Genomic DNA, 63,490 nt, shown 5'->3' on the forward strand with positions numbered 1-63,490 from the left:
TCAAAGTATCAATGCATATTTTAGCACAATTTTTTTAAAAAAGGAATCAGTGCAAAGCCTTGGGAAGAATGGGAACAGAGGAGGCTGCAGAAACAATAGCCAATGACCTGCACCCAGTCTGCTTAGGGAATCTCTGTCGGCCTCATTTCCTCTCACTACTTCTCGCTGCTTCTCACTACTATTGTTGGGTTTCCAGTGTCACTATTCTCAGCGAGTGGGAAGAGGAGGACTCCAAATCCCACCTCAACTTTAATTTCCCCAGACAAGAAAACAGTTCAGATGCTGTTCAGCCAAACAGTTCAGCCAAAACAGTTCAGATGTTGTTCAGACTAACAAAAAACAAACAAAACCAGCAGAATGAGGGAGTTTGCCTTAGTGGTGGAGCCTTCCAAATCCATTTTCATTCCTGTCTTCTTTGTCCTTTTCAGATATCAAGTCTTTTCCTCTGTTTCAATTATCTTAAACAAAACAAGCCAAAACCAAAAGTCTAAGGAGTTTTATAAACATATTTACAGTAAACTGTCAATAATCTGTAAGTTAAAATTAGTTTACCAACTTATTAGATGTAAAATATTTCAGTATTCCTTTTGAATGCCTTTATCTTATTAGTAAGGTTGGTCATTTGTTTACAATTTATATTTCTTCTTGGGACGATTTTCTATTTTAATCCAATGTCCTTTGGTTAAATGGGCTCCTGATACTTCCCCTATGTTCTTTTGCACGTTATTTGTATTTTCAACAGGAAACAAAATTTTCCTTGCAAAGAATAGAACTGTAATGGTGGAATTTCAGATTTTGAAAGTAAATAAGATAATACAGTAAAGTACATAAAACATGATCTAAATTCAAGATCCTTCAATTTTGGAGGTAGGTAAAAGCAAGTATATATCAAATGGGCCTAGTTCAAGAGAAGTCTGGACTGCTTTTAATTTATTAAACTATTTGTTCCAATGTGTCTCCTTCTTTATTACCTCAGGCTATTTAAAAGCTTAGCATACTGTGCTTATACCGCCTCAGATAGAAAGGTGACTTTATTTTCAATACATTTGCTATAGAATTGCAGAGAAAGGCTTAAAATAGTATCCTAGCTTGCAAAGCACTTCTGTCAGATTTTGGTGTATTTTGAAAAAATGGTTAAGGGCTTTTAGCCCTGAGGAGTATCCCCCTCCCTCCCCTTAAGGGCAGAATAGTATAGTTATAATGAGCAATCAATGGTTACGTTTTTTTTTTTCTTTTAATGTAGTTTATCCATTCAACAAATATTTACTGAGCACCTGCTAAATGCTTGGGACTTATTAGTGCAACATATAAGCCAAAAATTCCTGCTTTCACATGGTATGCTGATGGTGGTGGTGGTGGAGTAAGGCGCAGGCTGGACTATAAGAGAAAACTGAGAATTCATCCCATGAAAATTGAGGTTTTTTTTTTTCAGTTGAGCCGGTAAATTGGATTGTGAGAGAATGCCCTACAGCAGTGTTAAATTCACCCCTAGGGCCCAATACCGGACTGCATTTAACTAACAGAAGACTGGTTGCTAATTACAGCTTTGAATTCTTTGAAGGCAGTTTACGTCCCTAAATATCAAAGTAATAACGATTTCAGGCCCTAAGTTATTAAGCGAAGCTCAGGTAAGTATTAATAGGAAATGTGCTGTGGCTCTTATTTGAAATTCTATCCAAATCAAAGGTAGCTTGCCATAAATAGGTAATCTGATTTGTTTTTGGCAGATCAAATTGTGTTCTGGGCCGGCACCCCCGTTCACTAAGCTTCGTGCTCTGCTTTATTTTTACGCTCATGCCAAGGTTCCCAGGTGCCTAAGTGGTAATGTTTTAGCAGCGTCGGAGGAAAAGCAGCATCCTCTGACGCAAACCGCCGAGACGGCCTAAGCCGCTTCGGAGTACTGCGGCGTCAACTCCGACAGGGGTACTAGAGTTGGTCTGACGCCACTCAGGAAAGGGACTTAGACTGTGACCATTTTTACTTTCTAAATGCGTACTTTCTGTTAAAGCAAAAGCCTCACTCCCTAGTTTCCCGTTGGCGTCCGAGAAGAACTCAGCGCTTCCCGGCACAGGGAGACGCGGTATGCGAACAGTGCCGCCGCTTGCCTCCGCGACTTGTCCTCAGCGTGAGATCGTCTTTTTGTTTCTGACCTGGTTTGAGCTGGCCCCACAAGAAAAATGGACCAGACAAGCTAAAAGTGCTGGCGATAGAGAAATCGGGAGGTCCCCTCAGTGCGAGGTAGAGACGCCAGCGCATCACACCCTGTGGACAGACGACCTCTCGGCCTAGCAAAACACACCGCCCACTGTCTACCGCCACTCTGGCGGAGGCGGCTGCTAAAGGCCCGAAGGCGGGGCCGCCAGATCGCGCGAGACCAGCCACGCGACTTCCCAGAAAGCCTCAGGCAATATCTTAATAGCGGCCAGGGAGCCGGTTAGGGGCGGAGAGGTGGGCGGGGCTTGCCCTGATATTTAGCGGCACTGGAGGCCACGCCCCAAATCGGAAGTGACGGAGAGGAGCTAGCGCGTCGAAGATACCTCTATGGTTTTCCTCCCGTGCTTGAGTCGGGAAATGGCCGCTGTATAGTTACAACGGAGATAAGTCCCGGGAACCGTGCTTCGGCCTGTCAGGTAGGCCTTACGTTGCACTCAGATGGCTCAAAGGGCAGTGAATGTCGAGGAGGAGCGAATATTGTTGAATCTTTTGTTGGTAGTGAAGGGTTGGCGGCGACAGGAGAACCCGGGAGACGTTGCGCCGTTATTTATGCGTTTCTTCGTCAGCTTCCCTCAGGTTTTCGAGGCACTACAGGCCGAAAAGGTGGGGGCTGGGGTGAGTAGCGAGAACGGTGCGCGCGCGCGCGGCTGCGAGCTTGGCTGGAGACCCACGGACCGCGCGGCCTTCCCCTGCGCCTGCGCACACCTCCCTCTTCAACCCTTCCCCCATTTCCTCGGCCTGGACCCGTGCGCGCGCCCGACCGAACGCTCGGTCCGCGCACGCGCGCTGCTTCCTCTCCCTTCCCCGCCTACGGCTCCCGAGGCGGCGGGAGGTGCAACTTGTGTTCGCTTCTCATTGGCTGGAATCGCCAGCTTTCTTCCTGGCTTCTGGGGTTCTGGTAAAGTAACTGTGACCTGCAGCAAAGAGCATTGGGTAGGTTAACCCCTTTTCGCGTCGTATTTAAATTACTTTTTCCAGGCTACAAGCTCTGTGTACGCCTTATTTTTGTTACCCTACTTTGTCTTAGGATCTTGTTCTGCTCTCTCGTAACTGATCCCGGCCTTCGGTGTTGTGGGGAAATTTTCATCGGGGTTGATCTAATCGGGTTCCCCTGGCAACTCTGTCTGTTTTGAAGCGAAAGTGCGCTCTTAACTCCGGGAGTTGGTGCCTAGTTACTGTTTCCTAGCTTGGGCAGCGGTCTTGAGCCGATGGATCGAAGAATGGTTCTGCCACCCTCGGGCCTAAAGGGCAGTTCTCCAGTAGTACAAGCGAAGCCACGTCCTTTCCGCGAGTGATTCAGCCCAGTGTACAGGATCAGAAATGTCACAGCCGTGATTGGTACAGTTGGTGGTATGAATGGGTGAGAGTGGTGAGTTGCGATTAGGGACTTGGCCTTCATTTTAAATCCATAATTGGCTTTGTTTACTTTTAAGATTTATCTCTTAAAATCAGAATTAGCAGCAGTACTGGCAACTACTTTTCCACACAAAACTTAAAAAAAAAAGCATTTTAGAATTGAAAAAAGTTAGGACTAAAGTTGGAGGCAAATACGATAAAAAAAAATAATGTAAAGAGATTTGCTACTTCGGACTTGTATCTTTGTCCAGGAACTCCTTTTACTTTTTTTTGGTATTAAAAAGCAAAACAAAATTTCTTTATAAGAATTCTCATTCCAATTGGACTGTCTTGGAATAGTTAGGCTGCTGTTTGGACAATAAAGAACTACATAGGAGAAACCGCTACCAATTTATTTACCCTTTTATGTGGTCCTAGCCAATTTGGGATAACTAACTGATGGGAAGGACTGTGTGTCTAAAGTAACTCATGGTGAACAACTTAAAGCCTATGTACTGATGGCGTTAGCATCTTGTTTTGAGAATACCATACTTTCATCGTTATATTGTGGTAAACACCGGAATCCGCCTAGATTCAGATAATTTAAATGGTGGCAAAGCAAATTCTTTGGCTAGATCTGAGTCTTAATTTGGAAGAACAATCGTATTTTAAGACTTGAAGACAGGCGTGTTAAAAACTTTGTAATTTGTAGGCTCAGGTCTTGTTGAGTTTTTATACGTTGAGTTTTACATGACTGTGGGCAGCTAGCTGTACTAGCTGTGATGAGACTTGTAGAAATGGAGAAATTCTTTTCGGTTGTACGTAAAGCTTTGGATTGGGAGTTTCCAGAAGCTGCGTTCAAAATCATTGAACACTAGCTGAATTCTGTGTAATTTGCAGTGATTTATTAAATAACAGAAGTAGATAAGGGACTCAAGAAGTCCAGTTTATCTCTGGGTACTAAGTGTAAATGTTTAGGTTATAGTTGTAGGTTATGAATTTGTTCATTTTTCAGCTGCAGCTTCTTAAACAATGGCCATCATTGTTATCTCAGAGTCTTAAGCATTTAATATTTTATTTGTACTTCAGGACTGGGGGGAAAAACCCAATCTACAGACATTAATGTGATAATATTACAGACCTGCAATAGTGTATTATTTTGGAATTCTCAAAACTTTTAATTTTTACTTGAGCTAGTATTTCTCCACCTACTAGATGGAGGCTAAAAGTTAGAATACTTTTTAAGGCCTCATGAAGCAGGAAGAGGCACAGCCTGTCTAGAATGCAGCTATTCTTTTTGTCAGTTCTGTGCGTCTTTTTTTTTTTTTTTAACAGGATGACAAGGAGCTAGATACAACTAAAAATTTGACTAAACCTTTTTTAAAGCCTTTATTTAGAGAAATTTTCAAGCACAAAACTAATGAGAATAATGCACTCTGTTACCATCTAGGTTTAATCATTAATCAACATTTACCAATTTTAATATTATTTGCTTTTTTGTGGAGTGTTCTAGAGCAAAATTCCAGTCATTTTATTAAGCATTTCTTGAAAGACTTTTTTATAATGCTGATTAATGCCATATCAAAAGTATTAAACTTACAAGATTCATTCAAAGCCGAATTACTAGATGAACTGCAGGAAAGACTCGTGGACCAGATTTACCAATAATGATAGCTAATGTTTGAGTACATACCATGTGCCAGACCTTAAGCTATTTACATTCATTAGTTTAGTTCATTTAATCTTAAACCTATATGTAAGTGCTTTTATTACCCTTATATTATACCTATTGAAACTGAACCTGAAAGAGATGAAGGTAATTTGTCCATGTCAACTAGTTAACAGTCAAGCCAGGATTTTGAACCTAGTCTATTGGAGTAATAGTCATGGAATAAGTTTAGGATTATTAAAGATGTGAATAGCAATAACTTGTTTACAGTTATCTGGAGCTCAAATTCCCCAAAATACGCTAAAATTAAGACTTGGCTCAACTCTGCTTGGTAGGGTAACCTATAGAATCTACTTTAGGGGGCTTCATCTTGTATATTTTGTTGAACCCAGTTGTCCTTGCTCTTTTCATCACTTGTGTTCTAATGGAACATTATGTTATTCCATAAATAATAGGCTCTGTTATTTAAGAACTTTTTTTTTTTAAATAAAGACATTTATCTTCTTGTATTCCTCAGTGGTTGGTGAATCAGTTGGATAAAGATGCATGAAGCAATTTATTCCCTATCTCTTTCTACAGTCTGTTTATAATCTTGGTTGTAATAAAGGGAAGATTGATTTCTCATTTTGAATTGCATGTATAGGTTATGGCCACATCAGGCACTTATCATGGTATTGGAGAAGAGAGCACAGGAGTTGGGATCAGGAGATCTTGGTCAGATTATGGGTTAACTCTTTACCCTCTGTGACCATGGGCAACCTAAAAGGGCAAACAAATCTTGCGGTTTTCTCCTCTAAACATGCAAGTCTCCCAGATGCTTGAGTCCAAAACTTAGAATTTCGGGGCACTATTGATTTTTCTTTTTTTCTTACTTCCTGTGCTCCACACCACTAACAATTAATGAGCAAGTACTGTTGACTGTGTACTTCCAAACAGATTCTGAATTTGCCTCTTTTTCCATCTTTATTGCTACTACCTTATCCAGCCAACCGTTACCATTGAATTTCAGCCTTCTAATTCGTCTCCCTGTTGGTCTCTCCATGTTCATGCTCACTCTACACAGCACCTATCTTAAAATGTAAATATGTTGTGACTACAGATCAGACCTTCCAGGGCCTTCTAATTGCAGTTAGAATAAAATCTAGACTCTTTACTCTGGCCTACTTACTAGATGTTGTTTGATTTGGTTCATTCTTGCTTCATACCGTCTTCCTGATCACAGTGCCTCAACCTTCTTACTGGTCTTTTTGTCCTGAATTTGCTACATTTATGTTCTTTGCCTGGAATGCTTTCCTTTCCATGGATCTTTGCAGTGTTCCTCATCTCTAGCTTAACAATTATCTCTGTAAAGAGGGCTAAGGACCCACTTTAGTCTTCCCTTCCATCTCTTAACACATCACCTTGTGTTTTTTTGTTTTCTCTCTTCCCCTAGCTTGTACATAAGCTCCAGGAGAGTAGGGAACTTAATGTCTCACTTAAAATGCTGTATTTTCAATACTAGAATAATAGTGCCTGGCATGTGTTGGTACCTTATAAATTGGTATGAATTCTGAAAGTTTAGAGTTCTCTTCATTTGAAAAATGGGGTTAAATATGTAGCTCATGAGATTAGGAGGATTAAATGAGGTGATTTTATTTAAAGTCACCTAGCACAGTTCTTGGCACATGGTTGGTGTTTATTTAGATGTTTAAATCATAATGATTTGTTGATTTCTGTTCCTCTAGTTTCTTTGGAGGGCAGGAACTTTTACATAGTCATGTGTCCCATAATACTTAGCACAGTGCTTTATACATAGTTATATATACATGTTTTTGCTACTTTTTATTTTGATGTTTCCCTTAATTACTACGTTCCTATTCATCCTTCCAATCTTGAACCTCAAATCTCTTAATCTCAGCTGTAGGGCCATGGGTATTGAGGGGACATGGTCTTGATTCACTAGTTTAATCTTATTTCTTCTACTTTGTATTTCCATTTTTAATTACTTTTTTTCATTGAATCAATAACTTGGTAAGATTCATAGATTTTCATGTTAAGCTGGTTTGTGAATTCCTTGAGTATAGGCATGTTTCAGTTTTGTATTGTTTAGTTTCTGCTCCACTAGTATTTTTTTGACTGTCTTTTGTACGTAATTGATAATCACTCAATGTTATTCATGAGGCTAAGCTTTTCAGTAAATACTGAAACAGCTTAATACTTTGTGCAAAATTTAAACTTATTTGCATAGTAATGGTAAATTAGTTTAGGAAGAGCATTGGCTTCCAATAGATACTTATTTCCCGTAAGGTGGTTCTTTTTTTGGAATGTCTATACAAGTATCAGAATGCTTTTAAGCCCAAAGCTTAGATTTACTGTCATGGCTGTTAAGTGAATTTTAAAAATCTGTTTCAAATGAAACTGAACTATATAAAAGGAAGTGGCCAGGAGAGAAAAAAAATAAAAGCATTAAAATAAACTCATACTTCAGATGAGGTATAAACTATAGCATTATGAATACTAACCATTGATACATGATATGTTGTGATGTACCAAAATGACATTAATGCTAACCACTTTAGAATTTTCTGAGATGACAGCATAACTTGTTTTATAAAGCCCAAATTGCTAAAGTTAGAATTCAGATATTTAAACTAAAAAGTAAAGGTGCTTTAGTTTCATAATGCACTGCTGTGTTCTGATTAAAACAAAAGAAGTTTTAAGTTCCTTTAAGCTTTTATGATTAAAAAGTTATTTCCCAAATCAGTTTCCTGTTCTCTGAAATAATTAGTGCCTTCATTAAGTTTGTTGCAGTGCTGAGTATGATGCATTGTAAACAGTGGATATTTAATTTACCATAATTCAAACTTTTTTTTTTTTTTTGCTAGGAATTTGAATTTAGAGTTTAATTTCTCAGAACATTCTCTGCAGGAAGAATTTTACAGTATCTCAAAGACTTCACTTGACTGCTTGATCCTGCTTAAACCCAAGGTAAATAGCGTTCATTTTTCTAGTTTTCAGTTTTGGCTTATTTGAGAAAGTGTGGCTACTGAACTCATGATTTAGACAGGTTAAAAGTGGTGTGGTTTGAAGCTTTTGTTTTATATTGGTGGCTAGTATGAAGTAAGGCAGATTTTAAAAATCAGTTTCAGGAAAAAATTCTCTATCTCTTCTGGTAATAGGTTGTGTGTTTGCTTCTACTTCTATAAACACATCTACTTAAAGACTCAGAACACACTAAGCTATTTAAAAATAGAACAAGACAAAATAAGTAACTCTGCTTATTTAACTCATCTTCCTTTATGCATCCAAGAGGAGTTCCATAACAACACTTTTCCCCGTTATGCGGCTGTTAAAGTAATTAAAGTTGATTGCTTATTATATGCTAAACATTGTATTAAGTATATTACATGTATCAACTCATTTAATCCTCACAGCTCTGAGGAAGGTACTGTCTATGTATTTCTTAACTTGGAATTAAGAGTAAGAGAAGACAAAGCTGGTATATGTCTCTTTGAAGATATGTTTTATTCTGAAATAAATATTTGAAACCTCTTGAATCTGTCATTTATGGCTTTTTTGTAAGGAAGTATGTAGACATTGTTGCCTCTTCTATCAACTTGTTTCAGTACTTTTAAATACTATTTAATAATACTGAAGCTAGGTCAGTAGAGTAATTGTGTCTTAAGACATGTTTGGTTATAGGAGGAATGGTTTAAATATATGCCAGTTGCAGGCTATTAGGAAAGTTTAGTGAGTTGATTTTTATGGCAAGTTACTTATTTTGTATAGTAAGTAGAAATTTGGAAATAGTTGTAGCAGAAATAAAATTGGGAGGCATATATATGTGCTTAGTTTTGTAAAGAGTATATTTTATAGAACTGTTACTGATTCCTGTACCTGGTGTCTGGTTATATTGCATTAAATACTAGGTAGTGTTTAGAAGAGTTAAAGTACTGGTGCCCAAGGCTCTCTTTTTTCTTGTAGTTTCAATATTTCTTTCTTGCAGCAATCTCTCCAGTTTCTTCATCTTTTATCCTTTTTCATCTTCTCACCAGAAAGCTACAGGGTGAACTAGGCATTGTCACATAAGTCCATTTTATTCTGCAGTCATGACTATTGAAAGCAGAGCCATGGCTCCAGCTGTTCAGAGACTTAGTGACCTTTATTCTACTAGGAGACTATGCACCATTCCAAGCAGTATTGTATACATGGAGTGGTCAGTTTAGTCCTATTTCAAGGCCATAAAGCACTTATGATGACTGTCGGGTAGGTTTATTTTATTTTATTTTTTTAGTATTATGCCACTTGTATTTTCTGTTTCAGGTTCCTTATCTGTAATACTCTGATATTTATCTTTTTTACAGGAGAGGTAGGCTTTTGTATTGGGCACGGAATAACATCTAACATACTGCTGCAGTCTGGTACTGCTTTTTCTGGCTTCTGTAGCTGCTGCTGTTTTGAATTGAGGCACGTTGGTGGGGCAGTCCATAGAAAACTTCTGTTCTGTCTTCAGTATTACAGTGCCTGCCATGCAGGTGAAAATAGTTTTAGTCAGGGATAATTGACTGTCTTAGTACTCATTTGAAAAGAATAGATGTGAATAGTGTCCTTTGAGAAACTTATATCTTATAAAATCAATTTGTATGTAAATAAGTTAAATAGTAATGTAAAATTTCTTCACTTCTATTGCAATTTTAACCTTTTTTCTCTCTCATTTGACTAGGAGAAAAGAAATGGGTCGCTCCAATTCTAGATCACATTCTTCAAGATCAAAATCTAGATCACAGTCTAGTTCTCGATCAAGATCAAGATCACACTCTAGGAAGAAGAGATACAGGTGAATCACTGTGCTTTTAATTTATTCAATAACGGTAATTGTACCAACTAATATTTAAGAAGTGGTCACACAGACACAGTGCTAAATTCATTAAGGTATTTTATTCTCAGCCCTGTGAAATGGATCTGTTATCCTTATCTTAGAGTTAGTCCACTGGAGGTATTGGAATGTATTTCCTGCAGATAACGTGGGGGCGGCTATAATGCTGAGATGAAGAGATAAATTGGATTATGTGTAAGAATTACACTGTTTCATAGTTTCTCATTTCTGACTTTGAGGTCTCAATAAGTCTCTTCTTTGTATAAAAATGATTAACTCCAGTTATCTTTCTTCAAATAGTAGTGCATACTTAACAAAGAAAACAAGCCACAAATTGAAAATGAAAGTGACTGTAATCTCATTAAAAGTTAATACCAGTTTATTATTTTTTATATTATCCATGGCATTACATACTCATTACACTGTCACTTGAAGTGCCTGCATAAATGTACTGTAATTTGTTAGTGTGTCCTATTGTTGGACGTCAATTTTTTCCCGTTTTCTGTGCCTTCATTCCTAAAGCCTTTATTTTCTCAATATTTACCTTAGAACTGAGTCTTTCTTCATTGAAAACAGTAAACTTTTACTTTTATATAAATAAGGGCTTTTAAAAAATGTGCATTTTTTTGGCTTTGACAACTTACTTTCATGTTATATTTAACCAGAAGTATTTAGAATAGTAGGACAGAATAGTTTATTATTCTTGCATTGATATTTATTTCATTTTTAGTTCTAGGTCTCGTTCCAGGACATATTCAAGATCTCGTAGTAGAGATCGTATTTATTCTAGAGATTATCGCCGAGATTACAGAAATAATAGAGGAATGAGGCGACCTTATGGGTACAGAGGAAGGGGTAGAGGGTATTACCAAGGAGGAGGAGGTAGATATCATCGAGGTGGATATAGACCTGTCTGGAATAGAAGACACTCCAGGAGTCCTAGACGAGGTCGTTCACGTTCCAGGAGTCCAAAAAGAAGATCTGTTTCTTCTCAAAGATCCCGAAGCAGATCTCGCCGGTCATATAGATCCTCTAGGTCTCCAAGATCATCGTCTTCTCGTTCTTCGTCCCCGTATAGCAAATCTCCTGTCTCTAAAAGACGAGGGTCTCAGGAAAAACAAACCAAAAAAGCTGAAGGGGAGCCCCAAGAAGAGAGTCCTCTGAAAAGTAAATCGCAGGAGGAACCGAAAGATACATTTGAACATGACCCTTCTGAATCTGTGGATGAGTTTAATAAATCATCAGCCACATCTGGTGATATTTGGCCTGGCCTTTCAGCGTATGATAATAGTCCCAGATCGCCCCATAGTCCTTCACCAATCGCTACACCACCTAGTCAGAGTTCATCTTGCTCTGATGCCCCCATGCTCAGTACAGTCCACTCTGCAAAAAACACCCCCTCTCAGCATTCACATTCCATTCAGCATAGTCCTGAAAGGTCTGGGTCTGGTTCTGTTGGAAATGGATCTAGTAGATACAGTCCTTCACAGAATAGTCCAATTCATCACATCCCTTCACGAAGAAGCCCTGCAAAGACAATCACACCACAGAATGCTCCAAGAGATGAGGCTAGGGGACGTTCCTCATTTTATCCTGATGGTGGAGATCAGGAGACTGCAAAAACAGGAAAATTCTTAAAAAGGTAAGAACTGAAGTAGAGAATTTAGGTTATAATATTAATATTTCTGTGCTTTGAATTCAGTTGGGGTTTATAAGACTTAAAATTGCTTTGTGATGTGTATTTAGCTCGTTTTACTCATGATTTCTTTATAACTCCAAATTGTTTTTACTTACATCTAGTTATCTTTGGAAGTGAAGTGTTTTAAAAGAAGCTAATTCATACTCCTCCTTTTCATTTTACCCATTTTTAGTCAGTCCAGAATTAAGAATGTGAATGAGAAATGTAGTAGCATAAAGCATAACTAACTGTTAATGTGTGGTAAAAACAGTAAGAATTTACAGAGGTTAATTCTATAAGCGGTGAGACATTAGAAGCTTATTTTGTTCTCTTTACCATTATAACGTGACCTACAAATAATGTAAATAATGCAGTTATATTACATGTTCTCATATGGTATTATGAACATCCTAGCTGCCAATATTTAATAAATCTGCCTGATCGTAGAAAAGATAAGTGGTATTTCTTTGGCTCTAGTAACATTTCAGAGAGAAACTTGGTTCAAATTCTAATTTTTCAAGTGTTGCTAAGAGTTGCCAGAAAACAATGAAAATGGGTTGCTAAGATAGTATGATTGATTTATAAATGGGGAAATAGAGCAAGCATGCTATTTGTGGTATGGAGCAGTATATCCTAAAACTAATTTTCTTATTGAACTAATATATAGTTTCTACTTAATATTACCAGAAATAATTTTCTATTGCAAAGTATTTATGAAATATTTTGTGCTTTATGGAAGATTATTATATATCTGATACTAACTACAGTGGTGTTTGTTCACATTTGTGAACTCTTATTTTTATATTAGTAGTTAAGTAAGTGAAATAGTCTGAAATTTTGAGTATAAGTAGAATTTTAATAAATAAGTATATCATTTATTAGTGGTTCTTAGCCTCTGACATTAAACTGTGCTGTGTATTATAGAATCTCTGGAAATTTGGGGTTGGTAGTGCAAAATTGTGGACTATGACTAGAGCAGGTTTTTGAGAATGGCTTTACTTTTTTTTAAAACTTTAGAAAGTCTAATATGTAAATTTATTTAAAAACTCAGTACATAAGCTTTATGGGTGCTTTTAATGATTTTTAAAAGTGGAGTCTGAAAAAGTGCTTTTCAGTAGGGTTTTTTCCTCTTATTACTGGTCCTGTGCTATTGGGCAACACATTTAAGAATGCAAGTGATCTGCAATGAATGCAATCCAGAGTTACCATCCTCTTCTTTGCTTATTCACAGGTTCACAGATGAAGAGTCTAGAGTATTCCTGCTTGATAGGGGTAATACCAGGGATAAAGAGGCTCCCAAGGAGAAAGGATCAGAGAAAGGGAGGGCAGAGGGAGAATGGGAAGATCAGGAAGCTTTAGATTACTTCAGTGATAAAGAGTCTGGAAAACAAAAGTTTAATGATTCAGAAGGGGATGACACAGAGGAGACAGAGGATTACAGACAGTTCAGGAAGTCAGTTCTTGCAGATCAGGGTAAAAATTTTGCTACTACATCTCACCGGAATACTGAGGAGGAAGGACCCAAGTACAAGTCCAAAGTTTCATTGAAAGGCAATAGAGAAAGTGATGGATTTAGAGAAGAAAAAAATTATAAACTTAAAGAGACTGGATATGTAGTGGAAAGGCCTAGTACTACAAAAGATAAGCACAAGGAAGACGACAAAAACTCTGAGAGAATAACAGTAAAGAAAGAAACTCAGTCACCTGAGCAGGTAAAGTCTGAAAAGCTCAAAGACCTCTTTGATTACAGTCCCCCTCTACACAAGAATCTGGATGCACGAGAAAAGTCTACCTTCAGAGAGGAGAGCCCACTTAGGATCAAAATGATAGCCAGTGATTCTCACCGTCCTGAAGTCAAACTCAAAATGGCACCGGTTCCTCTTGATGATTCTAACAGGTAATTCCACGTTGATACCCAGTAAATAATCTTTGGGTGGTTCGTTAACATTCTGGTTAATTATTTTATTTTCTGAACATAATTCTCCATTTTCATATTCAAACCAATGGTATATTTTGTTTGTGTGTGTGTGTTTGTTACTGATATGCTCCAGACCTGCTTCCTTGACTAAAGACAGGCTACTTGCTAGTACACTTGTCCATTCTGTCAAGAAGGAGCAAGAATTCCGATCCATCTTTGACCACATTAAGTTGCCACAGGCCAGCAAAAGCACTTCAGAGTCATTTATTCAACACATTGTGTCCTTGGTTCATCATGTTAAAGGTATGTTTTGTATGTTTAATATTGTGAATTTAGTATGTTGAGTATTGCAGATTTCTCTTGCAAAAAAAAGAACAGTTAGGCATAATGATTAATGTATCCCAGGACTAGCAAGTATATGTAGACACCATTAAAATTTTGAAAAAATAGTTTCATGAAAGAGATAAACAGTCTTGTTGGATTAAGACCAATGAAGATATTTAATAAAAAGTGATTGAAATGCTAAATAGAATTAAAACGTATTTTTCTTTTTGAAAAATCTGTTATCATGATAAAACATGACATAGGTTTATTTAATGCTAAAAGTCTTCTTGAAATGTGCCATAATGCTATATTTGAAGTGCAGAGTGCTTACAGAGTATCTTTCCCTGCATGCATGTGACTTGCGATAATGTACTCTTGGCATAGATTTATAACAAAGTGAGGCAGTATTGTTACTATTATTTATTAAGAATTTCTTTTCAACTTTTAAAGGGACCTGAACACAGTGTTAATGTTTTGTGTTTTTTTTGTGTGTGTGTGTGTTACTTAATTTGTCATAACACAGATAAGCCAGAAAAAAATTTATTAGAATTTTTAAAGGGGAAAAAATTCAAGAAACTTAAAAGTATGTTAGATAAGTAGTGATGATGTGAATAGTGACTACTTAGGATTATAATGACGACATTTCTTTAGGTCCTAAAGATGATAAGGTGTTTTATTTCAACTAATGTAATTAATGATGTTCTATCTTCACCAGTATGTAATTTTAGTCTCAAAGTTACTGATAATTTTCAAAGATTACTTTTTGGGCAGTTGGGTTTTGTTTTTGTTTGTTTTTGTGTTTAAAAGGTAGCTTTCTGTGAAATAGGTTCTTACCCAGGAATCTCCATGGCTGTTGCTCTTAAAAGCTGTGTTTTGAAAAAAAAAGTTTATCTTTTGACGTGAGAACAACTCTACATTGCAGTAGCTGAAACTTGTAACTCGCAAGTTCTTTAGGCACTTGATACTTCAAAACAATGAATAGTTAATGAATTTCTTTTTGATTGTAATTATTTAAACATGGTAACGAGAGTTTTGTTATTGGACTATAACTACGTTTGTGAACCAGTTTATGACCATATTACTTGGTACATAAATTATGAAACATTAACATTTTTTCTTTTTTCACCTTTTTTGACCTGTCTCCACATTTTACAGTTTATTGCTGGAATTTTGAGATCAGATTTTGATAAAATTTTTCCTTTTTCATTTTCTTTTTTTTTTTTTTTTTTAAGAACTGTAGTTATGTTTCATTATTGGTATTGTACAACCGATCTGAACAGCTCTTACTTAATACAGAGCTGAAAATGCCCAGTGATGTTTTCTTTTTCATTGTAACTAGGTCCTGGAATATGTTTTGAAATGGCAAATCCATGTTTCAAAGTAAAATAGCTGTTGAAAGATACAGGCAAAGTTGAATCTTCTGTCTTCCTGGCAAAAATGGCATAAAAACTGAGTTGCTAGCTCAAATTCCTGGGTTTCATGGAATTATGATTGAGGCACTACCCTTGTAGTGGCCGTTTCAAGTTTTAATGATTGGTTATGAGACATGTGCTGGATATTGGGCGGTAAGTTGACACAGATGTATGTTGACCTGTTAAGCAGATAGCTTGCTTCGTAATGTAACGTTTCATGACTTTATACGTCTTTTTATATTACATTTACAGCATATTTTGAAATGGTGTAAAAACTAGTCAGTGTTGATATTACCAATTTAAAAATTGTTAAAAGACAAGACAGTGATATCAAATGTATTGTCAGGTTTGCCAAGATGCCAGATTTTTGGAGTAATTAGTGAGTTTAATTGATTTAAAAATGTTTTTCCAACCGAAATGGCAGTACTCAGTTTTTTCTTAAATCCAATTTTTTGTTGTCAACATAGCTCTTGATGAAATAATTTTATTATTTCACTAAAACCAGCTGTGTAGTTACTTCAGTTTTTTTGTTTTGTTTTGTTTTCTGTAGTTACTTGAAGTTAAGTTCATTGGTTCATATTGGCAAGGCTTTAAGGACTTTCACATTGTTTCTTTTTGTTCTGTTTGAGGAAGTGTAGTGCGTTATTGAAATGGAATTAGACTCTCAATATATTTATTATTCTTGGAGTATATGTAATATTGACAGGAACCTATAAGGAACTTTGCATCAGTTAACCTGTTGAGGTGCAAGAAGTAAAAGGGACAGGATAAGAGTTCTTTGTAACACTTGGTTCTCTTCTACGAGGATTCTTGAGTATTTTTATTTTCTTTTCACCTGCTACATGCCCTTCTGTCATAAATGAAAATCCCTTTTAAAGATAACTAATTGGGCAGTATTTCTCCTAAATCAACAGAGCAATACTTCAAATCACCTGCAATGACCCTAAACGAGAGATTCACTTCATATCAGAAAGCCACTGAAGAACATAGTACCCGGCAAAAGAGCCCTGAGATACACAGGTATATACTGTTGAATGGGCGTGTAAAAATGTTGTTTTGATAGGAAGATACTATTTAGATAAGGTTTATTGAAACTATACAAGATTAAACCAGATTGTATTGCAACTATATACAAGAGATATAGAACTATAACAGACATTATGACACAAATGAACTTTGATTTATACCTTGAATAAACATGTCCAGTCTTGAAAAGTTTGTAATTTACTGTATCTTAATTTTCAGTTTTATTTGATTTAAACTGGTTGTTGGAACTTAAAATGCGAATTCTTATCACTTTCTGGACTTAAATTGTTAACCACGTTTGTATTTTGGGGAGGGGGTTGGATGCCTAGAGTAAGTAACCCTTGAATTTAATCTGCTTCCAGTAAGTTTGTAAAATAAAAATGCTTGGTGAGAGGTAGAATTGTTTTTCATGAAAACGTCATGAACGTTGTAGTCAGACAGTTACGTTCAACACCTTGCTCTCTCTCACTTAATTGCATTGTGATAACAAATTATTTAATCTCTGAACACCCATCTACAAACGGGTAACAATACCTCTTGCAGGATGGTGACAATTAGTTGTATTGGTTATAAAGTGTCTAATTCAGTGCTTAGTCCATAGTAGGCATGGTTTTGGTGGCAACTGCTGAAGAAGCACTGAGCAGATGCAACTGACAGTAGCTCAGAATGGCAAGGAAAGGCACGAAATAAAACTAAAGAGCCACTGAATGTTTAAAAATATTGGAGATACTTAACAAATAATCCTATTTGTGTGTTCATTGAGAATATTGAGATAATTGTATGATGATTGACACTTAAAATGATAATATTCAATTTAATCAAAACATGTTTTTCTTTTTTTGATGGTTAAAATAAACTTGGTATTTTCAAAGATCAGGCTTCATTTATGTATAAAAATAATAAGGTTGAAGCATTTTAATTAGTTTTTAATAAATATAGTTTTTATTAATTGTTTATTAGGAATTAGATTAATAATTTTGCCATGCTAAATTGGTTGACTGGGAGAGAAACAACTATCATTTCCTTTACAAAAATAGGCACTTTTAGGAATTTTTAGAAGTATAAAGTTAATATGACTACAAATAGACTTTATTTTACATTAAGGAGAATTGACATCTCTCCAAGTGCCCTGAGGAAGCATACGCGTTTAGCAGGGGAAGAGAGAGTTTTTAAGGAAGAAAATCAAAAGGTATGTTTTGAATGAACCTCTTTTTTTATGTTAACTTCAGCTTAGTTAATGTTGTACTAATAAGTATAGTTTGCCTAGGCAAAATGTTTATGGGTATCATCTATTTTTAACTTGTTAAATACATTATATATATTTATGGTAGTATGTATGGTGTTTCTTCATAGAAAAAATTAAACTGACACTGTACTGTGTATCTTAAGTCACACCCAGAATAATTTCTTTTAAGTGCTAATGAAAGGAAGAAACTAGTTCTAAGAAAAGGGTAAAGAATCAATGAGTAGACAAAGGAAAAGTATAAAAGCAAAGATTCAAATTATATTAGGGTTTCTGTAAAGTGTAGAGGTGAAATGGATGAGTCAGAATAAGTATTTCTTGATTTATGTGTGCCTAAATTAATATATCTAGGTTGTGAAGAGAGAACAAGAAGTTATCTCCAATGCTACTGGACATTTTTGATCTGGACTAAGAAATAAGAATTCTAAGAACTGGTTTACAAATGAACAAAAACTGTCACTATTGGAATATTTGTGAATTGTGGGGGAAGAATGCTTTTAAACTTGAGAAAGGAGCCTGTGAATGACTGGTGTTGGGGTAGGGGGACTCTGTGAGAATGGAGTTCAGTTGTTAAGGGGCCTCTAATTTATTGATAATTTGAAATTGACATTTTCTAGGTAGATTAATCTATCTGAGAGGTCGTAAAAGTCTAGTAGAAATGTAGAGCAAGGTAAAAAGGGATCAACTGTCTTATAATTAAAAAGTTCGGGGACTTGGAAGAGTATTTGCTTGGTTCAAATTCTGGGCATCACCGCGTACTGTCTCTGTGATACCAGGAAAGTAATTAGCTTCTTGGACATTAGTTTTCTAATAAGAAAAATACATCTGTTTTGCAGAGTTGAATAATTGGTCTGTTATGAAAACGTTGGCATTTTTATTACTAGAAGCTGTTATTAACACTTGTAGTATATAACCTTTTTCATAAGGCATACTATTAACTTTTTGGATAAGAAATATAGACCTTGGAAAGAAAGTGGTTTCTATGCATGGGGCATGTTGATTTTAGAAAAATAGATTCCAAGAAATGAATGCCAATTTTGGCTTTTACTTTCAGTACGTTTTGATCAATGTTGGTTAATTTTGTTTTGCTCACAATTTAGTCTATCCTTGTGCTTTGACAAAGTGAGTGAGTGTCTTCTCTCTTCATTACTCAAACCAGATTTTGATCTAGAGGAGAGAAAATAGTGATAACTGATGGACAGAGGGATATGACATTGCTTTTTATCCTTCATCTTGCTAATCTGAATGAACAGTTAACATATATGTAGTACTATGTAATTAATGTATATATATAGTTTGGGGTTTACAAAGTACTTTCGTTTATATTGTTACTTGTGGGCTTGGTAACAACATATTACTAGGTGCATAGAAAGGTTTTTGCTCTTGATTAGATTTTTCTTGTTAGTGTGGGAGCAAATAGGTGAGTAGTTGATATCATTTGGAGATATATTTATACTTTCATTTTTATGAATGTTTATGAACATTATATCTGGTCTTCCCAGACTAAGTACTTCTTATTGTTGAATACTAGCAAGGATGTCCACATTGCTTAGCATCTTACTGATGTATAATTTTTCTTCATTCCTAGATGCCTCTTTCCATCTTCCTAAATTATATAGTATTTGAAAAAGCAATGGAACAAGAAGGAGGTGAATTGTGACCCAGTTAAACTAATGTCCGTTGCAATACCTGAATTGAGAAAGGGCAGTATATGGCCCAAGATTCTGAGTACAGGATTGGGAATAATACCTTTCTGGCTTTGTTTCTACCCTTGTTCAACCTCAGTTGGTTTCGTTAATCATACTGCGCTTGCATGTTATGGAAATTACAGAACACTTACTTTTGAAGTGGCTTTTATTGGGTTGGTCAACTTACTTGGGAAGAGCGTGATGATAATGAGGCTTAAATAAATGATGTGAGAACCATTACTTTAGGATCCTTTAACTTTGTAGGCAGATGGCTACACCCACAATTGAGTATAACCTCTACCATTGTTCAGTCACTTAAAAACGATTTCGAAGGATAAGGGGTGATAATTAACAAGGATGTGCTAAGTGGAAAATAATTAAATCATTTTATTATATGAAAGTTTATTATAGATTGCTTTAAACAAAAACCTGTGACATTTTCTGGATAATTAGCTTTTAATAACTTTCTCAGTCCCTTTGTGTATACAAATGTTTAGTGAGAACATCAAGTACGTTTTGAAAAGTACGGAAGTAGTATGTTATGATTCATTCTTTTCTGATACTAAAATGCCAGCTTAGAAACTGGCATAAAGTTTGACTATATATATGCATTTTTTTTCCTATAGCTTCCCTGAAATCTGTATTTTACATCTATCTTTTATAGGGAGATAAAAAATTAAGGTGTGATTCTGCTGATCTTCGACATGACATTGATCGTCGGAGAAAAGAAAGAAGTAAAGAACGGGGGGATTCCAAGGGCTCCAGGGAATCCAGTGGATCAAGAAAGCAGGAAAAAACTCCAAAAGATTACAAGGAATACAAATCTTACAAAGATGACAGGTAATTGTTAACACTGTCTGAGTTAGGTTTTAGCTTCTAATTAGCCTTTAATAATTGTCAGCTTAATTGCTTTCAATTTTGACTGTGTAATCGAATGTTTAAATTTAAACAATTAAAATTATTTGTTTTACAGCAAAAATGTATTTGTCTTTTACACGGCTTATGGTGGATGAGGACAAAAACTTTGGAATAGCAAGCTAACACTGAAAAAAAAAATGACAAATTAATGTGTCCTATTATCCAGGCTACATCAGGAGGTTGGACTTCAATGCAGTGCATTTCTAGAAACAGTTTGTGTAAGAACTTTGGTTCGTTATGCTTGATTCCGCACTTTTTCAACTCATAACACCCAGAGTACAAGAATTTTAAACTGATATCTAGTGGTTTAACATGGGAGAGATGGGGGGAGGAAGGACTAGTTTTATGAAATAGCAATGTGTATTAGTCTTTCAAAGTAATGTTTCCATGGATACTGTTAGCAGTGGTAAGAGTTAACGCAGGTATGACCTTTTCGAGTGTTGCATTAGAATCATGTAAAATTGATCATCATAGAGTCAAATAAATTATAGGAATACTAAGTATCATAGATAATCGTTTTTCTTGCTATTCATTAGGTAAATGGCGGATTTTACTTGTGTTTTAAAATTTATGACTGGTATTTTTTATAGCATATGCTTTTTATTTCAATAATGGAGTTACAGCCCAAACCATTTCAACTGTTCTCACCCAGGGTGTACAAACTGCAGTCATTTTGAAACTTGGCCTTAAGAACATTCTTACTTTTTCCTACTCTTCTCTTCCTTTCGTTAAAGTAAAAATAAAGTTAAAAATATTGAAGAACTGACCCTTATTCTTGAAGTTTCCAGACTGCTAGTCTCTAACTGGCAGGTCATAGCATGTTTTTCAGTAGTGATGTAAAACAAATATTGAAAGAGAATGGAAACAGATTATGTCAAAGTTTAACACCCAATCATTTTAGTTATGTAATGATTTTAATAGAGGATAGTTTTTTTGACTTGAAAAATATCCCTTTTATTGTAAGATTCAACAGGGTCATTCTTTTTAAAAATAGCACTTTTTTTTTGTTTCCTTTATTTATTTTGCAGTAAACATAAAAGTAGAGAGCAAGATCATTCTCGATCTTCATCCTCTTCAGCATCACCTTCTTCTCCCAGTTCTCGAGAAGAAAAGGAGAGTAAGAAGGAAAGAGAAGAAGAATTTAAAACTCACCATGAACTGAAAGAATACTCAGGCTTTGCAGGAGTTAGCCGACCACGAGGAACCTTTGTAAGTAATAAAATTATCTTTGATTGTTTGATAAAACTTTAGAGTATTGTACATAAGGAAAGTATATGATTTAGATACTGTCTACTGTATCAGTCATTACCCCTATAGGCAGAATTAGTCTTGAAAAGTGAAATGGTATTTGAAATATCTTCATTAAGAAATGCCATTTAGGGGGAATGAGGAGGGGCTGGAGCTGGGATGGTGCTTTCTTTGTATATAAAGTAAAAAAAATAAATGTTTTTGCCTAATTTGAAAAAGATAAAATGCCATTTTGAGATCTAGAAGCATCTGTACAATCTAGATACTTAAGTTTGGAATCAGTAACTGTACATAATGCTTAAAGACCCAAGAGTCAAGGAAAGTTAATGATTGAGATCAATTTCTTTAATCACTTAGTTTTTGAAATGGTATCTTGAAACAAATAAAATCCTTACGTTCATTTGTGTATTAACAGCTATTTTCACTTTTGCCTGTTTTCTTTAAGTCCTTGTTTATAAGTGTATCAATCATAGAAATTGTATAACTTTTTATTTTACATAACATACACATTTCTCCATGTTTTTGTAAATTTGTTATAATTATTAATTTAATGACTTCATAGTAGTGCATCTTCTTGACTTTAATTTCTAGATTCAGACTCCTACTTTGAGCACGTATCCAGTTGGTTATTAGTAGGGTTCATTAACTAGATCATTTGGGAAAGAGAAGAGCTTTTCTTTTGTAATGGTGATGGTGTAGTTGAACACTTGGGACTCTTTTATGTAATTCAAAAGAATTAGACAACTCTTTTGGCTAGTAAAAGGGAGAACAACCAGCTTGATTATTTTAAAATATTAGTTCAGGCCATGAAAATGCAGTATTCTAACACTTAGGTTGACTGTGCATTTCTTCTTAACCTACTCAACTTTTCAGTAGGCAGAATTTTTTGCCTCCCTACTGGTATAAAATGGCCACCCTTTCCAGCCTCAGTGGCTATGAAATTGAGATTCAGGAAGGAAATTAGGGAGTATGCTTTTTGTTACTGCAGTAAAATTAGAGTTTGCATGTAACTTAATACCTTTTGATTTCATTACTAAACAACTTTGTTAATGTTAATCAGTTTCGAATTAGAGGCAGAGGAAGAGCCAGAGGAGTTTTTGCTGGGACAAATACTGGTCCAAACAACTCAAATACTACTTTTCAAAAGAGACCGAAGGAAGAGGAATGGGATCCAGAATATACCCCAAAGAGCAAGAAGTACTTCTTGGTGGGTGTTAGAAATCTCTGTTTATTTGGTTTGCATTAATTTTCAAAGCATACTGGGTGAATACATTTGAGTACAGGTATCCACTACTGTGAGACAATTTCACCATAATGTGGGAAACCTTTTTAAAAATTCATTACCCAGATGATTTGAAGTTTTGAAAATGTGGGTCCCTTTAGTCCTGTTTATACTTTATTAATATCTCCTATGGGCTGATCAGGGTAAAGTAAAAATATACCTGATTTGATAGCCACATTCAGAGAAGAACATTAACTTGTTTCTTATCTGTCTGTAAAGACGGTGGCAGTTGTAGAAACTTCTCATTAAGATTTACCTTTCATCATCGCAGTTATTTGTTTAAATGAACAGGCAAGGAGAATTCTTTCACAGCACATGTAATTAAGAATCTCAGGAGGCTGTTAACTTTTATTGGAGTAAATAGAAGATGAAATACTACATTCTGGAAAACTTGCTAGATACACACTAATTTGGTGGTTCTTCGTGATGCTCTTCTCTCTAAAGTAGTTTTCTAAGGGATGAAGCTAGAGGAGGTGGGTCCTGAAAAAAATCTCTAGATAATGATATAAATTTTCTGCTCTTTTGGCATGGGGGAAGAGGATTCATCCAATGTTATAGACACCAAGAAAATACCAAAAACTATTAGCAGGAATACTCATTTTTGTCATAGCTCCTTGGGGAAGACTAGTTGTTTTGTTTAAATGAGGAGAAAATAGTATTGGATTTTGTAGAAATGTGTCTTTCATTTGGCTTTTTATGAATATATTTTGAGTAAACTTGAATGTCCATGACATCTACTAAGTAAGAGTATAGAGCTGTATTCTGAAGTAGAGCTATATTTTGTTTCAAGACTGGGCATTGTAGTTGGTTCAAAAATTGATTTCCATTTGCCCCTTTTTTTGGGTACTTTAATGAGCAAGAGTCTGAAGAAGTTAAATATATTTTTACAGAACACATTATGTATAATGTTTACACAGCATATATTCCTGTGAGGAGAAATTTATGCTTGAGTTGACAGTCTGAAAAGCAAAAGTGAATCATCCTGATGGAGAGAACTCCAGTACTCAGCTGGCTAGATGGTCGGTGTAATTTTGGGAAGGTTAAGAAAAAACAGGGGCCAAATTGTGGAAGGCCATAATACTGTAATAAATGTGGATGTTAGGCAGAGTTTAGGAAAGCATGATTGTGAAAACAGATCTGAGAAATATTGAGTGTCTGAACTAAGAGGCTAAATTTGAGGAAAGTTAAGAAAATAACATTTATTAGTATTTCTTCAGGGACCTACTAGTTGGGTGTTGGTAGTGAGAAGAAGGAATCTCTCCAAGATAGGGAATATAGGGTAAAGAAACTCATTGGAGGTGAAGATTAAGTTTTGTTTTTGAAATGCCTGGGAGGAATTGAGTGGAGGTATGCAATAAATAGGTAATTGCTAATGCAGGTATGGAGAGAAAAATCTAGACTAAGCCATCATCTTACCAGTCACAAAGCCACAACAAGATCACCCAGTATGAAGAGAAGAGATTATAAGGTCAACCTTTCAAAGGTGGGATGAGGAATGAGAGTAATAATGCCAGACAAGTAGAACAGATGTGAAAGTTGAGGCAAGTGAGAAGTGAACAAGTAGATAGTAATTAATTGCTTAACACTTCACATTTTACAAATACTTAATTTAGGCCAGACCTTGACTTTTTATGGCATTCTTTTAAGTATCTGGTACCATAATTTTTGTCTTAAATTGGAACATAATCATTTTTGCTTGACACATAATTAGGTATTAATCAAGAGTGTTACTTTAAAAATTTAGCCACTTGTAAGTAGCAGTAACATTTTGTATGTTGCTTTTCTGGGATGTATTTAAAAATCTTTGTTTCTGTATAAGACGTACATGTACATTTGTCACAGACTAATGTTCACTAGAAGTGAAATTAACACATCACATTTTTTCTTAAAAATCAGTTCCCAAAGTTAATTATTTTGGTTCTTAATGAGCCATTGGAATGACAACTTTGGTTTTCACATGGGTATTTGAATTTAAAATATTTTGCATATTCTGCAAAGATACTTACTAGACTTTTCAGACAGCTAATGTTGAGAATAGAAATATATAAAAATTATAATTGAGAATAAATGAAGTTGAAAACTATAGATTCTTCTAGGTTCTTTCAGAATAATCGACAAGCATGGAAATTTTGTCCATAGTAATGAAACGTTAATACTTAGTAGTGACAATAATGAGTAACATTTATTGAGTATATGTACCATGCTAGACATCATTCTAAGTGTTTTACATATATCTATTTTCATGCTTATAAAGTCCTTTTGAGGTAGGGTCATTATCCACTTGTACAGATGAAAAACCGAGGTACAGAGATTGAGCAGCTTGACCAAAGGTACATGGCCAGTAGGAGTGGGGTCAGGTTTTGAACCCATGCCTTGGTCTCCAAACCCAAGGTTCTTAAAGTACTGTTATCGTTTTTCCTCTAGTCCTGAGTAATAACATTTGTTCATTTATTGTTTTCTTATCTGAAACTCCCCATTTCAGAACTTTGAATTATGCAGAGATAAAGTAATGTTTTCAATAATAAGTACTCCAGGAAGGAGAACGGCGTTAGAACCTGAAATTCTGTTCAGGGGTGAGAGTATGTGAAGAGTTGGAGCAAGTGCAAAAGTACTGATATGGGCAAATTCTTGATGTTGAGTTGATGTCATCTGAGGAAAAGAAAATCCTTGGTGGGGAAAGGGGTTTGGATTGGAGTTTTAATAAATTAACTGTTTGAAACTCAATCATTCTGTAAGGAAGAAATAGGATTCAGAAGGTCTTGGTTCTAATATGGCCTCCTTTCTTAACATATTTTTGGCTGTGTATTACGAATATCTAATGTCCCCTTTATCATCTGTGAAGTAATTTTTTAAAATTGTAGTAAGAGTGAAATCTTGGATGTAAGAATTTGAGGATTATGCTTAGCAACAAAATGTCACTTAGGTAGCTGCTAGGATACCCTCTGAAAAAATGTAATCTTCTAGCTTCTGTTTTGTTTATTTTCAGATGATTTTATGTTTAAAAGTAATGGCTAGTTAAACTCTAGTGTCTAGCTTTGCCACTATTTCTATTTCTGTTTCAGCTAACTCTTAGCTACCTCGTATGGTAATCATTTACTGTCACCAAGATAGCTGGGAAATGTATTCTGTGGATGATGGGCATACGAGGCAGTGGAAAAGACTGGCTCTGTAGCCTTGGGCAAGTTACTTAATTTCTCTGTGCCTCAGTTTCTTTGTATCTAAAGTGGGGTTAATTAAGAGTATTTTACAGGGTTGTTCTGAGGATTAGATGAGTAAATACATGGAAAGTGCTCCGAACAGTGCCTCATTCTTAGTAATAAGCACCCTATAAGCTTTGTTAATACTACCATGGTTTGAGTGCTTGCTTGTCAGACACTGGGCTGGGCACTTTCAGATCATTTGTGTTCCTTCAAGGTTATCTTGTTTTTTAAAGTGAGGAAGTAAAGTTACACAGTTTCTGTTAAGATTTAAACCCATGCCTCTGGCTTCAAAACTTAATTGTTTCTTCCTACAAGTCCATGGAATACTGTGTAAATACCTCAAACAAAAAACCACAAACTCTATAAAATTAGTTGTGCTAGTACCAAAAGGAATCCTGAAATTAATGTAATTGTATGTGCATATTATTTTGAGAGGCAGACTATTGTAAAATAGTTTATTCTGGGTTTACAGTTAAACTTCCTGACATTGAAATTTATACTTACGATAGTTCCTACATTCATTCTTCGAGCCATGCATACCTTTAGCTAGTCATCTTTCATTGGTTTGATAGATTATTAGAAATTGGTAAGAACTCTTTCTTACAGTCTGTTAATTACATGTGTGAACTTTTCAAATCATGCAGAAGGGTGATCTGTATTACATGAATATGCACAAAGGCACATTCCATGTTTTAAAAAGGTGCTCATGCAATATATTAAAAAATGTTTTAGTGTCTTTTGGACAGTTGATCAGTATCAGTACTCCGTGTTATGCAATACTGTTGGCATTATGCCTGTCGTCTTACAGAGGGGCATCATTCCCATTTTGTAGGTATAAACCTGAATTTGAGGTGGGCAGCAGTTAATCGAATTATATTACAGGAGAACTTTGACTTTTTGTATTTTGGGATGTAATACTCATCTGCTCACCCACAAAGTCAAGTACTTTTCAGTTCTGCAGATTGTTTTGATTAATGGAATAATTTGTAATTTGGGAAACATTTATATTTGGATACAGTTAATGAAAAATTAATATTGGAATGTAATAGCTGCAGTATTTTAGGTTAGTGAAGAAGTAAGTTGAAGTATTACTCTAGGGACCATGCTGTTGTGATTTGGCATGTGAGATTCCCTTGCCCAGAAGATTGACGTGTAATACATACTGATTTAGATGTAAATCTCAGGATTTTAAAAATCTGTTCCTATATGGGAGGTATAATTCTAACCACCTATTTTATTTGGTTAATGTTACTGATAATGTTGTAATGACGTTTTTTATATTTTGTCGCATATTTATGACTAATTTTGTGAGGAAAATATCTCATTTACATGCAGTGTATGAATAAGTAGACATACATTGAAATAATAATGGAAAGCAAAAAAGTAAAAATTAGGAAATTGGCAGTAATTTAGCAGTTGAGATTCTCCAAAAAATTATCTGGTCTCTCAAATGCTTGGGTTACTAAGCAATAAGATGTAATTACTTGCTTTCACGATGCAGTATATGTTTGTTAAAAAGTTCAATTTCATTGGTTTTGTTTTGTTGTGTTTAGAACAGTACCAATCTCATATCCAATCTGCAGAAAGTTTTTGCCATGACTTACTATTAGGGATATAGTCATCTTCCTTAAAAAAAGATATTTCAGTGATGATTGTTTTTTAACCTTTCTGTAGCATGATGACAGAGATGATGGTGTGGATTATTGGGCCAAAAGAGGAAGAGGTCGTGGTACCTTTCAGCGTGGCAGAGGGCGCTTTAACTTCAAAAAATCAGGTAGCAGTCCAAAATGGACTCATGATAAATACCAAGGGGACGGGATTGTTGAAGATGAAGAGGAGACCATGGAAAATAATGAAGAAAAGAAGGACAGGCGCAAAGAAGAAAAGGTAGAAATTTTCAACTTGTTGGTGATTCTAACGGATTTTCTTTATATGTATGGGTTTGGTGGGCCAATTTATTTAATTTTTAGGAAAAGTGATTATTTTGGATCATTTTTACTCTTCGTACTTTTGCTAATCTTTATTTTCTCTCTTTTTTAAAAATAGGAATAATAAATCTGAAGTGAGATTGCAACAGAGAACAGAACTTGCACCCACCATTTTTTTACATTTTTGTTTTCAAATAAGAATGTAAGCATTTTACTTAAATTTTACTGTTTGCAAGTAGTCTAGAGAAATTTTGTTTTAAGTCTTCAAATATCTTGAAAAATAGTAGACTGTATGTTGAAAATTGTACTGAAATAAAGTAGAAAATTGTTACGTACCATATTTGTAACTATCAACTTTTAAAAAAATACTTTTACTGTTTTTGTTACATGCATTGTAATTCTGCTTTGTCTATAAGATATGGTCAAGTACAGCTCTGTGAAAGTTCTGATTCTCTTCCCTCCCTGTTTGTTAATGATTATTCTGAAGTAAACGTTAGCTCTACATACCCTGGACGGCAATTGTTTATAGAGACCACATTAATTACTTTAATGGTATACATCTATTTAACATTCTCCTTAATTCAAACACACTACATTGTAGGGTGACTAATTTTTGAAGTATACCACAGAAAAAATTGTTACTTTGGTAAACTAAGCTAGTTTAACACCTAAGCAAATGTTTAAGAAAGGAAAAAAAGGCTTTGCCAATAACTAAAAAAAAATAGTACAAGCTTTTAAAAGTTAGATTGAAAAGTATGAGGTTTTTTGGTTTGTTTTTTTTTTTTTTACTGAAAGCAAACAGTGGCCTATAAAAATCTTAGGAGCCATTATTTAAGCTCAAAATTCAGTGTTCTCTTTCTGTTTTTATTTGAAAGTTTTGAGTCATGGTCTTAGATATCAGCTATTTTTTGAGCAAGGAAACTGGTTTGTAACAATACAAATAAAAACCCCATTGCTACCAAATGTCTTATTTAAAAAAAAAAAGACAAAACCTATAATCCTGGTATTGGTGTGGAAGAGGATTATCCTGCAGAATAACCTGATACGTTAAAAAGATGTGTACCTGATTTCATATCTTACATATTTATTTGAGCTTTTGAACAGATGAATCATTAGTTTGTAGTCTAACCATAAGGAAAAATAGGTGAACAGAATATACTGTTCATTAGTAGTATTTTAAGTAACTTGTTTTTCAAATGTCATCAATAAAAAATTTGACAGGAAGCTTGTTGCAGCATTGATCTAACTTGTTTATTTTTTTTCCATATTTCAATTGCAGTTTGTAAAATGGGTTTTTCTTCTCAAGGGTTCTATTCAGATAGATAATATTTCAAATGTGAATTACCTTTGTGTTTATGCTGGTATCTCATAAAAGGAATGAAAATCCAAAATAGTACATTTCAGTGTTAAATCTGTCTGCTCTGTAATCATATATGATAAAAGTAGTCAAATTTCATTTGCTAATTCAGCATCTAAATTAGTTGTATATGTTTACATTAAAAGGGGCTAATGTTTATTCTGTTAGTGTAAACTTTTAAACATCTTAAGTGTATGGCTCTTCCATTCTCACTGATGATTTGCAATTCTTCTAGCACCTTGATTGCAGTCAGGAACATTAGCTAAGAGCTGTAAGAGGGAAAAATATGAAAACAAAACTCAATGTATGTGATGCTCATGCCCCTAAGATCCTTAAGTATTGCATGATTTCTCCTATTTTGTTCTTCTGAAGTTGTTAGAGCAGAGGAAATACTGTCATAGCAAGTATGTGTTGCATTAATTAGGACATAACTAATACTCTCCTAGTTAGAATAATACTTAATTACATGCTGAAGCAACATGGATTTGATCTGTATGACAGGAAAATTTTCACAACCATTTTATTTTATACAAATAAATTTAGCTTTACTTTAGCAGTTACTGGTTAGGTTACTGAATTTATGCATGACTATAAATGTGCAGTTTTGCTTTTCCACATAAGACAGCAGGGAAAGGGAGATTACTGAGAAATTATTTAATAGGGAGTGGGGAAAAAGCTACGTGAAAAGTCCTGTCAGGAGGTTATGTTTTAAGTGCAAATGCATTGCTTTAACCCAAATATATACATGATTTGATTACTTTTATTAAAATTGAGGAAAGTATCCTACCAGAATATAGTAAGAACTGTGATTGTGGAAACACTGCGATAGAATACCATTGTGGGTGTTAACTTTTTCAGAGCCAAGCACATAAAAAGTAACCTGTGTGAATTTTTTTAAACCACAGTTTAACTCCACACTTCACGACATGTTATAAAAGCTGAATGGTTCTTTTACAAGTGCCAGAATATAGTAACTCTGATACCTGCATTAACAGGCTTCTTTTTGCCTAGAGAAGGAAAATAAAAATGAACCAAAGGATACTTCCAGAAAGGATTAAGAAAGCTGTTTAAGAAGGCCATGACTCAGTCCTTAGGTGTGTATCTCTCTCAACATCCTAGGAATTTTAATATAAAAAGCAAAATTTGTTTTTCCAATTGCAGCCTACTTCAAGAAATTACTGTTGTTCCCTTTTGTCACAGTTAAGATCAAGTGTTGGGAATTCAGTTATAATTTGAGTAAAAATATACCCAATAAGAATGAATGTAGACGGCTAAACGATTCTTACTCAGTGTGATGTATAATGCAACAGGGACCCTTGTAAATTGTCATATGCCAATAAAATGTTGTAAGTGGTAATAACTGTTGTTTGTTTACCTGATTTTGAGATTATTTCTTTGTCTGTCTATATAACTGATTTCCATGGCTTGTTTCTAGATTTTAGAATACCAGCTCATCTGTTAGTATAATTACTGGTATAGTGTGATTTTTTTGGGGGGGAGTTGATAAATGTTTTATAAAATTGCTCAAATCCCTATTTGTTTTTTTCTTTTTCCCCTGGGAAAATGGGAAATTCTGTAGTGGATAATTCCAAGCCATTATTAGAGAACACAAGAATTCCAGATAGAATTCTAGTCTACCTCTCATGTTCCCGTGTTCATAGAGGAACTTGTCAGCTATAATATGGTGGAGAATCAGTATTAGTTCTCCTCTTTCTAAAAATAGTAGTAGTCAGTAGATAACTGAAGAGTGTTTTTTTGATGTGGTTTTTATGTGTGTGTGTGTGTGTGTGTGTGTCTTTGTTCGCTTTTCAGTAAGATCTGGTGTAATTATTACCATGCCCATCTTCTAAGTTATTTGAAATATAAAATGAGCCATTCTGCAGTTTCAAACAAAAGATTTTGACAAATACTTGTGCTAAGACAGATAAGTTTTGCCTAATATAAATTGCAAATTATCCCTTTAAAACTTTGTCAAAGAAATAACTCTGTGTATGCCCAACTATACTGGATAATTTTAACGTTATGTACTAGTTACCTTTGTAAAAGTGTGTTATCTTACTGGGGACAATTATTTAACTTTTTTTTTAAGAGTTGCTTTTTTCTTTTTCTCTTTGAGTTTCAACTGGAATCCCTTCGGGATATACTTTATTCCATGTGGAACAATATTCCTTTCACATTCAGAAAGAGAATTGCAAAGAATTACCTGAGTTTATGAAGTTGCTAAATAGGGAAGACACATGGAGAAATAAACTTCACTGTCATGGAACTGTATTTGACTAGAGTCAGTCTGAGTAGTAGATTGTGATACATCCCTCAACAAAATTTTGGAGTATTATCTGTTCCATACATGTAGGGTTCTCAGTTGAAATCATTATTGTTAAATCTGAATGTCAGGGTCTAATGGTTCAGTTTATTGAGGCAGATGTTAAAACTTCATTAACATAGACTCCTAATTTTTAAGTGAAAAGGTTTTGTTACTCGATTATTGGCATCCAGGAATATATAGAAGTTACTGTATTCCATTGTCTGACTTGAGAGCCTTTGTAGAGATTGTTTAGATTTAGGAGCTGAACTCATGTTTTTCAGAAACATTCAGTTATGATTAGTGTGTGTCAGTTATGCAAATGAAGCCAAAGTTGTACATTAAGTGTACTAGTTCTCTTTATATTGTTACGTTACCTCCTTATAGTTTAGCTTTTAAAAATGGATCCCACTGGTTAAAAAAGAGAAAGAACAGGCATTAGAATGGCACTTCACCACTACTAGAAGAAAAATTCCAAATAATGTTTCTTTAATTATAATGATCTGTACATAAGAAAAATATTTTTTCTAAGGACACTTGAGATGTTTCACATCTGTGAACTGATTTGCAGTGCTCTTAAAATGCAGAAGATAATCTGGGTTCTTGAAGTAGAAAAGGGTAGGTAAGTCTTTATGCTATTCTCCTAAAATTGGAATCAGATTTTTCTTAGTAATCTCTTTTGGTTCAATAATGAGCCCTCCCTTTAATAAAAGTAGATAATAGTAAGTACACTGTACAATTAGGTGATGACGGTTATATATTAACAGCATGAACTGTGTATTTGGCAATGGTAACTTCTTGATACTGTTCTAGTAATTGCAAATTCCATGGCTTGTAAAGGGCCCCAGATAAAAATAAAGAATACCACTTCCACCATTTGAAGCAACATGGATGTTCCTGGAGAATGTCATTCTAAGTGAAGCCAGAAAGAGAAAGAAAAATACCATATGAGATCGCTCATATGTGGAATCTAAAAAAAAAACAAAACATAAATACAAAACAGAAACAGACTCATAGACATAGAATACAAACTTGTGGTTACCAAGGGGGAGAGGGGTGGGAAGGGACAGAATGGGATTTCAAAATGTAGAATAGATAAATAAGATTATACTATATGGCACAGGGAAATATATACAGATCTTGTGGTAGCTCACAGTGAAAAAAAAATGTGACAATGAATGTATGTATGTTCATGTATAACTGAAAAATTGTGCTCTACACTGGAATTTGACACAACATAAAATGACTAACTCAATAAAAAAATGTTAAAAACAAAAAACAAAAACCACTTTCACCCTCCAGAATAGTAGTTTAGTTGCAAACTTCTCTTGTCCTTGATTATGGGAGGTCATAGTTTTTCTTTTGTCGTATTTATACTGGAAAGGGAAAACTAGAAACTTAAACTTCCAGGCTACTTCTAAGGGTGCCATGAGGGGAATGTTAAATACAGTTGGAATTTTTTTTTGTGTGTGTGGGGGGGAAAGAAATGGAATATCAGCAAATGTATGCATAAAGAGATACTTATACAGCATTTAACTGGTTAATGTCAGTTTATAATTATCTTTTACTCCTATGTTTGGTGATGATACTCAACTTTCAGACTCAAAAATGTCAGCTCATTTTCACTGCTGTGGTAACTGGTAAAGATATTTATCATTTGCCCTAGTTGCTGCATTAGTCTTCTAGTTTGGACACCTGAACTTTTAAATTTCATCTTCTTAATCGCCATCTGTGGGACATTTTTCAATTGAAAATTGTCTAAAATAAGCTAAAAATTCTTCAGTGTCTTCTCGTTGCCTAAATCTTAGTCAAGGTGAACTGCAGGAATTCCCTGTTCCCTCAAGGTGAGCTCTTTTTTTTTTTTTGCTTTGTTGCCTTATCCCACTCCTTGTTCACTTAGGTATCTTAAAATCTTAAATCCTAGCAAAAGGGAAAAAAAAATCTGAAAAGCCCTCTTGTCTTCGTTTTTTTAGGCTAGCAACTGATTGTTTATGTGTTTTGCTTTGCTAGAGTAAATATTAGCACTTTGCATTGTGTATGGTGTACATACTACATGTAGTAAGTGCTCCTTGAGTATAAATGAAAGTATGATAACTGCATTATATGGAGAGATTGGCATTTGATTGGCATAAGCCGATTTATGGCTCTTGCTGAAACATAATTCCATCTAAGCTACCTTAAAAATGTGCTTAACGGGAGAGTTCAGATTGCTATGAACAGAAGAGTTGGATCTTTTTATAAATGCCTCAAGTTGCCTCTTCTGTGTTGTTTTGGAGAAGTGTTTAATATATTTTTAAGAGAAAACATTTAGTATATTTAGAGGTCGGAGAACCAGAAGCTTGAGTTCTGAAATACTGTCATGTGATTAATTGGGAAAGGTATGTTTACTGTAGAAAAATGATGGCTGAGATGAGTATAGCAGTCTTCAAGTACTTGAAAGGGCTTTCCCTTAGCAAGGGAAATAGAGTCAAACTCAAACCATATAGGACCCGGAAGAGCATTTGATACCACTTTATCCAGTCTCATCACTTTAATGTATTCTGTTTTTGCAGGGCAGAATCAGAGCCAGTAGGTAAAAGTAATAGGTATGTAGACTCACTGTCTCAACTGATTTTCACAGCTAGATACTTAAAAAGAGTGGGCAGCTTGTGAATAACATAGTTTTCTGTTTATAGAAGTATGGAGAATCTGGAAGGAATGCTGTGCTATCTGAAGCAAAATTTTTTCTAGTTCTCTGGATTGCTTAAGATCAAGAACTGCATTTTACTCTCAGGTGTTTGCTTTATTAAACTTATAACTGATATAGTGACAAAAAGAAGTGCTGTATTATTGCTACAGTTTTTCAATATTGTGATAGGAATGAACTTTGATATTTTTTAATAAGACATGCCAAATCTTTGGATGACAAATAACTTGCTATTAAGTGTTAAGACAATCAAAATAAGTTATTTGGGATTTTTATGAAGGAAAGTTTGAAAAATTCCTGTTACTTGGACCATGTCAGTATTAAAAATTATGAGTTGATTTTTGCTAAAATTGAAAAGGATTAAATGGAAATGTTAAGAGTACTGATAACTGGACTGGATGGTCCAGAGCAGAGTAAAACTGGAAGGACATTTTTTTCTCTGCTCTGGATTTTAACCAACTCTTTAAGTGACTAACAAGAGTCAAGGCATATGTATTTGTCAACATGATTATATCAAAAATGACAGAATCCATTAAATCATATGAATCTTTTAAAAATAATGGAACCAGAAAAATCAAGCAGCAGTTCACTTTTATTCTTTTAGCAAGGTCTAGCTGTAGTAGAATATTTTTGTTCAAAAATAGTATGAGTAGCTAATAAACACATAGGACTTTTGGACTCAGAAACACTAAGTACAGTAACCTAGGCTTTCTTTTTATACAAATTATTTTAAGGTCCAAATAAAATAAGTCTTGCTTTTAGACAAACATTTAACTTAGATTTTGTGATTTTAATATACCACAAGTGAATAGCAATTTATATAGTAGGTACAGCTACATAGGTAGTAAATCTCAATTCTTAGGTTACTGAATCATTTTTATTGTCAATACCAAAAAACAGGAGATTTTCAGAAGAATTTAACTTGAAACATGGTTTTAATATCAAGGAAAATCTTGGTCTTTTTTAATGTATTTTTATTGAAGTATAGTCAGTTTACAGTGTGTCAATTTCTGGTGTACAGCATAATGCTTTGGTCATACATGAACATACATGTATTCTTTTTCACCATAATTTACTGTAAGATATTGAATATAGTTCCCTGTTCTGTGCAGTATGAACTTGTTTATCTATTTTATATATACTAATTAGTAATTGCAAGTCTTGAACTCCCAATTTATCCCTTCCTACCCCCTGCCCCTCTGGTAACCATAAGTTTGTGAGTTTGTTTTGTAAGTTCGTTTGTCTTTTTTTTTTTTAAGATTCCACATATAAGTAATATATTGTATAAATACTTTTTTTTCTCTTTCTGGTTTACTTAGAATGACAATCTCCAGGTACATCCATGTTGCTGCAAATGGCATTATTTTTTATGGCTGAGTAGAATTCCATCATATAAATATACCACAACTTTTTTATCCAGTCATCTGTTGATGGACATTGGTCTTAATTTGAGTGTCAATACATTTTTTGAATAAACAATTGTACAGTGTTAATGAACCTTTAAGAGTTATGTAGTCTTTAAATAGTGCTGGTCAGTTTAAGTGTACTGCATTACTACTTACTTGCCACTGAGAGGTTTCAAGTATAGGCAGCAGAACAAAAGGAAAAAGGCTCTAAATATTTTTCTTCTTTTTGAAATGTAAAGTGGTTAAGTGAAATTTCTGAGCATATGCATCCCAATCTGGGTATCCTTTTCATGAGACCCTATGGTTAAGGTTGGAGAGGCTATTGCCTACTTGGTAGAATGTTATATTGTATTCTACCCCATTACTTGAGATAATTGTAATAATTTGAGTTCTAATCACCTATAACTTAAGGCTAATGGGTTTCTACCGGGTAGTTGGCAAGACTGAGTACACATCTTTCTAGTCTTTGTTCAAACCAGCCACCAGCCTCTCTCCATTTATTCACTGGGAAAGTATGCCTAGCATTGAGGGTAAAGTCAGATAAAGTTATTGGTCTTGGGGATCCAGAACACAGTGTGATGATTAACTATAATGTATTATTAGTGGTTCTGGGGAAATGGAAACATACATCTAGATAACAAAACCAAGTATCTTTAGACAGCATTTGCTATTAAACTAGGTGACAAGCTTTTCCCAGGGACCCACAAATACCAGGTTGAGGACAAACTACCAACCTGCCTGGCATTGGTGTGAGTAGAAGGAAGAATTGGGGTAGCGTCTGACAGTCTTGAGAAAAGGAGAATCTCAAATAAGTCTACTGAAATGGGTTTTGTCCTCTCCGGTACTGAGCACAAGGTACCCCCAGTAAGGATGGGAGAGGCTGAAGTAGTTTATCCCCCACCTCAGTGAACTCTCAAATCGGACTTGTAAAGACAAGACTCCCTTTTAGGGACAGGACCCCACACTGAGGAGAAATTAATGAAAGGGGAATCACAATGAGCAGGGTAGAGACAGTAGACAGAGGAGAGGGCTTAGATTCAACTGGGAAGGGGAATTTGGCCAGGAAAATCTTAGAAAACATGCCATCATATTTCTGGACACTACTCAAAAATGGCAGAAAAGGTAGTTCTGTAAAGCCAAAAAAGTTTTACTGAACTCTACATCATTCTAGAAGTTCAGGAAAATAATTTCACTTAAAAGTGAATAATAAAAAAATCTTAATGTCAAATCTCATAAAAAGGTATCAAGATGTGGTATGTATGAATACTTAAGTAAATGTAAAATGGAGGAAGGATCTCTGAACAATTAATTTTAAGGGGAAATTGTCAGCAAAGAATTCATGGAAGATGTAGCATTTGACCTGGGCCTACCTTGCTGTTACCTAAAGTTGAACATTGAGCTCTATTAATAGGGCATCCTGAAGGAGCTTTAGCACTGGTTTCCCTTCTCATGCTCTCAAGGGATGCTCTTTTGGCCCTATTATGTGCTGTTTCATATCAGACTGGAAAGGAAGAGCAAAAGGGAAGGATAAGGAGCTTGAGAAAATTCTATATAGGATTGCTGATCCATTTGCCTTCTACTTGTACATTGTCCAACAGCCCTTTCCTGCCCCTTCCATCCTTACCTCGCTTAGACTATTGGACCTGTCATTATAATCGCTATTGCTCTGCCAGTTTCTGAGTTTCAAATCATTCTTGGTGTCTGTTTTCTCTCATCCCATATACAATTATTTTATTCAACAAATACTGATTGAATGCCTACCATACACCAGGCACTCTTCTAAAGTGCTGGAGATACAGTGGGTTAAAAAAAATAGTAAGTTCCTGTTCTGGAGTTTAGTTTGGGAGTATGTGGAGCATAAATATATACGGTCTAAGTGCTATAAAGAAAAATCAAGGAAAGAGTGGAGAGAGATGCTATTTATATATGATATTCAGAGAAAGCCTCTCTGAGGTCTCTACTAGAATGTAAGCTCCAGGGGGACAAGCACCTTACCTGCCTTGCTCATTTGCATTCCTTGTGCTTAGAATGATGCCTGGCACATAGTAGACATTCATGAATGAATGAATAAATGTGGACACAGAGAAATTAGTTGAAAAATTCTCCCATTTTAAAATTGTGTAGGTGAGCAGCAGGCACAGTTCATCTTAAATCATGTCACTCCAATGCATTTCTCCCTGAAATACGAGAAGCTGTAGCTGTTGTCTCTTAAGAAGCCAGTAGCCTCAGATCAGAATTTAAAACTGGGGTATCACTTGCCATGACTTGGTCGTCACTTTACCACCCTTGGCTAGGCTAGGTCAGCGTCCGGTCCACATTTGACAGCCTAGATAACCAGCAGCGTGTCATGAACGAACATTCTAAGTACTGCAATGCTGCAATGTTACTCGAGGACAATGTTTAGCTTCTGCTACCTACCATAGCATATAATAGATGTGCGCTGAGTGGACTAACGAATGATTAAACAATAAATCGCGACTCTTCACAGCAAGCGGACTTGGGAGAGAGGCCTCACTTCGGATCTGGATGTAGAGGATGACACACTTTCCCTGCGAAGATCTGTGTGGGGCACCAACTCCGGATCGCGGACCTGACCCGGGGGCCATAACGGCTCCGTAATGCCCGCCTGTAGACACCGGTATTTGAGGGCACTCGGGAAACCTACTAAACACACGTCTAGCGAGCACGTCGCCATCCCCGCGCGGCCTACCCGCGCTCCCCGCTGGCTACGGGCTTCTATTGGCTGCCTGGCTGAAGGCCCGCCCTCTTGAAGGAGAAGAAAATCCCAGTAGCCGATCTAAGCGACCGTAACTAGCCTGTCTCATTCCGTAACCAATCACAGGCAGTGATCTTCAGCCTGGTCCAATGAGATCGGACACGGGTCATGGCCCGCGGAGTTTAATTTTCGTCAGGGGACGCGGAAGTGGCGAGCCGGTCGTGGAGGCGAGCTGCAGGTTCGGTGGGACACGGGAGGAGGGCCGCTGCTCCCGCGGAGTTCCCGCGGCCGAGCGAGGGGCTCCGGGCCCAAGCCCCGGGTCAGTGGGGGCATTGTTACCGCCTGTGGCCGGCAAGCCGAGGCGCGGGCGGGCGCTGTTGACGTCTGAGCTCTTCTGGATCAGGGTGAGCGCTCGCCGGGCTTCGTCCTCTGCGGATTCGCAGTGACGTTCCTTAACGACCGCATCTTGAAGTTGCCGTAGTTGTCGGGAGGCTGGGCTTCGGAGGAAGGTGAGCCAGGCGACCATGCTGGGCTAGGAGAGACCCCGAGGAAGCTTGCGGCCGAAGTGAGACAGGGCCGGGAGCTAATCTCGGCCTGTTAATCTGGTAGGCGGGTGACTTAAAGTCACCTCACCTATCGGGGGTTCATATTCCTTATCTTTAAAATGAGCGAGGAGGGATGGGTGGTACTCCGATACGTTAGTGAGGAAGAGCTACCTTTCATTTTGTCAAAGCCTTGAGTTGGCTCCCTACCTGCTTTCAAGGGTGAGCTGAACTCATTCCTCTGCTTAGAGTCTCAGCCCAAAGCTGTAGGAGGGAGCGAGCGTCGCTGTTTCAACTAATTTGAAGGCTTCCTTACTAAATTTCCAATCTGTTGTTGATTGATATTTATTAACTAGGCTCCTTCAGAGGCTCAACATATCTTATGAAATTTTAATGCCGCTTAACTGATGAGTTGAAGTTTCTTTTATCAGCCCTTCCCCATTCTCCCATTCCTCTTTTTCTCTCGTCAAAATAATGCTGTCCAGAGAGATCAGTTGATGTTGCAGTGTGTAACAAAATAATTTTTCCAACTATTTAACACAATTTGTGTGGCAGTTATTTATTTATCAAGAGTAATTTTTAAAAATTTTTCTCTTCCGAAGGTATTAAGAAACTGATAATGTTTCACTGAATTTGCTTCTGTGTTTGCTTCCTCAATGTCATTCATATTGAGCATCTTAAGAGAGATGCTGGAATATTTTGGTGTTCCCATAAACCAGGTAAATGTCTTTTAATGGATTTGAAAGAACTGTTTTTGGATCTTATTTTGGAAATGATTTATATGTCAACATTCAGGGCAAAATTGTTACTTCTCTATAGGTGTAACAAGAGCTAGTTTGTAATGGAGTCGCTTTGATAGTTTGAGTTAGTAAAGGGATAAATTCTTAGGAACCTGTTTGCTTGATAGGTCACATGTCAACAAAAGATACAAAGGAAGCAAAAGCTAGACATTGACCTTCATGGATAAAATATTTTAAAAATCACCTAGTAGCTTTATTTAAGCTAATTTAAGTTTGATATCTGGATACGGGATAACAAGTTAGAGCTCAACAAATTCAGAATAAATCTTAAGATGAGAGGTTGACTTAGGTGTGAGAATTATAAGCAAATGAAATTTTGTCTACCTGTTGAGTAGCTACTACATCTAAGACAACATGCTTGCTTCTGCGGGTGATGTAGAGTAGCAAAACATGATTCTAGTATTCATGATGCTTGCAATATGATATGAGGTATAAGAAACATACAGATAGTTAATACCAGATTCAATGTAAGAGATGCAAAACTAATAGGGGGTGCTTACAGAATGGGCAAATCATTGCTATTTGGTATGGTGAATTAGAATAGCCAAGGATAATTCAAAAATTTTAAACAAAAGTAATTTGAAGAATGATGGTGCCATTATTATAGGCAACTCAGTCCGAGAAACTAGTTTGAGTAGGGAGATAAGGTGAGTCAGGTGTGCTGTCAGAATGTATAAATAGAATGTCTTGCAGATAATTGAATAAAGACTGAGTGATAGTTGAAGATTTGCTTATCAGTAGATTATTGATGCCTTTAGGGATTTCTGTCGGTGGAGAGTGGCAGCTGAATTGTAGTAGTTTGAAGAAAGATTGAGGAAGGGAACTGGCATCAGCAACCTTCTTTTGAAAAGTTTGTGAAAAGAAATTGAGAGAGACCATCAATCTGAAGGGGTGCCAAGATTGTTTGTTTTCTTTTCAATGTTAGAGGTAGCTTCATGTTTGTAAGCACTGGAAAAGCACCTCATAGACAGGAAAATATTTAAGATGCAAGAGAGAGAGAGAGCATGATTGAGCAATGCCCTGGAGAAGGAAGTTGATCAGGGGAAATAAATAAATAAATAAGCCTTGGAAAGAAGATGGACAGTCAGGAGTAGAATAAAGGTGCGAGATGGTGGAGAGATTCTGAGTGGAGAGAAATGAAAATTGAGGTATATTAAATTGGAGTCACTGGTTTGCTCAATAAGAACAGAGGCAAGGCAGATTAGCAGGTGATGGAAATGGTGGCATTGGGGATTTCAGAGATTAATGATTGCTTTGGGAACACAGTAGAGAACAAAACGTGTTATGAATACCAAGATGAAGTCATCATGGTTTTGTAGTCTCTAAATTTTGTCATTTTGTGGTTCTTTTTCCCCCTTTAGTTAAGAGTAGTTGGTGTAGTTTATCCATTATGAGAGCACATAATATCAAGAGAATGAACCATTTTTGAGTAGTAATGAACATATTACTGAAACAATTAACTTGAAAATCCCTGCTAGGTAGGGAAGTCATGAGGGGTGCTGGACCAGGAACAGAAGGAGGTGGAATCATAAGAGTGATGAAGGTGGTCAGTGGCAATGAAGGAGTGAGAGAGAAAGACAGGAGTTTGTCAGGATGAAAACTGCAGAGCGAGACATGAACGTAACATTCAAGCTGACCAAGAGTGGCATGACTATTTATGTACAATAGTTGCGCTCACTGTAGTGAAGACTGTAGGCCTGTGGTTCTTTCTTAGCAAGGGTGCACGTGTGAGTGGTCTGTGTAACCACAGAGATTCTAGTGTTAGTAGGTCTGGCATCTATACCTAGGTTGTGCTATTCAATATGGTAGCCACTGGCCAGATGTCACCTTTAAGTACTTGAAATGTCTGAATTGAGATCTGCTACAGGTGGAAAATGCATGATAGATTTTAAAGACTTAGAGTGGAAAAAAAATGTAAAGTTATCTCATTTTTAAAAAATATTGATTACATGTTGAAATGATAATATATACCTATTGAGTTAAATAATTACATTAAGAAAAGTAATGTCAATATCTTTTTCTAATTTTTCAAATGGAGCTACTAAAAAGTTTAGTTTACATACGTGGTTTGTATTTTATTTCTTTTGGAGAGCACCTTCTGAGATGATTCTTGCAGACCTATGGTTGGGAACTACTGCTCTGTAGAATTCAAGAGGAATACAGACATGTCTCTGCCCCCTCAGAGTTTACAGTCTAATGAGGGGAGAGAAAACTACAAATGAAACAAAGTAATGTGTTATTTTTGTGTCCTACTATCTTGTACTCATTGGAACTAATTTGGGAATTCAGAGCCTAGGAAGCTCCTGAGGGAGGAAATAATCCAGTTTGTAGAGGAATGTGAATCTGACATTAAAAGAAGTGAAACTGAGCTAGTACTGGGGCTAGAGTTAGATCAGGGCCCTCTGAGCACGTGGGTAAATGCTTGGCAATTAGGATAATTTTGGCTTGTTTTTGAGACAATGAGGAAAGCTGCTTATCTCAAAAGAGCATATGTTCTTGTTAATGAATACTGGGAAATTAAGTTGGATAGATAGAATAGGGCTAAGGAGCAGAGGGCCTTTAAGGGTGATTGGAGAATGCATACAGAGTTCATAGAATGTGTCATGGAGACTGAGCTGGCAGAACTGATGGCAGCTTGTAAAGTTGGTTGATGGAATCAGTATCTAATGTTAGAGTCATCCGTATTTAATGTTTGGATGTGATCAGATAAATTCAGAACCCTTACCTTTTAAAAGCAGAGGAATGGCATGACTTTGTGCAGAAGATTCTGTATACTGATGACTTTCAAACCTTTCTCTCTAGCCTGGATTTTTCTTAACTAGTCCTATGGCTTCAATTTTTACCTGTTACGTATTCTGTATGCTGATTGATGATTTCCAAATCCATCTTTCTAATCACAGATTTTCTCCTGAGTTCTAGAACTGTGTATCCATCTGCTTACTGGGTATTTCCGTGAGGATGCTAATAGGATGCTACCTATATATGTTGCTCATAATAAACTTTGTCCTTGTTATGGGATCTTAGGAAAAATGAAAAGTCCGATTTTTAATGTTTTTTAAAGTGAGAAAATGCTTTCTTTGTGTGAAATCTCAAAAGAACAAATGTTATGTCATATTTTTGGGGAGACTCCTGTGGGAATAGTTTACACCAATATGGGAAGCCCAAGCCCAAGGACACAGTGTTATTTGAGTTATAGTAGCACATTTCTTTTGTTATCTTTCAAGAACTGACTACTAGAAGATATATTCCACTGTAAATAAAGCTTTCTTTTTCTCTCTCTTTTTTTAATTGAAATATAATTGATTTACAATATTCTGTAAGTTTCAGGTGTACAGCAAAATGATTCAGTTACATACATATTTCAGATTATTTTCCATTATAGGTTATTGCAAGATATTGAATATAGTTCCCTGTGCTATATACAGTAGGTACTTGTTGCTTATCTGTTTTATGTATAGTAGTGTGTATCTGCTAATCCTATACTCCAGATTTTTCCCTCTCCCCCTCCCTTTCAGTAACCATAAGTTTGTTTTCTATGTCTGTGAGTCCGTTTCTGTTTTGTATATAGATTCATTTGTCTAATTTTTTAGATTCCACATATAAGTGATATCATGTAATATTTGTCTTTCTCTGACTCACTTCACTTAGTATGATAATCTCTATGTCCATCCATGTTGTTGCAAATGGCAATATTTCATTCTTTTTTGTGGCTAAGTATTCCATTGTGCATATATATGACATTTTCTTAAACCAGTTGTCTGTTGTTGGGCACTTGGGTTGTTTCCATGTCTTGGTTTTCGTAGATAGTTTTGCTATGAACACTGGGGTGCATGTATCTTTTTGAATTAGAGTTTTCATCTTTGGGGAATATATACCCAAGAGTGGGATTGCTGGATCATATGGTAAATCTAATTTTAGTTTTTTAAGGAACCTCCCGACTGCTTTCCATAGTGGCTGCACCAATTTACATTCCAAACAACAGTGTAGAAGGGTTCCCTTTTCTCCACACCCTCTCCAGCATTTATTATTTGTAGACTTTTTGGTGACAGCCATTCTGACCCTTGTGAGATAATACTTCATTGTGGTTTTAATTTTGCATTTCTCTAATAATTAGTGATGTTGAGCATCTTTTCATGTGCCCCTTGGCCATCTGTATGCCTTTGGAGAAATGTCTATTTAGGTCTTCTGCCCATTTTTTGATTGGGTTGTTTGTTTTTTTGATATTGATTTATATGAGCTGTTTGTATATTTTGGATATTAATCCCTTGTTGATTGCATCATTTGCAAGTATTTTCTCCCATTCTGTAGGTTTTTTCATTTTGTTAATGGTTTCCTTTGCTGTGCAAATGCTTATAAGTTTGATTAGGTCCCATTTGTTTATTTTTGCTTTTATTTCTTTTACCTTGAAAGACTGATCTAAGAAAATATTGCTACAATTTATGTTTTCTAGGAGTTTTATGGTGTCATGTCTTATATTTAGGTATTTAAACCATTTTTAGTTTATTTTTGTATATGATGTGAGGGAGTGTTCTTATTTCATTGATTTACGTGTAGCTGTCCAGCTTTCCCAACACCACTTGCTGAAGAGACTTGTCTTTTCTCCATTGTATATTCTTGTCTCCTTTGTCATAGATCAATTGTGAGGGTTTATTTCTGGTCTCTCTGTTCTGTTCCACTGATCTATACGTCTGTCTTTGTGCCAGTACCATGTTAAGTAAAGCATTCTTAAATTGTATAGGGCATTTATTCCTCTCTTTATCTCTCCTTTAAAGGAAATTATATGAGTATACTCTATTACTTGATAGCTTGAGAAGTTGAAATTGTCAATGTTTGACTGGGCCAAAAGATGAGATTTTTAGCTGGGGAGAGTTTTTCTGAATAAAGTTCCCCAAGGTATTAGGCCATTATCAGAAATGAAACAAAATGAATTTGTGGCACTTCGCAAAAGATCTTTCTTCCTGGAATGTGTATATTTTAACTTCCATTCACTCCCCTGCCCCTCCGCCCCGCCGCCTTTTTTAAAGACAAATATGAGTAAAGTTTAATTCTTTGAAGAAAATACTTTAAAAGTATGCCATTCTGTATTTTCTTAGAATACTACTATTTAAACAATGCTTTATTAGGCTTTACAGATTTGGGAAAATAAAGACTATGGATCAGCTCGGAGTATTGTTCGTATTATTGGGAAAATTCTTCCTTTAGAACCTTGTCCCAGGCCTAATTTTGAGGTAAGTCAGTCAACCTGTGTTATTTAAACACCATGTATAAAATTATCCTAGGTACTTCTGAGGACGTAGGGTAGAATGAAAGAAGAAATGTTTCCTGCAAGTCAAAAACCTCTAGTTTATCCCTGGAAACAAGTCATTTCACGTGTGTTTTTGTCTTTGTTTCTTTAAATAATTACATTCAAAGATCAGCAGATGCGAAGCAACCCCTGAGTAGCTTATTTTGTTCTTCTAGTTTGTGTTTTATGATAGATGACATTCACTAGAGGAGAGAGTATGGCCACATGTGTAGGCTTTATTTTATTTTTTTATTAAAAACAATTTTTGCTTATTTAAAAAAAATTTTTTTATTGAAGTATAGTTGATTTACAATGTTAGTTTCAGGTGTACAGCAAAGTGATTCAGTTATACATACACTTACATAGACATATTTTCTTTTCAGATTCTTTTCCATTATATGTTATTACAAGAAATTGAATATAGTTCCCTGTTGCTATATAGTAGTGTATAAACTTAAAATAATATTTTCCTCATTTTTTCTTCCTTGTTAATAGGTGTATGTTTTTCTATTGAACATTCTTTCCCCCCTGTCATGCTTTTATCTTAGGTAATAGTTTCCGTGGGCACATGTCTGCCCCCAACTCCCTGCAGAGCTCTGACTCTATTATTCCTTTTTTCCTTTAGCTGATCCCGCTCTTGAACTCTGTGGACTCTGCTAACTGTGGATCTGTAGTTCCATCCTTTGCTGATGTTTTGTATGTGGCAAATGATGAAGATGCCAGTTATCTCAGATTTCGGTAATATTTTCTACTTATCTTGGAAAGTAGGGTGTGGGCTATCATCTGAATTTGTGCATGTGTTGAAGTGTGTTCAGACCAGCTGAACCCTTTTAATTTTGTCTATCTCTGTACTGCGCTATGTCCTACTAATGTCTTCCTAGTAAGGATGACTGGTTTTCTCATTTTTAGCCAGTTTTTCTTAATGCACATTTAAACCCAACCCCAGGCCCAGGAATGAATGATGTTAAAAGGATATCAAAATCATCATGTTCATTTTTAGGAGAAAGCACTTTCCCATACTGGATACTAGATTTATTTTATATGATTTAGCTGAAACTTATATAATGTTTACTGTGTACCAGGCAACGAAATTGCATACATTTTAAAATTTGGATGGGTTTCTGCTTGGAAGTACTGACTTAGGTGTTAGTATTAGCTGTATTCAGATACAGGCTATAAGTACAGTCAATGTCCATTTTTCCAAATTTATGGCTAAATTTACTCTGTATCAAACTGGTTTATAAATTTTCAAAATTTAGAGTACCTTAAACTTTCCCTGACATAATGAGTACTTTAGTACTTTATTTTCAGAATATGTAGCATTTCTAAATAAGTTTGTACTGTATTTAACGTTAATAGGTTGAACAGTTACAGGATAATTATGTTTTGGTTTACAGTCTAAAAGCAGGACCTGTTCCTTCATTCACTGTCTACTTATTGGTCACCTATTAAAAGCAGCATTCTGTTTTAGGTATTGAGAATGCAAAGTTACATAAGATGAGTCTAGAGATGAATATAGGATCAAAGAGGTATTCTGATTTTGTTTTGGTGTCTTTATTCTTTTTTGACTAAAAGAATTTATTTCTCCTGGAAAATTTTCCTCCCTCCTTCTCTCTTTCTGTCTCTCTCCCCCTCCCTCCCAATTTCTTCCCTCTACCCACAGAAATAGTATATGGAAAAATGAAGATGAGCAGAAAATTGAATTTTTCTATCCTTCGCAACTAGTTGAGGATTCATTGTCACCTGCTCTGAGGCATGACAAACCAAGAAAAAATGATTGGCCTGAAAATGAAGCTGCAATTAAAAAAATAGCTGCCCTCGAAGATGAGCTAGCTTATCTTCGCTCTCAGATTGCTGCAATTGTGGGAATGCAAGAACTGAGAAACAGTACGAATTCTGGTAACACTGGGTTTTTGTTTTGGTGAGATGATACTCATCTAGTATATAAATCAGGATGGTTCTGAATAAGAATGTTTGATGCTAATGTATCATGAATGACATTAAATACGAAAGGATGTTGGGTATATATATTACCTCTGATGTTTATTTGGAATAAATTAAGATACATTTGTGGTGAGGGGATGGCTTTGGTTTGAAGAACAGCTATCTATACTGCTGAAGATTATAGCTTTGTATTTAATACTGTTTTTCTAAGTACAGTCATTCCTCGGCATCCATGGGATTTTGGTTTAGGACCGCTGTGGATATCAAAGTCTGAGTGCTCAAGTCTCTTCTATAAAATGGCATATTTACACAGAACCTGCACACATCCTCCTTAACTTTATATCATCTCTAGATTACTTGTAATTATTACTTATTACTTATAGATTACAAAACATAAATCATTGTAAATACAATGGAAATACTATATAAATAGTTGTCAGTGCATGAGAAATCAAGTTTTGCTTTTTTGGAACTTTTTTAGAATTTTTTTTTTTAATATTTTTGATGTACAGTTGGTTAAATCTGCAGATGCAGAACTCACCAAAATGGGGGCTGGCTAAGTTTTTCTAACTCTTTAGAAAAGCACTGGAAATTTAAGCGGAGGAATGCATTAAATTGAGAGAAGAGTATAGGTATGAGGCTTCATGTATTTGTAGTTTGAGATTTTTTTTAATTCTTATTTTTTATTGAAGTGTAGTCGTTTTACAATGTTAATTTCAGGTACATAGCGAAGTGATTCAGTTATATGTACATACATATATATATTTTCAGTTTCTTTTGTAGTTTGAAATTATTGCTGCTATGCTTTCACCAAATCCAGGTGAATAATGTTTTCCAGGTGATTCTTTCAAAAATTTTAAAGATGTGACTTGCTTTAAATCATGCATGCAATATCTATATGCATATAGAGACATCCATATAAACACATATATGGTTTATATTTAACACATAATATTTATATAGTATTATATATTTATAATTTATTTGAAATATTATGCAGTCTATATTAATGTATAATAATAAATGAGATGGGGATATACACTTTTTTTTAAGCAATCATGTTATACATAATTTTAGGAGCAAATCTGTTGTGAAAAAGTTAAGTATTCAGTACCCATTTTAGGCTCTTGCCTAAAAATAAATGCTTGAGTGTTTCTACAGTGTCATCATAGAGTGAATGTATCAGTTTCAGTGTTTCTGTGATTGTGTTTTAGCTTTTGTAAATAGAGGATGAAATTCAGATTATGTGAAAAAGCACTTTTTATTCTCTCTTTAAAATGCATTCTCTCCCTTCCCCCTTTTTAAGAGTCTACACAGATAATCCTAATTGGATTAAAAGTAAATTTACTATTTGCTTGACTCTTAGAGAAATTATTAAGCAGATGGGATTGCTTCTCCTTCCTGGCCACCGTATCATTATTTTAGCAGCACTGCAGAAATTGTTCCTGGTTTGGTTCTAATTAGTGTTACTTACATGCTATGTTGGAGACAATTTTGCATGAGTTTTCAACAGACTAAATTTTTTTTAGGCTTCTTGGAGTTGAATGACAGGCCTAGTGGTTTGGGACAGATGACGTCATCAGTGACTACTCACCTGAGTGCCCAACCAGATCCGTCTTCAAGTTCAGTGCCTCCCTCTCCTCCTCCTCCACCACCACCCCCTCAGTTTTCTTCTCTGCAGCCTCCGTGTTCTCCTCTTGTACAACCAGTTTCTAATAATACTTGTGCATCAGATAATTCAGCAACTGAAATGAAAAATGAGTACCCAGATGCTAGTACGACCAACTATAGTCATTATGCAAAAAAACAGAAACATAAAGATGTTCCAAACATGTTGGATGTTCTAAAGGATATGAATAAGGTTAAGCTTCGTGCTATTGAAAGGTATGTTATCATAATTTGAGAAATAAACCAAGATTTTGTCAATGATGTTTTTAAAAATTATTATATTTATCAAACCAAACATATATAAGTCTTCTCTTTTATTCCTCTTCACCCCAAATACCCCTCCCAGAAAGAATCATTTTCAATTTTTTGTGACTCTTCCTTCTAGTGTCTTATCTCCATGTTTTTGATACACCATACTCCTTTTATGCTATGTCTTGATATTTCAGTTATATTTACTTACAATTGTTAAAATCTGGCATATGTTCTCTTAGACATTCTACCCTCTAACACAATAGACTTCTTAGTAGATCTTCCCAATATAGTTAAATCACAATCTACTTAAATCAGTCTTCAGAATTTATATCCTTATTACAATAGTAAACATTCACAGGTAAGCCATTCCATACACTATAACTACATTTTGTTTGTTGAATAATCTAGTCTTTAAATTTGAGGAGGAGTGGGGTAGGAGGAAGTAACTAGGTTTATTTATTTATTAATTAAATGGCAGTTCTGGGGATTGAACCTAGGATTTCATGCATGCTAAGCATGCATTCTACTGCCAAGCCTGAACCCTCCCCACCAAATAATTTTATTTTTCACTGCAGTTAATAATTGCCTCTCTGAATCTCTGCCCCCTCCCCTTTTTCCCCCTAGAAGTTCCCTCTCAGAGCCCTCTGGCCTGCCCTAATCTCACTGGTTTCTCTCTAAACCGGCTGCATTGTCATCATCATCATGGACATTCTCTTCCTCTTTGTCGTGCATTGCATCATCCATTTCCTGGGTGCCATATCTTCCCAGAGCTCCCTGAGAAGGAATGCATAAAAAGTAGATTGTTTAATACTATGCATATCTGAAAATTTGTTATTTTACTTTCATGCTTAATTGCTACTTTGGCTGGGTATATGATAGGCAGGAAATCATTTTCCTCAGAATTTTGAAGACATTAAGTCCATTGGTTTCTAGCTTTCAGTGTTCCTGTTGAGAGGTTAATGTCATTTGGTTCCTGGTACTATGTATGAAACCTGTTTATTCTTGAAACATTTAAAATCTTCAGTTTGGTCCCAGTGTTCTGGAATTTCATGATGATTGCCCTGAAGACCTCTTTTTAAATTTCTTATGCCAGGCACTTGTGGACTCAATCAATTTAGAGTTTTGTGTCCTTCATTTTTGAAAATTTCTTATAACATTTTTCTGATAATTTTCTCCCATTCTTTCCCTCTGTTCTCTTTTCTTGAAACTCCTACTATGAGTTTGAATGCCAGAATTATTCCTCTTACCTGTATATCTTCCCTTTTACTATTTTCTTTCTCTTTGATTTTTATTGTACTTTTTGAGAAAATTCTTTAATTTACCTTTACTCTTCTATTGCATTTTCCCTGCCATCATATTTTTATTTTGCAAGACCCATATCTTTTTCTTTGAATGCTCCTTTTTTTGTATCTTCTTGCTTTTGTGTATCTTATCCTACTGAAAATATTAGCTATAGTTTTAAGTTTTCTTTTGCTTTTGAATTATCTCCATTTTTCCTGAGTTCTCTTTTCCTCCTGTTGATTTTGGTCTCCATTTATAGTTTTGGAGCCTGATGTAAGTATCTGGTGGTTCTTGGCTATAAATTCATACTTAAAAGTGAGGCAAGGAAAAACTGATGGAAGGTTCTTTGTGTAAGGTGGGATTGCCAGCTGGCTTCACAATATAGTGCTTGAGTAGAGGACCTGACCATTTTGTTAGGCAGACCTCGTATTTCAGTAGCTGTATGTCTTTTCTTTGAGACTAGAGAGTTTTTCCAGGAAGTTTTTCAATCTCCTTCTAGGCCAGGAGAGTTGGGGATAACACAGCGGGTGCAAGCCAGGTAGTTTGAGCGTTGAGTGGGGAAAGAGCAAGGGAGGAGTGTACCATTCAGTATGTAGCCTTTTCCTCAATCCCTCTGTTTTCCGGAAGGCAGCTTATCCCCCACTCTCTTCATTCTCATCAGCTTTCCAGCTTTCAACGTTTTGTTGCCATTCTTATCTCTTCTCTCCTCGTGTAATCTCTTTGTCTTTCTAGGTGTACACATGTCTTTACTGTCATGCTAGTGGGGTTTTTACAGAGATTTGCCATGTTCACCTGGAAACCCCTCAATGAGGTTTTGGTGAGAAAATAAATGTATTTTCTATATAATGGTGTTAGGACAGATAAGTCATTTAATTATTACTGAGGGTATGATTGATCCTTGTAGGAGGCAGCTAGTACGGAAAAAAAATCTTATGACTGTAGGTACACATTTGTTCCCAGCTAGCTCTCTTATTGGTATCACTGGGCCCAGTCAGTGTAAAGTGATGACTGTGACTGTTACCATCATCGGAGAAACAACTGAAAGGCCAGTACCTCCATCCCCCTATTCTCTCATTTTCCTAACAACTAACCTCGTTTTATACCTTTCTGCTGAACCACATGTGGCTTCCGACATCTTTACATTTACAAATTTACTACCCATGTTCTCTGCTTCCCATCCTGTTATTGCAAATGAAGTGTCCGGGCTCTCCCTTTGGTCGCTGCTTCCCCTTCTCTCTGATCTTCTTAAGGATTTCACTTAAAATTGTCTCTTCTGTCTTTTGCATCATCAAATTTCCCTTCTTTGCTTTATTATTCTCTTCACACCTGAACATCTCCCATCTTCACAACATGTATGCCCTCAGCTAGTATCGTTTCCCTCTTCTTTATTGGATTTAATTCTTGATGTCATCTGTAGTTTGTTTCCATTTCTCACACCGCCTTCTGCTCCTGTAATATGGTGTCTGTCCCCATCACTCCACTGAAAACTGTTGTCAAGGTCACCGGTGACCCCATGTTGCTAAGTCCAGTGGTCAGTTCTCCTTGCTCTTCTTACTTGACCTCTCGGCAGCATTTGATACTGTCCATGGTTCCCTCCTTAGAACACTTTCTTCACTTGGCCTTAAGGAAATCAGTATCTAAATGTTGGCATGTTCAGGGCTCAGATCTCAACCCCCTTCTCCTCTCCATCCAAATTGTTTCCTTCAGTGATCTCATCTCGTCCTATGGCTTTTGGGAGGAGGGATGGGGGGAGGTAATTAGGTTTTTATATACTCTTCCCTCCTACCTGTTCCATCCTCTACCTTGAAAACTTGTTCTTTCCCCAAGTCGTTTGCATCTCAGTAAATGGCAACACTGTCACCCAGTTGCTCAGTCCAAATGTCTGGGAATCATCCTTGTTTTTTCTTTTCCCTTATATCCCACATCCTTCCCTCAGCACATAGCTCGAATTTATGTACCCTCCATTATCCCACTGCCACCCTTCAATCTAAGCCACCATCTTACATATTATATAGCTTGGACTTCTACAGTAGCCTTCTAACTGGTCTCTCTCTTTTTATTCTTTTCTCTTTATCTGTTTTCCATATAGTAACCAGAGTGATCTTTAAAAATTGAAGTCACATCTTGCCATTTCCCTGCTTAAAACCCTTTGATGTTTCTCCATTGTGCTTAGAATAAAATCCTGACACCTTTTGGTGGCTGAGAAGTCCCTCCAGGATTTGGCGCTTGCTTCTCTCTGACCTCATGACCTGCTTCCCATCTTACTTAGCTGTACTCCAGCTGTTCTTGTTTTCTTTTTCCTCTTCTCACAGATGCCAGCCTCCTTCCTGATGCATCCACTGGATGTTAAGAGACTTTTGCTCATCATCTCATCCAAAATGCTTCCATCCTAGCCCCCATCACAGTTACCTGTTTTATTTTATTCACACACCAATTGCTATCCAAAGTGTTCTTGCTTACTTGTTGTTGATGAACTCCTGCCACCAGAATGTTCTGTGGGGGCAGGAGACTGCTCTACCCCTGAAGTGTGACATGGAGCCTGGCGAAATAGTGGGACCTGAGTGAAGGCTGAATCAATGAGTGAACAATTAGCCTAATGTTTTTCCTTTCATGAACTCCATGGTCCTTTTAAAAGTTCTTAAATGTTGTTTTAAATTTTTCTACCCACTGAAAAATTAGAAAATTAAAAATAAAGATGGTATTTGATAAATCCCAGGTTATAACAGACTGTGGTGGAGCCCCACGTGGTTTCTTGGCTTTCTGATTCCTAATCCATTGTGCCCTCCAGATTTGTTATTGCAAGGCAAAAAGTTTCTATTCTTGAAGGCTAATTAGATTGTGATATATTATGCTTATATTTCTGCTATTTTATGCTTATATTTCTGCTGCTTGTCAACAAAGAGCTTTAATTACACAAAGTTTTAATTTATTCCATTTTTCTTTAAAGATCACCTGGAGGCAGACCCATTCATAAGAGGAAGAGACAAAACTCATATTGGGATCCAGTATCTTTAATATCCCATGCACTTAAGCAGAAATTTGCATTCCAAGAAGAAGATTCCTTTGAGAAAGAAAATAATTCTTGGGAGTCTTCTCCATTTTCTAGTCCAGAAGCTTCAAGGGTGAGCTTATAATGGAAGGTTAAATTTTCAGTTTTTCTAGTGTGTATTGTTCATGACGTATCTTTGCTTCAAACTCTCTTTAATTATGCAGAATGGGCTATAAAATTGTTTGTTGATTGTGTGTGCTGCTAATGTTTCTGTTGTCTGTGTTAACTTCCATATGCTCATTTTAGCTTTAGTACACTCCTGTTTTGAGGTAAAACACTCGATTTGAAAAAAATTTGTGCATCAGTTTATAATGGTTTATCCTGGATGGGTGCTAACTTGACATTGCTGTCTGCAGTATGAACTGGGTGTCTGAAACTTTCAGAGGACCAGAGAAGAATGGTGTGACAGATTCAACCTAACCATATTTAAATGTGAATACGCCCAATGTTTTTCCCAGTCACATATAAAGACTTTGGGTTATTTAGATACATAGGATGCTATGTGCTTTTAACAAAGCAAATGAGATCATAATTGTCTTCAAGGATATGCTCATTGGCTACTTAAAAAAAAAGACGATATATTTCAACTCTTGACCCTTCAGATGGCTCGTTACTTGAAGCCTCTTTTAATTTAGATATAATCCTAATTTTGGGAGTGGCTTTCCATCTCATAATTTAGTTGAGGTAATAAATAAGAATAAGCCTTGGGAAGGAGAAGAGTGTGAAAGAGAGACAGTGTCTGAAGTCCGGTGGATGGCATTGGAGTGGCGGACATCAGACAGGCGTAAGAGGAGGAGATGGGAAAACTAGAAAGAGTGTAACAGCAGGGGAAAATCGTTCTTCTCAATTCTGGGATGTGTAGTTTCTAAGTTACTATTATGTCTGTACAATGTCTGGTGCTTATGTTGACTCAGAAGATTGTATTCTTAACTCTAAGAAGGCAAAAAAGTGTATAGTTTACTTTAGAACTGTTACAATTAAAAATACAAATGTGTTTAAATGTTCAACATTTATACTGAAATTTATAACTTGAGTACTTTTTTTACTCATTTGAGCTTTACAGCATTTTTTAAAATTGAAGTATAGTTGATTTACAATATTGTATTAGTGTCAGGTGTATACTATAGTGATTCTGTATTTTGGAGATTATATTCCATGATAGGTTGTTACAAGGTAGTGGCTATAATTCCCTGTGCTATGCAGTATATCCTTGTTGCTTATCTATTTTATACATAGTTGTTTGTATCTGTTAAGTACATGCCTCTAATTTGTGCCTCCTCTTCCCTCTCTCCTTTGATAACCATAAGTTTGTTTTCTGTATCTAGGTGTTTCTATTTTGCATACACATTCATTTTTTTGTGTGTTTTTTTGTTTAGAATTCTACATATGAGTGATATCATTATAGTTCTTATCTTTGCCTGGCTTATTTCACTAAGCATAATATTCTCTAGGTCCATCTATGTTGCAGCAAATGGCAATATTTCATTTTTAATGGCTGTGTAATATTTCATTTTGTGTGTGCACGTGTGTGTATGTGTGTGAATACAAACACACACACCACATCTTGTTAATTCTGTTGTCTGTTGATGGGCACTTACTGGGTTGCCAATATTCCCTGCCAATACATGAGGAAGATGAGCCTTATAGTGGTTAAGTAATCTGTCTGTAATCCCACATCTAAGTGGCAGAGCAGTGACTAGAAGTTGGTTTATTACAATTCTAGAATGATTGGAAACCTTCAGTTACCTGAGAAATATACTTAGGTGGAACACACCATTTCCCAGTGATAGTGGATCAACGAGGTATAACTGGGTTGTTTTATACTGGTGTTCACTGTTCTTTTAGCATTTTCTTTCCAGCCAACTATGAGCATCTTAGAGAAAGACATCTCTTTTTGTATATTTTATAGCACCTCGCTTAGGGCCAGGCACATACAGACTCAAACTATAGTTGATTGAGAGCCCAGTCTATGGGGCTGCGACTGTCTCGCTCACTTTTGTGTCCGCAGCTCTGAGCACAGTGACAGACATGAAGCCCACTGTCAAACAGCCACTTCTTGTTGAATGAGTTAAGCCTCACAGGGTCATTTGGTGCCTGTGTGGCCATTCTTTTTTTATATCAGAATAATTTCTATGTTAAATATTTGCTTTATTTCAGTTTGGACATCATATTTTACAGTCAGAAGGACGTTGAACTAAAGGAAGAACTGACGAACACAGCAGGTGTCGACCAAGGCATGAACAATGAGGGGTGTGTCTGCACATGGAAAGAAGGCTTGCAGATGTGTGCCAGCATGACTGTCCCTATATGTGAAAAGATCTTATTTCTTGTTGATGAAGTTAAATGTAGTCTATACACTGGGGTATATTAATGCAAAAGTCTAAAGGATCTTGACTCTTAAGAATACCTGTCTCTGGTTTTAGAAGACCCAGCAGTTACTTGGCTACTGATGGTAGTTAGGTGTATGGATTCTTTTTTTGTGTATGTAAATGTTATTAAAAGCTGAATATACACTTTGAATGATTTTCCTAAGAGCTAAATAGTAAATGATTTAATGTTCGTCATTAGAGAATAGTCAGGTCTCATTATAAGGTAACATAAATCATTTAATGGATTAAGAAAATAATATAAACTAAGTCTGTATTGTGCTAAGCAGATAATAGTATGTTTGAGTTTTTAAAAACAATATCTTAAAGCAATTATGACTTCCCCAATTTAAGAGCCTTTGAATCTTTTAAAAATTGGTAGTGATCTGGTTTACTTGGCCTCCAGCAGCTTGGATATTTTCAAAGGATATAAAATTATAATTCTTTCATACTTTAAGATAGTCATACTTTGAATCATAGGTTGAACCACCTAAGAGCCTTCCTGAGGTGATAACTATTCTTAGAAGCTGATTTTGAGCATTGAGTGCTAGATGGAAGAAGTATGTAAAGAACCTTCTTGATCAGTTTTGCCTACACTTGCTGTGTAAACACATACACCTATTATTTTATTTCCTTTGTTCCTTATTACATTTATACTCTGTTCCTTTGTAAATAAATGTGCCTTTTTAAACTTATTTGTGTTTTATAGCAGTTCAAATTCATGTTCTTTCCATACTACATTAGAAAGTCTTAACTCTTTTTTGAAAAAGTTCAGTAGAGTTTCTTGGTCACTACAAATGAAACACATGTAAATTTGGAATAGGTATTTTGTCCCTCTGCCCAAGTACTAATGTGGTGTGGAAATTTACATGTTCCCCTAGAAATGGAGCTTACGTTCCATTTGGATGGACTCAGCACCCACCTGTTTTGCAGGCTCTCCCCTTTCAGAAAAGCCCAGTTTGCTCAGCATTCATGTTGCTGTGGTAGAAAGTTGGTGCCTGGCTCACCTCCGTTTCCAACCCCTTTCTCCCAGCACCTTCCAGTTAGGAGTGTCTGCAGTGTCCATCTTAGGACCATGAGGAGGAGGCTTTGAATCAGAGATGTGAATTCTGACATCACTGAGCTGTTGAACTAATACCAGGACGAGCCATATCCAGACTTCTTGTTACATGAGAAAGATAAAAAACCAAATGTGCTTTGTGGGTTTTCTGTTACTTGCAGCCAAAAGCATTCATAATGGCACAGCAAGTGCACCAGTGTGGCTTTCTTACCTACCTGGTATTCCTTCTGTGTAGTTTTCTGGTACTTCTTACCCTGGTATCAATAGTTTATTTGTTCCTGCTGCTGTTCTTGCCCCTCCTAGACATTTCCCTCACCTGCCTTTTCTGCTCTCTTGTCCTTTTAATTAGAGTTCTTGTCCTCTGAAATAACCGCTTCTTATCCCCCAAGGGTAGTCTTGTGTTTTCAGCTATGGTTTCCTTATTTAGAAATGTTTAATGAACAACTCTTCCCCAGTAACCAGTGGAAATCTTTGGAAGACACCATTTTCTGTCAAGTGAGGTCTTTCTTAAGAAACCTCAAGTTGGTTTTTGGGGGGCTTTTCTGTTTTACTTCAGAATGAATTTCCTGCTTTGCCCAAAGCACATGTCAGGGTGCATCAGGATTGAGTTGACCTTGGGCTCACCTCGAAGTCTGACTTCTGATGTCCTTGGAGACATGAGACCATGCCCTGAAATTCCCCTTCCAGAGGCTTTCTGAATGGCTTACACTTGGCTCCTGGTGACTTATGTTCACCAAGGAATTTGTGAACTGAAACTAAATTATCTAATACCTAAGTGTTATTTATAATATACTTTAAACTTGTCTAAATACACTGAATGCTGAAATTTCCTCTTCTTGGCAAGTGATACAAGTGCCATCTTCTTTTCCTGACTCTCAAACATTAGTCCTCCCATTTGCACTAGAAGAGCCCCTCAACTCTTCCCTCTTCCTTGCATGCCTTAGACTAAGTTGCATTCCCTTTCTTGGTTGACTGTTAGTTAATCCCAAAAATGAATCAAGGCATTTGAGAAAGCATTCTAATACTATTTTATATTTGGGGGGAAATACTGGGTTTTTAATATAGACTGCAGGAAATTAACGCTATTCAAAATCTTAACTATTGAGACATGCCGACGATGACAGTGAATGTCAAGGCAGGGAGGGGAGGTGGGACTTCCTAGGAGTGTGCAGCAGCATCCGGAGGGGGCCCCGAACTGAAAAGAGTGGCAGGGGACTGTTATGGGGAGGGGTGTCAAATGACCTTGCTTTTACAATGAGAATGCGTTAGTGCTTTAATTATGGAATTTAAATAAAAGCCATTTGCATGGAGGATGATTTAGATGATAGCAATGGGAAAAGAGGATTGTAAATGTGCTTTGCCAGATATTAAGCACAGACTCTCCTTAGACTGGAGAGGTTAAGTATGCAGTTGGATTTGCTATAAATTGCAAAGCAAAACAAAACAAAACCAAAAATGAGTCAGTGGGAATGAAGTGTGAGATTTTTACATCAAAAAAGGGCTATTGCAGATTGGATTTTCTGGGAGGCAGACTCTGAAATTGAGACTAATGTGAGGAAGTCTGTCTGGGTGCGTTCTCAGGATCACACCCCTGCAAGGGAAGGAAGCGGGACGGGGTGAGGGAGAAGTTGGGCTGTGAAGGACCTCAGCACACACGGAGGGGGCTCTGAAGCTGCAAGGGCCCTTCAGGGTAGTCTGCATCTCTGAGAGTGCTGAGGTCATTATATTTTCACTGTGACCGTACATTGAGGCGTGGACATGACCTTGAGCAAGGAAGGCATTCTTCAGCCAAGGGCATTTTCACAGAGGTTTGTCATAGAGGTGCATCACAGTCCATCAGAAGGCTAGTCATCCACAGAAGACATGGGTTCCAAAAATGATGCAGAGCCCAGCCTGCCTTCCACTGCAGGTAGCTTGGGTGGTATCAACTGTACAGAATCCCCAGTACCCAATCCCTTCTACCTTCTACCAGACTTCTTATTTATACTTATTTTTTTTTGAAAATGTTTGCATTTAAAAAATGGAAGGTGAGAGGGGTGAGAATGCCTTTCAGTCTCCAAATGTATCCCCTTCAGTTCCCCCGAGTTACTGTTGTGGGTAACCTATGGTTGGTCATTCACATATGTACAATATTAACATTCTATGACTTAACTTGCTCGGGTGAAAAGAGACATAATCATAGCTCAACTTGGTTGCCATTTCAGTTTATGTAATCTGTGCCAAATATTCTTACCAAGAAGATGTGGTCTTGGGCTGGACACCATGGGGAAGTGATCTGTGGGTCCCTGAGAACTTCCGTTACGCTGTACTTGGGAGTGGGCTGTCATTCACCTTTTAGGTGAGAGCAAATAGCTCTCATTTTGGGTGGTACTGATGTATCAGCTCCTGTTCTCAGTGCTTTCCATATATCGACTCAGTCCTTATAACAAGACTAGGCACTACTGTTACCCTCATTTCACAGATGAGCATCTTGGCGTGGAGTGCTAAAGGAACTCCTGCAGGTTTCCATAGTTGGTAAGTGGCCAAGCTGGGATTTGAGCACAGGCAGATGGTTTTCAAACACATATTTTTAACCTCTGGGAAGCATGGCCCATCTTACAGATTTATTTACTTATTTGTTTAGACTTTGCCTTTTTCTTGAAAGTATTTAAGGCAGTTTACGTGGATGAATAAAGCTTAGCAAAATAACAAGGAACTAAAAGAGAGAAAAAACTTCAGACTGCAGTTTTGTATCTTTGCCACAAGAGGGAAGTATAGCATCAGAGAGCACCCAGGCTGATGTTAGAACCACTAAACAGTTATCACATTTGGATGTCAAATTTTTAGAAGTTATAGACAAGGTGAGGTTAGATTTAGTATAACTTGCAAAAGTAGCTTATTTTAAAGCATAATTGTGAATTACAAATGACCATGACCATTAGAGGTCTGAGATTACTCACATCATCAAGCTAGTTCCACTCTTCCCAACAAAAAATATTCTGTAGAATTCAAGGATAAAGGCATGAGGTACTATTGCTTAATTGTTAAAGATTGCAGTGAAGATTTTTATAAGTTCTTCAGTATGAGTACTGCTGATTATTTCACTACTAGAGAAAAGCACAAATGGCTTATTATGAATAATAGGATTATGGTTTTTGCTTTTATTCCAGTTAAGATTGGAACATTAAAGTGGTGGACTTTTTTATTAGGTATACCATAACTTACACTTGTAAATATGTTTACAAAGACATTTTAATTGTTTAAAAGATCACTTTCCCTTCATTCTTCCCACCCCCTTTTGTGTTGGCCCAGCATCTTCCTGCAGTTGAGATAAACTGTTTTCAAAGCTAATCCAAAGAGGGTATCAGTGATTTCAGATCCAGCTGCTGGGGCATGGAATTATGGTATAGCACCGGATCGTCACTTGAGTGGGATGGCACTCTGTCCCACATGGTTTCAGCCTTTGACTAGGTCTCTCTGGAACCACTGCCTTGGGCACCTGGTTAACAACCCTGACCACACGTGGACTATGGTGAGCCGGTCTCGGCCAGGCTGACCCAGGTTTCCTCCCATTTTTTGCTGGCTCTGTGTCCCACTATGTATCACGGAAGTGCTTGCCCAAGAATTGTCTCAGTCTTTGGAAAAATGCTTTAGCAAGAGTGTCCATTTCTCCTCTGAGGACGAAAGTGATTTATGGACATAGACAAATGCCAAATCCGCTGAATGATATCACGATTGGTCACAAATGACGTTCGACTTTCAAGTAATTCTAGTGATTTTTCTTGCAAGGATTGTAATCTGGCTCTGAAGGCATTTCCTGAAGACTGGTTCCAAAAATATTTTTGAGCAATGGCTACGTTGGATGCTTTACCTGGGATGACTTTTGGAAGCACAATACTCATTTTAAATATAGAATTTCTGATAGGAGTGTCAGTATATCAGTCATAGGATTTTAAAATCATCTGTATGTCTTATGATCGATGTTGCCTGGATAGGTGTTTGGATCCAAGATTTAAAATGTTAGTTTTAACAGATGATAGAGTAAAATTTTGGATGAAGATAAAATATTCTTGTCTACTTAGATCAAAAGCAGGTTAGTTTTGACAAAAGCTACTGAAGTATTACATCATACATGCATCTATTTTCCTATATTTCTTTAAGATTGGCATGGGACTTTTATACGTATCTGTTATTTTTCTACTTGAACTGAATATTCTGACCAAATTTAGTCATTAAAAAAAAGTAGATGAGATAAAATACCACAGATGTTGATGTATTTTCCTTTAATGATATCTGCCTGTGGCCAGGAATCCCTAACCTCATCAATTGTTGACATTGGTGCTAATCAGGTGGATGTGAAAAGAACATTATTTTGTTGATTTCTATGAATCTTTGAGCTTTTCACCTTCGTACATTGCTGTGTTGAGCATTAGTTTCATAGTTTTTAGGACATGCTTTCTTCTGTAAGAATTCCAGCTTTAGCCTTTCAAATGATTTCAGACTCACAGAGTTTTAGGAAAGCATATTAAAATGGGCTCCTGTGCATTCTAAAGAGAATAGTTGCTCACCTCATTTTCCTCTGTCCTGATGTCACAGGGCAAGTTGTGATGAGTGAAAGAGCACATGCTGGGCACTGGGACACTGGAGAGCTCGTCACTGCAATGACTCAAATGTATTGAACAATATTAGCCAAGTTTTTTTTAACACCATTTGGCCTCAATTTGGCTTCTCTGTAACTGAAGAGTTTGGAAAAACTCTGTGACTAAAACAAAAATGTGTATTTTAAAGGTTATATCATTTCCTTATTATCCTTTATTACAGCAGAACAAATATGTTGACCCTTTTCTGTTCACTAGACAAGTCCCAAGATGACACTTTGTTCTTGTATTTATTCTATTTAAAAGCCTGAAATATTTTTTCTTGTCCAGTTAATTCATAGAACTTCAGTGATCCCTTAAGGACAATGAACCATGAAACATTTCTATTTCCTAGTTATGCCTATAAGATCATAAGCAAACTGGTTTGTTCTTTTGGTGGGAAGTAAAGAGGGGACATGAATTTCTGTATTTTCAGTTTAATGAATTCCTTGATGGGAACTATCGCCATACACATACTTACAAGTGTGTGTGCAGATGTAAACGGCATATAAGTAAGGAATTGCTTCATTCACAGGTGTGTCCCTGGCATTTAGAAAAGGGTCTGATCCTCAAATGCCTAACATTTTCAGGTACCATATTATTGAAAGTTTAGCTAAAATATTTATCATTTAAGATATATCTGGTTGGTACAGGACCCAGCCAATCTATTTTCAGGACACTTAGTCAATATATATTTCTTTTTATTTTTTTAATTCTTATTTGTTGTTGAAGTGTAGTTGATTTACAATGCTAGTTTCGGGTGTACAGCAAATTGATCCAGTTATACATATACATATATATATGTGTGTGTGTAAAATATTTTCAGATTCTTTTCCACTACAGCTCATTACAAAAATGTGAATATAGTTCCCTGTGCTTTACAGTAGGTCCTTGTCGTTTATCTATTTTATATATAGTACTATGTACCTATTAATCCTAAACTCCTAATCTATCCCTCCCTACCCCCTTTTCCCCCTGGTAACCACAGTTTGTTTTCTGTGTCTGTGAGTCTATTTCTGGTTTGTAAATAAAATTTGTATTTTTTTTTCTAGGTTCCACATATAAATGACATCATATGATATTTGTCTTTCTCTGTCTGACTTACTTCACTTAATATGATAATCTCTAGGTCATCTATGTTGTTGCAAATGGTATTATTTCATTCATTAGCCAAGATATTTTGAAGATCAAAAATCATTCTAGCTTTGGCCACATAACATTTTCCAGAGGTCTCCTGTTCTTTGTAGATATTTGTGGTTTACTTTTTGAAAATACGTAATAGTTAGCTGCATGTAATTCTTTTCTCTTTGACCCAGAGGAATGTTAAGGATGCTGAATTTAAATAAAAATATTAAGATGTTTTCTGAAAAAATTAAAGGGAAATTTATTCGTGTAACCATAAAAATTCCAACTATAAAGGAACAAAGCTCAATATACACCTGGAATGAAACGAATATCCCTAATCAGGTACCTCCTCTCAAAAGAAATAAATAAGCAAACAATAAAATTTATGTAAGTTTAGGTTACAATAGTGGAAGTAATATTGGCTCTTAAGAAGAATGTCCATCCACAGAAGTTCGACCAGGATGGTGAGGGAATCAGGGCATCCTATTTTATGAGTACATGCAGTTTGATGTATTTATTTGGAAGAGGAGATTGATGGAGAGCATGGTAGTTCTCTTCCTGCAGAGAGGGACTGATCTTATGAGTTGCTCCAGATGGAAGCACCAAGCTCATGGGTGGAAGTTAAAGGAAAACAGATGGAGGCTCTGAGTCAGGGCGAGACTTCTAACCCTGAGAGTTGTTCTAACTGAAGTCGCACACACTGTGAAGCCACAAGCTCCCTGTCAGAGCCTCCCTTATAGGCTGCAACCCAATGGCTCTGCGGCGTGATTTGAACACTAAGTTGCGTTTCATTTAGAATATCCCTTTCCAGTTGACTAATGCGTTTATTTATAGTAATAATACTCATGCTAGTGACACATATGACAAACGCACATATGTTCAATATAATAAAAAAGAAAGGTGAACTTAAAATACTTTTACTTAGAAGATTCAGTTAAAGAACAAGAGGAGATATTCCGATTATGCTGTGTGGAATTATCAGGGCGCTGTCACTGACTTTTTCATTAAAGGCAGTCTGTAGCTTGTACCACGGCTGCACTTTGAAACGTGACTTCAAGAAAGTGACGTTACCCTCCTCTTCAGACAGTCTTCCCTTCA

At 36.1% G+C, this 63,490-nt stretch overlaps 2 protein-coding genes across 11 annotated transcripts; both read left to right on the top strand.

The window, feature by feature from the left end:
* The first annotated feature begins 2,474 nt into the window (after positions 1–2,474).
* Positions 2,475–30,655, top strand: BCLAF1 (BCL2 associated transcription factor 1). 9 transcript variants are annotated; one of them, XM_045524764.2, is made up of 13 exons: positions 2,475–2,630; positions 8,083–8,185; positions 9,921–10,034; positions 10,810–11,715; positions 13,502–13,648; positions 13,803–13,972; positions 16,320–16,425; positions 17,536–17,620; positions 20,027–20,202; positions 21,309–21,489; positions 22,589–22,735; positions 27,685–27,897; positions 28,057–30,655. In XM_045524764.2, exons 3-13 carry the CDS (start codon positions 9,931–9,933, stop codon positions 28,060–28,062), a joined length of 2,241 nt encoding a protein of 746 aa, XP_045380720.2. In that variant the 5' UTR covers positions 2,475–2,630; positions 8,083–8,185; positions 9,921–9,930; the 3' UTR covers positions 28,063–30,655. The 9 variants fall into 9 exon arrangements, with proteins under 9 accessions (XP_045380720.2, XP_010963924.2, XP_045380721.2 ...); XM_010965620.3 differs by having other exon boundaries at positions 2,476–2,630; positions 10,804–11,715; positions 12,983–13,648; XM_045524763.2 differs by having other exon boundaries at positions 2,476–2,630; positions 10,804–11,715.
* A 7,912-nt stretch (positions 30,656–38,567) lies between these two features.
* Positions 38,568–56,286, top strand: MTFR2 (mitochondrial fission regulator 2). Of its 2 annotated transcripts, none has more exons than XM_045524656.2 (8): positions 38,568–38,914; positions 39,550–39,666; positions 44,871–44,975; positions 45,657–45,769; positions 46,695–46,918; positions 48,505–48,859; positions 53,124–53,298; positions 55,383–56,286. In XM_045524656.2, the coding sequence occupies exons 2-8, from the start codon at positions 39,604–39,606 to the stop codon at positions 55,416–55,418; spliced, it is 1,071 nt and encodes a 356-aa protein (XP_045380612.2). In that variant the 5' UTR covers positions 38,568–38,914; positions 39,550–39,603; the 3' UTR covers positions 55,419–56,286. The 2 variants fall into 2 exon arrangements, with proteins under 2 accessions (XP_045380612.2, XP_010963920.2); XM_010965618.3 differs by having other exon boundaries at positions 38,570–38,914; positions 46,695–46,930.
* Positions 56,287–63,490: the final 7,204 nt, after the last annotated feature.

Source organism: Camelus bactrianus, chromosome 8 (assembly GCF_048773025.1).
Source record: "Camelus bactrianus isolate YW-2024 breed Bactrian camel chromosome 8, ASM4877302v1, whole genome shotgun sequence".
Lineage (NCBI taxonomy): Eukaryota > Metazoa > Chordata > Mammalia > Artiodactyla > Camelidae > Camelus > Camelus bactrianus.

Bases quoted from the DNA above. Each gene is read 5' to 3' on its own strand.
- BCLAF1 (XM_010965620.3), top strand. From the start codon at position 9,931: ATGGGTCGCTCCAATTCTAGATCACATTCTTCAAGATCAAAATCTAGA. The intron at 11,716-12,982 runs GTAAGAACTGAA...GCTTATTCACAG, and splicing joins ACAGGAAAATTCTTAAAAAG to GTTCACAGATGAAGAGTCTA. The intron at 17,621-20,026 runs GTATGTTTTGAA...TATCTTTTATAG, and splicing joins TTAAGGAAGAAAATCAAAAG to GGAGATAAAAAATTAAGGTG.
- MTFR2 (XM_010965618.3), top strand. From the start codon at position 39,604: ATGTCATTCATATTGAGCATCTTAAGAGAGATGCTGGAATATTTTGGT. The intron at 48,860-53,123 runs GTATGTTATCAT...TTTTCTTTAAAG, and splicing joins AAGCTTCGTGCTATTGAAAG to ATCACCTGGAGGCAGACCCA. The intron at 53,299-55,382 runs GTGAGCTTATAA...GCTTTATTTCAG, and splicing joins CTAGTCCAGAAGCTTCAAGG to TTTGGACATCATATTTTACA.